This window comes from Gastrolobium bilobum, unplaced genomic scaffold (genome assembly GCF_033153095.1).
Source record: "Gastrolobium bilobum isolate Gb01-03AN ecotype WA unplaced genomic scaffold, APGP_CSIRO_Gbil_v1 utg3414, whole genome shotgun sequence".
NCBI classification, from domain to species: domain Eukaryota; kingdom Viridiplantae; phylum Streptophyta; class Magnoliopsida; order Fabales; family Fabaceae; genus Gastrolobium; species Gastrolobium bilobum.
The window spans coordinates 67,711-139,799 of record NW_026896598.1 but is presented as its reverse complement, the minus strand read 5'-3'; the positions used below and the strand labels follow the sequence as shown (position 1 = coordinate 139,799).

The 72,089-nt window shown below is 36.0% G+C and overlaps 1 protein-coding gene across 1 annotated transcript; it reads right to left on the bottom strand.

The window, feature by feature from the left end:
* Positions 1–20,750: 20,750 nt before the first annotated feature.
* On the bottom strand, positions 20,751–30,818 carry LOC133300815 (uncharacterized protein At2g38710-like). Its single transcript, XM_061500401.1, has 5 exons — positions 30,634–30,818; positions 30,096–30,215; positions 29,832–29,946; positions 23,761–23,854; positions 20,751–21,285 (listed from the first exon to the last, which is right to left on the bottom strand). Exons 1-5 carry the CDS (start codon positions 30,735–30,737, stop codon positions 21,083–21,085), a joined length of 636 nt encoding a protein of 211 aa, XP_061356385.1. The 5' UTR covers positions 30,738–30,818; the 3' UTR covers positions 20,751–21,082.
* Between the last annotated feature and the right edge of the window lie 41,271 nt (positions 30,819–72,089).

Sequence of the window (72,089 nt, the reverse complement as noted above, 5' to 3'; positions counted from 1 at the left end):
AATATTTCTAAATTTGCATATAGAACCTAAAGTTCATGATAATATTTCGTTTGGAATTTTTTGCAATTGATCTTGAAAACCTTGGGATTTTTGGAATTTTCTAACCATATATATGCATATTTTCATTGAATATTAAGAAAATTTTGAATCTGAAATTTATGGTTTAATTACTTGAAAGTTTAAAAAAATTTCTCAAATTTTTTTCAATCGATACATTGAAACCTTAAATTGCTTTGGGGCTTTTGAGAAACAAGCTTTTAGTTATCTATTGACACAAAAATTGTTTGAAATCGTTTCCTATAGTAAAGGAATTTCGTTTATGAATTTATTGTTACGAAATATAGGGTTCATATTATGAAAGTTTCAATCTTTCTTTAAATTGATATTGTTTCATTGATGTAAAACAAAAATAATATGAAAGTTCCCCTGTTATTTTTTCACTGATTATGTTATTTTTAATACAAAAAGCATACTTTTGTGCCAAGAAAAACTGCGACCCATAGCTTGAAAAATTACTTTTTAAACTTCTAAAATTTCTCAAAAATGGCTCAAAAATATGTTATTTTTGAGATAGATTATATTAAAATCTCGTTGGTTTGTTGTTTCTGGGTTATTTTGTGATAAAAATCGCTCAAAAATATGCTCTTTTTTTTAGTTTTGACGAAACTCCCATGACGGAACCCAATTTCGAGCATTCAACCTACCAAAGGAAGAAGAAAACACTGCAATAGAAAAGGCATCTTATTTATATCTTTCACTAAAAAGTCTCGCGAAATTCACACCAATAGAAAATCCATTAAAATCGTCGGATTTTTGAATACCACGAGATTGTGATTCCATTGTTTAAAATCCTGATTGAATACCAACGGATTTGGACGGATTCTAAAATAATCCTTGAAAATCCTAATCGAATACCACGTGACTTTTTTCAATCCATTAAAATCCTAATCGAATACCAACGGATTTTTTTGTCCAAAAACAATCCATTAAAATCCTTTGAAATCTCAATCCAATACACCCCCCTAAGTAAGACTTTCGCTGATGCATTTTTACATATTATATGTATGTCAATTGAACCGGCCCGAGATAAAGGTGTTACACAAGTCAATGGACAAGCTCCTCTTGCCCCTTCAATGTTGGTTCAGTGGAAAGAAAAGAGAAGAGAGAGTGATCGATAGATTGGGAGTGAATAAGATTAGAACGATGGAGGTAACATAGAGAGTATGTTAGAACGATAAGGGTAATTAAAACCAAAGCACGTAACATTATCCCAGTGACAAGAGTAAAAGAAACCGATCAAATTGACAATCCTTACCAAGATGATTATGTTAGGGAGGTTACTGTACACATTGCTGATGATGACATCCATCAGATCCTTGTTAACACTACAGCTGAATTAGAGACAATCCCTGCTTTTCGCATTGATAGTGATGACACGGACATTGAGGAACCACAATTCTTGTCATCATCTGAAGCGGAACATGATGATTACGAAACTGAGGAGAGTGAAGAAGAAGACATAGTTCAAAATGAAGAATCAGAATGAAATGCAAATTATAAACAATCATTACAGAATTGTGTAGGATCATGATAGTTTGTTTGTGGTCATATTTCTTGTAATATGTCAATGTAGTTGTCATTGTTGTAATATTTGATATTACAGATACTTATCTCTGGATGTATTGTTAATTTTGATGACATATTTTGTAACATCGGATGCCATTCAAGTTCATTGATGCAGAATATGTATACATGTTCACGAATGATCAATTGTTATGGAGATTGTAATGGTAAATTGAAATATTAATCAAGTTTGTTTCTTATGCAGATGAAGGCATTTGACCCTACACAAGGTAAATAGTTCCTCTCTACGTACATATGGACGAGGGGCTATTAGAGGTCGAGGGCAGGACCATACGTCATTCTCTTAACGTCTGCAAACAACATCACCAGATGCACAATCACCACCATCGGTAGTCCAAGAGACACTGGATTCGTTTGTACCTTCTACTGAAGAAGCAAATGAGGTTATCTGACTAATTATGCACATATTCCACATTTTTAATTCCAAAAAATTTGTGTTCAAATATGATTATTGTCAAATTTATCTAATTTTTCTCTTGTTTTTGTTAAACAGGATCACGCTCCGTCCCCACCGGCGGCTCCATATTATGGTCCACCTTCGCCTGTCATCCAGGATCTTGTTCCACGGTGGAGGGAGAAAGATCCCGTGGACAATCGTATATGGGTACGACCGACCGTTGATGGCAGTAAGTAAGTACAACAATTGTTAATGGTAGTGTGCTATTTTTTCAATACATTTTCATGTAAGTGTTGATAATAATTTAAATGCATTGGTCAATATAATCACATTACAATGTGGATCAACTTTGAACCATGTGATGTAGTGCGCAAAATGTGGACAATAATCAAGCGCAACTATGACGGTCCATACCCTACATATAGGGCAGTTCAACCAATGTCAAGGAGAACTGGTTCAACACGTTGATGGTAATGTTCCCCTACAAGTCTGACCATATTAATATTTATGTATGATTCAAGGTTTTTCAAGTTAACATTGATATTTTTACTAACTTGTCTTTTTTGTCGTGTTTCATCCTTGTAGGAAAACTATAAATGCTTGCTAGATGACCAATATCTTTTTGATAAAACATACAAGACCAAAGCCACTGACATAATCAAAAATCACTTGAATTTGATAAGAAAAGGAAAGGGCGATACGTCTTGGATAAGACAAAATGTTCTTGCTGGTTTGAAGGTTCCCTGGTCTAATGAAAAATGGAAGAAAATGGTTGAAGCAAATATGAGGAACAAGTCCAAATTTGACGGACCTTCACATTCTGGAGGTTCAGTTCCATTTACTGAACATGCAAGGCGGTTGGTAAGAATACTTATAATTAAATATGCATGTAGATTCATAAAAAGGTAAGCCTTTTTTATACTTAGCGTATTATGTTCCTATTGTTTTATGTTCATATATCACGCAACAGGCAGATGGGGTCACGGATCCGTCTGCGATGGATTGGGCTGTGTTCAAGCATACACACACATCTAAAGATGATCGTGACAATGGTGCAATGACAAGGCAAAGGCATTAGCTATGAGTAATATTTATTTTTACACCAAATGCTTACTTTCGAAAGCTGATTAGTTTAGTGCACCTGACTTTAACACATCAATACTTTCTATGTAAATTTTAGGATGACTTTACGATACTTAGGGAAGAGAGAGAGACAATCAAGTCACTCCAGGAGAGGATGCTAGCAGTGTTGCCTCAGATAATGATTTAATCTTGCAGGCAACCGGCGGGGTTAACCGTAAAGGACGGTATACAATTTAGGTACGATCAGGAGCATATAAAGCAATCTCGACTCTCCAGTAGGCTACCATTTGGAGTGTCACAGCAGGGGCATGACAGGATGCGCACATTGATTATGCAGTTGCAGGGTACAGTTGCACAACAAGAGGAGAAGGCTACACAGCAGCAGAAAAAGGTTGAGCAACAGGATAGTCTCATGGTTATGATGCAGAGGCGAATGGACAAAATGGATAAGCTTTTGCGAAGGCTTCCTGAGGCATGAGGATGACGACGAGACTCAGCCCCCATCTCAGGACCTAGGTGATGACCATGATCATGCAGGTCATCCACCAACATGAATTTTGTATCTTTGTTGGATGTATATGACAGGGACTATTGTACATACACTCTTTTGATTTGTATATGACAATGACTTTTGTATATGTATGTCCTTTTTTATTAGTATATGTCTTGGACATTTATAGATATAGGACTCTTTTGATTAGTATATGATAGGGACTTTTGTATATGTATGTCCCTTTTGATTAGCACATGTCTTGAACATTTATAGATATAAGACTCTTTTGATTAGTATATGACAAGAATTTTTGTTTATGTATGTGTCTTTTTGATGAGCATGTGTCTTGGACATTTATATATATAAGTCTTTTTTGATTTGTATATGACAGAGATTTTTGTATGTGTATGTCTATTTTGATTAGTATATGACAGGGACTTTTGTACACATAATTATATTAAGATCATATAATTGTGATATGTGTTACCTTCATTATATTTGTTTATCAGGTGTGAAACATAAATTGGTATTAATTTTGTGGAGAAAAAAAAAATTCAACGGAAAAGCAATTTCGTCGAAAATTGAAACACAATTTTTTGACGAAATTATATTCATTTTCTGTCGAAAATTTTCGACGAAATTTGTTTTTCGTCGAAAATTATTAAACGATTTTTCGACAGAATTTCATTCATTTTCCGTCAAAACTTTTTGACAAAATTAGTTTTTCGTCGAAAATTATTAGATGATTTTTCAACAGAATTTCATTAATTTTTCGTTGAAAATTTTCGACGAAATTTGTTTTCTGTCGAAAATTATTAAAAGATTTTTCGACGAAATTTCATTCATTTTTCGTTAAAAAATTTCGACAAAATTTGTTTTGCATCGAAAATCATTACAAGATTTTTTGACAGAATTTCATCATTTTTTGTCGAATTTTTTTGACGAAATTTGTTTTTCGTTGTAAATTGAGACAAGATTTTTCGACGAAATTCATTCATTTTCGGTCAAAAAATTATATCCGTCGAAATTTCCCACAAACATTATTTCGTCGAAAAAATTCGACGCAAATAATTTCTGTCAAAAAATTTCGGCGGAATCTCTATTTCCATCGAAAAAATTGTTAGCCACGAAGACATATTTGATGACTTCATTTTCGTCGAAAACATCATTTTCGACAGAATTTTTGCGTCGAAAAAAAAGCATTTTCTAGTAGTAAAGGGGTAATGTGGAATTTTAAGAACTCTAACACTTGAGTTAGTTTCTAAGTGAGATGAAGTTTGCATTAGAAAAATGTGCATATGCGAAGGCAAGAGCCTTGTATTCGTAGGTAGGTTAAAGATACTATTGTGGCATACGTGAGCTTTTACTCTAGCTAGTAAGGTTTGAACCTTTTGAGGTAGGTTAGATAATTTGGTGACATAATTAAGGACGAAAAAAAAATCCGTCATTTTGGTATCTATAATTATCGTTCCACTTTTCATACCCAATGGTACGTACATGGGTTTTATTGTGATTTTCTACTTATTTTGAAACTGAAACTGAATACTTTAACTGAGGAAGCTGGCCTCTAGCACATAGTGCAATTGATGATAATAATTCGATGGCTTTATTCTCACACTTAAAAGAGTGAAATAACGAAAAATAACAAAACAACAAAAATATAGCAACATCCTATCACAACCTAAGATAATATCTATAACAGATTAACAACAATAAATAATTAAATAGCCACCTTGACTAAGTCAATTATACTTTTAACATATTCCCCTCCCTTTAAATTTTACTCTTGTCCTCAAGAGTAATTCCCCTTCCCTTTAAATTTACTCTTGTCCTGGAGAGTAATGTCAGGAAACTGTAGCTTTTAAGTATTCTAAATTCTCCCAAGTAGCCTCTCCTGGAGAAAAGCCTTGCCAATGATCCAGGACTTCCTTTTTTCCTTTCTTTATGTGAGTTTCCAATACTGCTGCAGGTTGAGGCAACAACTATTGATCCTTTTTGCTGACTACTGGTAGTTGGGTTTGGACCTTAACTTCCTTGCCAATGTGCTTTTTTAATATGGACAAATGGAAGACAAAATGTAACCTTGAATCGGGAGGTAGTTGCAGCTTGTATGCCACGAACCCCAATGTCGAGCAAGTGGGAGAGATGACTGGCAATGATGGATCCAGCACCTCTAGCCAATGTCCAATGAGTAAATAGCAAAAAAATGTGTGTATAAATTATGGGAATGGTGAGAGCGCTAAGACTAGAATGAATTGTGGAATGTAATGGATATGAAGTGTATTCCCCTTGGGGATTGTACCTATATTTATACAGGCCTGGGAGCCGAGCAATTATGTGGGAGTCATGGTCTCAGAGCGCTTCACTAGAAGGTGATCATAGTTATCAAAGAATAAAACGGGGGGTGGGGAGATTATGGATGCAAACCCAGGACTCGGGCTGAAGACCTAGGGCCTATGCTGGAGGAGTCTTCCTTAGGCAAAAAGCCTGTATTGGCCCTGAGTCTCTGTAATGGGACCCATGATCATGCCCATAACAGATCTAAAGTTAAGAAATTAATTTGATTTATTCATAAAAATATTATTAAATAATCTCCATAATCATAATATTACCATCGTAAAGCAATCTAAAATTTAAAAAATAAATAAATTTATTTACGTAAATACCATTAATAAATTTAAATAAAACTACCACCACAAAATTAATTAAACCAAAAAATAATTTATGAAAACATCACTAAATTGTTATTCAATTTTAATTTTAAAAATTTGAAAAAAATTATTATTTTGGGAGGTATTTTTACAAAATAAGCCTTGTTGAACAAATTTTTTTTCTTTAAAACTTAAAAACTATTTTTAGAAACTGTCAAATAGAAATCAAACATGCCCCATAGACAATTGTTCAGTATCTTTTATCTTTGCCATCTCTTCCACAGTTTGAACTAGAAATTTAATTCTAAGATCAGAGCATGTTTGAACTAGTTCCCATACCACTGATCTCTAGGTGAAAGTACACAATCATAATTACAATAACTCTGTAAACTATATTTTTGCCAAAGTACACCAGCTCAATTTATAGGATATCAGCAATATGAGTGTATTATTATCAGGAAGGAAACGGTGCAGAGGATCATTTTGTAATGCTGAGTCAACAAGAATATTATACAAGGTGTGATTGAGGGTGTTGTTAGCAACATGGAACAACCCCCCCCCCCTCCCCAGGAAGTGGGAATAAATAGAAAAAGGGGAAAAGGAAAAAGGAGGCAGGAATTGAAATTGGACTTGGGAGATAACGCACCTCTCGAATCTAGTGCACTTGGGCTGTTCATTGTTTTCCTTTTTTTCTTATGCAATTTGTAGATATTTTCATTGTAGTAGTTTTATCTTTTGTATTTCGCTTTCGTCTCATTTCCTTATTGTAATTTGTTTCTTCTTCAATACAAATTAGAAAAATCCAATTTACTGGGCCAAAAGAGTGTTTTGTTCTATTCTGTTAATCCTTACAGTAATTCATTTTTTATCAATTGGTATCAGAGCTATATGATCTGGGTAGTTTTGAACCACACTGATATATTTAAAAAAATGGAAAACAAATTTGTGGGTTTGGAGAAGATGAGAAAAGCGGAGGAGACCCACACAGAGATAATGAGACTCCTTGACGAGATTTTGCAGAACGCTTCTCAACTAAATAGGGAAAGAAGTTTGCAGCGGCATTAAAGAGATTTAAGTTGTAAAAATGATGGAGAATTTTATGGTTCTAAAGTATGTGAGAAGAAATTGGAGTTACCAGTATTTGAAGGAGAAGAAGCCATGAAAGGAAGAGAGGAGATAGAGACCGGGGAAGAGATACATGAGCTGAAGCAGAGAACAGAGGCTGTTATGAAGAAAGATTTAATTGAGGAAGAGTTTGAAACCCAAAAGGAAGGAAGAATCAAGAAAAAATCAAGGTAGCTAATATATAACAGCCACTTAATTTTGGTCTAATGGAGAAAGAAAAAGAAGAGATAGTAAGGAAAGGTCTAAAGGAAGAGACCAAGGTAATTGAGGAAGCCATGGAAGTGAGAGAACTCTTGGTCAATGTGGTATATAAATTGAAGATACCCCAACCTCCGATGGTGGTAGTTGACCCACCGCCACTACCTGACCCGCTAGATTCAGATTGGTGTAGGAATATGTCGTTGCTATTTGCAGTGGCGCCGACAGACAAAAATAATAAAAGGAACAGAGAGAGATTTAGGTTAAGGATGGAGATGCAACAAAATCTAGGCCTAACCCGAGGTAATTTGAAATTTTTGGCCCAATCTTCATCCCAACAACATAGTAATGTCTTTGTGCCCATTATATATAGGAATTGGGTCTATGAATCAATAATATTGTTTGAGTTAAGTGGGCTTCGATATTTAGTGAGCAACCCAATTGAGTCCACTGTAGACCGAACTATCCAGGTATATGGATTAATAAATTAGCCCACTCAATCCAACCCTATCTGTTTACTGGTCAGGGACATATGAAACATCTCACAACCAAGTCTGATAATATTCCCAAGGATCAGAAATCTAAATGGGAAAAAGTTGATGCCCAACTGTTGAGTATCCTTTGGAAATCCATTGATCTGGCAATTATAGATATTTTCATCCCCTTTGAGACCTGCTATGACGTTTGGGAGGAAGCTAAGAACCTCTACACTAATGACATTCAACAACTTTATTCCATTGTTTCACAGATAATGGAATCGCGCAAATTACCAGATGCTCGAATGGAGGCTTATATTGGTAAGATTCATTCTTTGATGCAAGAATTTTTAGCTGTTACCTCATACTACAGAAGCTTCAGAGTACAAAAATCAAGTGGAGCGCTTCTTTATGGTTGTAACCCTTTCCGACCTTCCAGAGGAGTTAGAAAGTGTTCGTGAGAATATTCTAACCAGTGCTAGGACTCCTAACTTGCCAAAACCTTCTAGCGCCTCCTAAATCTCAAGGATAAATCAGCAGCATCCGCACATATGCTAGCCACAGATTCAACTGTGTTCATCTCTCATGCCAATGATTCCAATTAGAACAATGGATGCGATCGCGTACGTGGTCATGGACAGGGTGGCCGCGAACAAAGGCCTCGTTGCAATTATTATCAAAACCTTGGACACTTTGAAGAACGTTGTTGTAGAAAGTACCTTCACTTGAAGCCACCAACTGCCAACTTTTCTCAAACTGATGCTACGCCAATTTCTACTGGATCAGTAACTATTTTGAGTGCATACTATGAGGCTCTTCTTAGAAAGGTTTCTTCCTAGACTTCTGCCCAAGACACTGGTAATCATGTTGCTTGTCTTTCTCAATCCGCTCTTGGACCCTGATAATAGACTCAGGTGCTACCAATCACCTTTGTGATAATAAGGATCTCTTTATTTCACTTACTTATTCTAATAATCTATCTTCTGTTACTTTTGTTGATGGCACTAAGGCCCCTGCTCGTGGAATGGGCAAGCCAACCCAAATCCTTTTTTACTTTGACCGCTGTTTATTATATACCTGGCACTCCCTTCAATTTAATCTTTGTTAGCCAGCTAATTCATTCTCTTTCATGCACTGTTACCTTTTCTAAACAATCTTTCTCTATGTATGATCTGGGTATGGGGAAGATGATTGGAACAGGCAGTGAGTCACAAGGTCTCTATTATTTGACTGCGCCTCTTTCTCCAGTGGCGTGCTCTCTCACGAAGTCTCCTGCACTAATCCACAGTCGTCTGGGTCATCCAAGTCTCTCCAAGCTTCAACATATGGTTCCTTTTTAGTCAAGTCTTCAATCTTTAAATTGTCAGTCTTGTCAGCAAGGAAAACATTCTCTCCTGCTTTGCTAATAGAGTCAATAAAAGAGCTTATGCTCCATTTTCTATTGTTCATTCTGATATTTGGGGTCCAAGTTGAACTATGTTAGTTTTGGATTTTTTGTATTTTGTAACTTTTATTGATGATTTCTCTCGTGTACTTGGGTTTATGTAATGAAAAACTGTTCTGAATTATTTTCAATCTATCAAAAATTTTGTTCTGAGATCAATACTCAATTTGGTGGTTCTATTAGAATTTTGCGCAGTGATAATGCAAAAGAGTATGTGTCTCATGAATTTTCTAATTTTTTGGAGAAACATGGGATGTTACATCGGATCACCTATCCACACACTCCACGACAAAATGGAGGTGTCAAACATAAAAATAGACATATGGTTGAAACTGCACGTACCCATGTCATTCATATGAATATTCCACTCCGATTTTGGGCAGATGCTATTATCACTTCTTGTTTTCTCATCAATCGCATGCCCTTTTCTGTGCTAAATAATGAAATTCCACATAATATTTTATTTTCAGGAGCGCCTTCATATCCTCTATCTCCACATATATTTGAGTCGACTTGCTATGTTCATGATCTCACTCCGGGAAAAGACAAATTAACATTCAAAGCCTTCAAGTGTATTTTCCTTAGTTATACTCATTTTCAAAAGGGGTATCGCCGCTACTCTCCTGACATCAAGCACTATATTGTGTCTACTGATGTCACCTTCATGGATCAGCAACCCTTCTCTAGTTCTCAAACTTCTGTGTCACAACTGGATCATATTCTTCCAATTCCTCTTGTTGATTTGTCTTTACCAGTGGCAGGTGCCAGCCCATACCTTCTTCCTCAATGGTTGTCTATTCCCCTTCGGATCCTCCATTAGAGATTACACCCATTGCCCTTCACAAAGGTATTTGGTCCACTCGAAATCCTCATCCACTTCATGTTTTCTTGAGTTATGACAAACTTTCTTAACAATATTTTACTTTTGTTTCTAGCTAGTCTTTCGTCTATTTCAATTCCTAGAACCACAGGTGAAGCACTATCCCATCTAGGTTGGCGCCAGGCAATGATTGATGAAATGACAACACTTCACTCCAATGGCACATGGAATTTTGTTCATGCTCCTCCCGAGAAGTTAGTTGTCGATTGTAGATGGGTATTCACAGTCAAAGTTAGTCCTGATGGCAATGTTGATCACCTCAAAGCACGCTTAGTGGCCGAGGGATACACTCATATTTTTTATCTTGACTATAGGGATACTTTTTCTCCTGTTGCCAAGATGGCCTCTATTCACCTTTTTCTTGCACTTGCTGACATTCATCAATGGCCCCTTCTTCAGCTTGATATCAAAAATGCCTCCTTACATGGTGACTTGCAAGAGGAAGTATATATGGAGCAACCACCAGGAAAATCTTTATATGGCCTGAAGCAGTCTCCTCGGGCCTGCTTTAATCGCTTTAGTTCCGTTGTTCAATCTTTCGGTTTAACCCGAAGTAAAGCCAATCATTCTGTCTTCTATCGGCATAGCTCTTCTGGCCAATGCATCTATCTACTGGTCTATATTGATAACATCATTATTACTGGCAGCGATCAAGCTAGGATTGATCAGTTAAAGAAGAAATTATTCAATCAAATTCAGATCAAAGATCTTGGCAGACTTCGATATTTCTTAGGAATCGAAATGAGAAAGTTTAGGCAGGGCATTTCCATTTATTAGAGGAAGTATGCATTGGATATCCTAGATGAGACTGATATATTGGGATGTAAATCCACTTATATACCTATGGATCTTAATGTTAAGCTATTACCTGAACAAGGGGAGCCATTGGCAGACGCTAGAAGTTAGCGCCGTCTAGTTGGAAAGTTGAACTATCTTACTGTGACAAAGTCGGACATCTCTTTTGCAGTTAGTGTGGCAAGTCAATTTCTTGACTCTACTATGACTCTCATTAGGATGTAGTTATCAGGATTCTTCGATATATCAAAAGAGCACTAGGAAGAGGTTTATTATACACAAAAAAAGGGAATGCAGAGGTGTTTAGCTATTCAGATGTTGACTGACCAGGTTCTCCTTCAGACAGACGATCTACCTCGGGGTATTGTGTTCTCCTCAGAGGAAATTTGATCTCTTGGAAGTGTGAGAAGCAAATTGTGGTCGCTAGGTCAAGTGCAGAGGCAGAATATTGAGCAATGAAAAATGCAACCTCTGAGCTCATCTGGCTAAAACAATTGCTTAAGGAACTACATCTATGTGAACAACGGCCCATGAAACTCATTTGTGACAATATCCTCTAACCCAGTCTTTCATGAGAGAACCAAACATATAGAAATTATCCGTCACTTTGTTGGAGGGAAGATTCAGTCAGGAGAGATTGAAACAACATTTGTCAATTCTAGTGATCAACTTGCAGATGTTTTCACCAAGGCTCTTAGAGGTCCCCAAATAGATCATATATGTAACAAGCTAGGAACTTATGATATATACGCACCATCTTGAGGTGGAGTGTTAGAAATAGTATTGTATTTTATTATTATCATTTTATTATTCTAGAAGGTTATTTGCTCTTAGCCCATTACGTCATTTAACCTCTTTAAATAAAGAACTCTTGTACATTTTTATACACAGTTGAATACAATACACAATATACAACATTTATATTTTTCCATATTCTTAACTACTTCCATGACAAATGGAGCGTTGTCATCTCCACTCCATAGTGGAGTCAGGTGCTGATTGAGGATATCGTTCAGCCTAGTTGAAAGGGGATATAAGGTGGGACATGTAGAGCCATTGGGAATAACATCTCTTTTGACAAAGTCGGACATCTCTTTTGCAGTTAGCGTGGCAAGCCAATTTCTTGACTCTACTTATGACTCTTATTGGGATGTAGTTATTGTAATAACCCAAAAAATCATGTAATCAAAATTAGTTTAATGAAATGGAATCAAAGAGGGTCCAGCCCATATTCAATGAACGATTAGCTTTGAAAAGCAAAAATTAGTTCTAAGTTTGAACCCACTCTAACTAAGATAAGTAATAACTTAGCTCAATATGGTTTAAAGCCCAAACAATGTCATAGCCCAACCTACTTAAGAATATGAATAAGTCAAGACCAATTAAGAAAGGATTTAAGCTCAAAGCAATGCAAGCCCATTTTAGTAATTGAATAAGACATGGCCCAAATAGTATACACATAAAGACTCAAGCCCACATCACTTATACCAAGCCTTGGCCCAATCACTAATGATCCAAGATCTACTACCTCAATGGGCCGAAAACAACCACCAAGCCCAACCCAATTCAAAGGAACAACCCTAGATGAGGTGTCATCACATGATTGGAGGAATTTGAATGAGCTCCACCTACCCTCAAATATCAAACTCGGCCATGACAAGAAGGAAAAGGGAAAGGAGTTGCTTTCTACACTCCCTAGGCACTACATAAGGAAAGAAAGGATGAAGTAGGAGATTGTGTACAATACACTCCAACCCTAACCAATGCATCTGAATTCCTTTTAACCAAAAGCAACTCTCCTTTCCCATCCTGCATTGGACGACGCAAACAAGAAGGAAGAAGGAGGATTGCTTCTTCCACACTCCAAACCTAACCAATGCATGTGACTTACCTTAACCAAAAGCAACACTATTTTCCCTTAAGCTACCTTGGAGGACGCACACATGACAAGAAAAGGAAGCTTTCTTCTTACACACTCAAGCCATGCATGACACACCACAAGAACCAAGGCTTTCCCTTCTCCCTAAGCACCCTACACGGTCACCAAGAGGATCACATGACCAAAACTCCTTCTCCTCTCAACCTCGGCCAAACCGCCCACAAGGAACCAAGAAACCTTATCACACTCAAACCCTCCTTGAATCAAGCGCCTATGACATGAAAAGAGTTGAATAAAAAATTAAGAAAAGATTTCCCCTTTCCCCCACATGTCACGACCATGCTCACCAAGACAAGAAAGTGTTCTTCTTTCACTCAAACACTCCACACTCAAGCACCATCCTTCCCCAATGCATGTTAGAAACTTCCTTCACACTTCCAAGTAACACTCAAGTACACCTCACCAAAACCCTAAAGCAAATGATGACAAAGCCTAAATAAAGGAAAGGGCAAAAAGCTTTTCCCCCTCCCCCACAAGGCCGTGCAATACCAAGACATAAGGCAAATGACTTCTCTTCTCCTCACACCTTGGCTTCGGCCATCTCTCCCTCCCAACAAGCCAAGCAAGCAAAAACACTTGAACACATCATCTTCCCTTGCTCCTAAGCCTCGGCCATATCAAGTTAAAGGACCTAAGATCACCTCAATACTCTTCTAAGCTCTCCAAACTCCCTTGTCTTCACCCACAGAGGTAAGGTAAAAGGTCTCATCTCATTTCGTTTGGTGTAGACTAAGGATTTCTAAGTTCCCACTCTCCTTGTGTAGAGAAAGTCCAAGAGGTTGTTGGAAGCAACTCTCAATCCTAGAAGACTACTTGAAGATCAAGTGTGAAACATTGGTTAAGAACTCACTATCATCATTAAGGTAAGATCTTATGAGCCCTTCATCTCTTCAAGCTAGTAGAATGAACCCTAACGAATTTACATGACTAGATCTCGGACTAATAAAGCCATGCATGCATCTATCACCCTTGAAATCACCTCCTAAGTATATCATCTCTAAATGGCCGAACCTAAATGGTATGCATGCACCCTCTAAATCTTCACAATATTTACTAAGCAACCTAACCCTAAATGGCCGAATCTATAGGTACCCTACTAGATATTGAATATGTTCTTTAAGGTAACATTAAAAAGTGTTGCAGTAAATGTTTTAAACAACATGTAGGAAAGCATTATTTGAAGAATCACCACCTAAATGGCATTAACCCTAAATGGCCGAACTTGATGAGTATTAAACCCATGAACATGTTATCAAAATTACCCCTAGGTATGCACCCTCTAAATGGCCGAACCCTAATAAGCCTAAAAGGGAAATGTGTGAATGTTTTCTTAGTACCATGATGTATGGCCGAAATGTATGCCATAGAATATGACCTATGCATGAAAACAACTAGTAAAAATTATCTCCTAGGCATTTTCATCCTTAAAGGGCCGAACCTTTGACATGAAGGATATTAAGTTTAGATCTTTTAATTTTAGAACCATGTACTAAGGTTGAATATGTGACTAGGACAAACCAAAGCTTGAAAAGAGATCCAAGATACTAGGACCTTCATTTGGCCGAATCTATCACCTACGGGAAGAATTTACAAAGCGAAAAAGTGTAAGTGATTTACGGTTGTTGTAGTGGTTTCCCTATGGTTGCCACCCCTTTATGTTAAAGTGTGGTCTGACTGCAATTTGTTGTATGATGTTGTACATGATATGTTTGGTTGTTTGGAATAATGTTTTGTTCATGCAAGTTGTAATGTGATGGCCTGTGCACTAATACCACAGAGGCAACCTGACGAGGACCCTGTGTATTCGTCCGTAAGACCATTGAGAGTAATTGCCATGGCAAGATTGGTATGATGAAATGAAAGCATGATTATTTTCCAAACTATGTTTCAAATGTTTTCCATTCTATTATTGTATATGTTATTATATGACAGTTGCAGGAGTAAGCATCATGGTTTGGAGGTTGCTCCAACTGTGAGTCCTTACTGAGACCCCCAATCTCACCCCTCTTTGGGGATCCCCCTTTCAGGTAAAAATGACCAAATGGGTAAGGGAAGGCAAGAGGCTGGTACGTCTTGAAGAGGACGAAAGGTAGCAACTTACGAATAAACTTAATGAACTTTATAAGGAAGGAAAGATTTTGGAAGCCATGTATACCGTATGGTTTGAGTTATTTGGACATTATGACTACACTGAATCCTTGTGGATTGAGGATGCACCTTACTAATGGTGTACTTAATTTATATTTTGGAAGATTGTAATATGTTATTCCTATTATCTTAGACATTTAAACTGCGGATAAGGTGCTTTATTTTGGGATATTTACGCTTGAAATTTATGTTTTATGGACTATGAAGTTAAGTAAGTAAGTAAGTAACGCGAGTTACCATCCGCATAAGATACTTAAGTAACCATCTACTTGGTAGTAGTCGAAACGAAATTTATTCCGCTGTGATTAAGCTCCCGAAGTAACATATAAGTACAAGCAATGTAACACAACGTCTATGAAAGTTAGGGTGTTACAGTTATCAGGATTCTTCGATATATCAAAAAAGCACTAGGAAGAGGTTTATTATACAAATATAAAGGGAATGAAGAGGTGTTTAGCTATTCAGATGCTGACTGGGAAGGTTCTCCTTCAAACTGGGGTATTGTGTTCTCCTCGGAGGAAATTTGATCTCTTGGAAGCGTAAGAAACAAACTGTGATCGCTAGGTCAAGTGCAGAGGCAGCATATTGAGCAATGGAAAATGCAACTTGTGAGCTCATCTGGCTGAAATAATTGCTTAAGGAACTACATCTATGTGAACAACGGCCCATGAAACTCATTCGTGACAATATCCTCTAACCCAGTCTTTCATGAGAGAACCAAACATATAGAAATTGTCCGTCACTTTGTTGGAGGGAAGATTCAGTCAGAAGAGATCGAAACAGCATTTGTCAATTCTAGTGATCAACTTGCAGATGTTTTCACCAAGGCTCTTATAGGTCCCCAAATAGATCATATATGTAACAAGCTGGGAACTTATGATATATACGCATCAGCTTGAGGTGGAGTGTTAGAAATAGTATTGTATTTTATTATTATAATTTTATTATTCTAGAAGGTTATTTGCTCTTAGCTCATTACGTCACTTAACCTCTTTAAATAAAGAACTCTTGTACAGTTTTATACATAGTTGAATAAATTGAATCTGAAATATATTGTATATTCAAGTATGTAAGTATGTACAAGGAGGCTCTCTATTTATAGAGGCTAAAAGACCTAATGGGATGACCTAATGGGCCAAGCCCACAATCTAGACTATTCTAGACTATTCTAATAATAATAAATTAATATTATTTCTAACACTCCCCCTCAAGCTGGTGCGTATATATCAAAAGCTCCCAGCTTGTTACAAATACGATCTATTCGGGGACCTCTAAGAGCTTTAGTGAATACATCCGCAAGTTGATCATTGGAATTGACAAATGCTGTCTCAATCTCCCTTGACTGGATCTTTTCTCTAACAAAATGACAGTCAATTTCTATATGCTTGGTCCTCTCATGAAAGACTGGGTTAGAGGATATATGCAAAGCGGCTTGGTTGTCACAAATGAGCTTCATAGGCCTTTGTTCACAGAGATGGAGTTCCTTCAGCAATTGACTCAGCCAGATGAGCTCACAAGTTGCATTTGCCATTGCCCGATATTCTGCCTCCGCACTGGATCTGGCGACCACAGTTTGCTTCTTACTCTTCCAAGAGATCAAATTTCCTCCGAAGAGAACACAATACCCTGAGGTGGATCGTCTATCTGAAGGAGAACCTGCCCAGTCAGCATCTGAATAACTAGAGATCTCTGAACTCCCTTTATTTGTATATAATAAACCTCTTCCTGGCGCCTTTTTAATATATCGGGGAATTCTAATAACTGCATCCCAATGGGAGTCACAGGGAGAATCAAGAAATTGACTTGCAACACTCACTGCGAAGGAGATATCTGGCCTTGTCACAGTAAGATAATTCAATTTTCCAACTAGTCGGCGGTAGCGACTAGGATCTGGCAGTGGCTCCCCCTGTCCTGGTAATAACTTAACATTGGGATCCATAGGTGTATCAATGGGTTTACAGCCTAACATGCCAGTCTCATCTAGGATATCCAGTGCATACTTCCTCTGACAGATGGAAATGCCCCGCCTAGACTGTGCAACTTCGATCCCCAAGAAATATCGAAGTCTGCCAAGATCTTTGGTCTGAAATTGATTGAATAAATGCTCTTTCAACTGATCAATCCCGGTCTGATCACTGCCTGTAATGATAATGTCATCACTTCCTATAGCAGCGTTCTTCAAAATGCCCAAGATTCTGGCAATAATTGCAACGAGGCCTCTGTCTGCGGCCACGTCTGCGACCGCGTCCACTGTTCCAATTGGAATCACTGGCCCGAGAAAAGAATGGAGATGGGGTAGTACTGGAGATGATGTCAGTCGTGTTTTTGGACGCATTATTTGAGCCCTCCATCACAAAATAAAAGGAGATGACCAGAAAATAGCAAAGAACTACAAGAAAGCAAGAAATCGCGCAAAAACGTTGCACAAAAGTGTCCAAACAGCGGGTTTTTCACTGATATCTTTCAAACGGATGGGACCCACAACTAGCGGAGACCAGATCTGGAAAGAGGGTGAGGAGGCGAGCAAGATGGTGGTGGTCCGGCCTGGAACGGTGGCCGGACGGTGGCTCACGCGCCGGAACAGTGGTTCGGCCGCCGGAGACTTCCACCGGCGCGTGGCGGCGCGTGGATGCTCCGATCAACACGCGGCTTGGACAGACAGGGTCGCCTCCCTGAGCCGCTCCTGATCGCGTGGTGGTTGGTCGGAAAAGTCGCCGAAAAAGCAGTTTGACAGCGGTGAACAGTGGCGGACGGTGGTTTTGTGGCGGTTTCCGGCGATGAACGGAGGCTGACGATCTTTTTCTAGATGATACGAGGTTGAGGACAAGAAACTTGTGACTAAATAAGGGTTAGGTGTGAAAGGATGGTTGCCGGTATGATGCACGGCAGTAAAAAGAAAGGAAAAGATATATATGCGGAAGCAGAGCCCTTAGATCGAGAGCTCTGATACCAAATTGAATCTGAAATATATTGTATATTCAAGTATGTAAGTATGTACAAGGAGGCTCTCTATTTATAGAGGCTAAAAGACCTAATGGGATGACCTAATGGGCCAAGCCCACAATCTAGACTATTCTAGACTATTCTAATAATAATAAATTAATATTATTTCTAACAGAATACAATACACAATATACAACATTTATATTTTTCCATATTCTTAACTACTTCCATGACAAATGGAGCGTTGTCATCTCCACTCCATGACGGAGTGAGGTGCTGATTGATGATATCGTTCAACCTAGTTGAAAGGGGATATAAGGTGGGACATGTAGAGCCATTGGGAATAACATCTCTTTTGACAAAGTCGGACATCTCTTTTGCAGTTAGCGTGGCAAGCCAATTTCTTGACTCTACTTATGACTCTTATTGAGATGTAGTTATCAGGATTCTTCGATATATCAAAAGAGCACTAGGAAGAGGTTTATTATACAAAAATAAAGGGAATGAAGAGGTGTTTAGCTATTCAGATGCTGACTGGGCAGGTTCTCCTTCAGACAGACGATCTACCTTGGGGTATTGTGTTCTCCTCGGAGGAAATTTGATCTCTTGGAAGCGTAAGAAACAAACTGATCGCTAGGTCAAGTGCAGAGGCAGCATATTGAGCAATGGAAAATGCAACTTGTGAGCTCATCTGGCTGAAATAATTGCTTAAGGAACTACATCTCTATGAACAACGGCCCATGAAACTCATTTGTGACAATATCCTCTAACCCAGTCTTTTATGAGACAACCAAACATATAAAAATTAACCATCACTTTGTTAGAGAGAAGATTCAGTCAGAGAGATCGAGACAACATTTGTCAATTCCAATGATCAACTTGCAGATGTTTTCACCAAGGCTCTTAATGGTTCCCAAATAGATCATATATGTAACAAGCTAGGAGCTTATGATATATACACACTAGCTTGAGGGGGAGTGTTAGAAATAGTATTGTATTTTATTATTATTATTTTATTATTCTAGAAGGTTATTTGCACTTAGCCCATTAAGTCATTTAACCTCTTTAAATAGAGAACTCTTATACAGTTTTATACACAGTTGAATACAATACACAATATACAACATTTATATTATTCCATATTCTTAACTACTTCCATGACAAATGAAGCGTTGTCATCTCCACTCCATGGCGGAGTCAGGTGTTGATTGATGATACTGTTCAAAACCTAGTTGAGTGGGGATATAAGATGGGACATGTAGAGCCATTGGAAACATCTGAAGAAGCAAAAGCAAGAGACGCTAACATTGTTGTTATGAGAAGATTAGTTCAGGTACTCACTCCATAAACTACTGTGGAAGGTAATATAGGCCAGGTAATATAGGCCCTGTTGCCATTCATCTTCTCACATTAAAAGAAGGGAACATTGGCTTGGGTAACAGGTCAGCAGTGCATGGATTTTTTATTTATTTATTTTTTGTTGGGCTCATCTTAAGTTTTGGGTTGGTTATATTGAAGATGATGCATCCTATTCTATTTTGGGGGCTTTATTGATGCAAGTGTCATCCAAGGAAATGGTTATAGATCAAAAGGTGTTTGATAAAATGCCTCAAAGCAAGGTGAATGATTGGTTTTCAAGGGTTTTTGATGATGTGGCCGAGCAATGGGGTGGAGTTTATGATTCTTATCTTCCATCCTTACTTGAAGCATATGACAAGGAATTTTGGATGTATGCTGCCACGGGGAAGGGACTGCCATGAACAATGCCATTATTTCTTTGTGTGAATCTTATTCTTGTGTTTTTCTAGTTTCTGTAAGTTACATCATGAATATAGGCATTGAAGATGAGCAATGGGATTCGGGTGAAAGTTATATTGCACTGCACACAAATTAGCTCTTGTAATTCAAGTAATGGGTCCTAGTGGAAGGTTTTTGATAGTTAACCTCCACCTTGAGGACAAGGTAACAGTTTGAGGGAGAAGTATTGATAGGATATTAGCAATATAAGTGGATTATTATCAAGAAGGAAAAGGTGCAGAGAATCATTTTATAATGCTGAGTTAGCAAATTTATTAAAAAGAATATTATACAAGGTGTGATGGAAGGTGTTGTTAGCAACGTGGAACAACAACCCCTGCAGGAAGTGGGAATAAATAGAGAAAGGGGGAAAGAAAAAAGGAGGCTGGAATTGAAATTGGACTTCACAGAGAACGCACATCACGAATGTGCTGTGCACTTCGACTGTTCATTGTTTTCCTTTTTACTTACGCAATTTGTAGATATTTTCATTGTAATAGTTTTATCTTCTCTATTTCGTTTTTGTCTCATTTGCTTATTATAATTTGTTTCTTCTTCAATACAAATCAGAAAAATCTAATTTACTGGGCCAAAAGAATGTTCTGTTCTGTTCTGTTCTGTTCTTCCAAACTATGATTGCTAAGCAACTCAATCTGCTGAGTTGTCACAAAGTTCAAATCTGTCTCCATGGAAAACAAATTGATATATTTATCTACATTGGAGAGAGAGAGAGAGAGAGAGAGAGACAGATTGAGTTTCCAGTTATCAATCAGAGTGACATAAAACTATTGAACAGTGTTGCAGTTTTCATAAATTGCTGAATTGAATGATTTATAGGACACTCAGAGAATCTGAGTTCAATGTTCCTAATTTCTTCAAAATCACATGAATGTGAAGAATATAAAGAGTTGCACCAATCACTTCAGTAGTTCAAGTTGGACAAACAAAATGGTTCCAACCCAAGGCAAATAGGTTGTCTTTTTCATTTTTCTATTTCTTTTGTCAATAGAATTCTTTCTTTTAGCAAATAAACTATAGGTGCAGCTTTAAGAAAAGGTGGCTGCAAAATTCAGTAGTTGTGTGACTTAGCTTCAAGAATAGGAGCTTCACCTCTTGTCTCCTTCACATAGGAAACGTATTCACTATAATGCATGGTAAATAAGGTGCTTTGATATCTGGTTAGCCGTAATTGTTTCCTGAGAGATTCGATTATTGGACCATTGTAGCCTGCTTTACGTATGAGAGAGTCAATAGCCTCTGTTTTAGTCCAACCTGAAACCGAAGTAAATAGAGATATACCATGCATGTTACTTTCCACCCTTTTTCACAATAAAATGAAGCAATTAGTGGGCACCCTAAGAATGAGAAATATGGAAGATCTTGGGTATATTAATCACTCTCCATTAAATCCCAACTTGTGAAAATAGGAATGAAGACAATTCTTGTACGCAGTCTCATAGTTGCATATTTCCAAAGAGGCTGTTCTCGGATTCAAACCTGTGTAACCTTTAAATTATTAAGAAACAATTTTACCACAGCTCTACGCTCATCCTCTTTACAAATTTTAATTAATAAAATTTATAGAAAAAAACTTGTTTAATGAATTCCAGTAGACAACGGTTATAAGACCACCATGCAGTTGTTCAAAATATTAAATACAAGCGCAACTCTAAAAATGGAACATAACCACAAGTTGGGTACTTAGGTTAACTTAAAGTGGTTGTTATGCAGGTTCCTATAAGACTCGTAGTTATTCTGTTATAAAATGTCATTATTAACCAAATTGTCTATAAAACTTGCCTTAGCTTACCTCTCCTCAATATAACAGGAATACACGTGGAAGAAATTTCTTCTTAGAACCCAATACGAATGAACAGAAAACCAGAATGAAGGAAAAGCAGAATTGGAGAAGAAAAGAGAGAGAATCTAAAGAAAGAAATGGGGAGAGAAGAGAAAAACGGGAGAGTAGTGAGACTCTGATAACATTTCCAATTGCAAAATAAAGGCGCCAAACCATGCATGTAGGAATATTAGAGGCCAAACTAAATCATAAAGAACCAAAATAATAATAATAACCAACAACTTGCGGAGGATAAAGTATAGTACATTCCCGACACCTATAAATATAATATATTCACATAATCTTAATATTTCTTTCCCATGTTCCATTTTGCCTATTCCAATTTATATAGCTCCTCGACCAACTAATAACAGAAAATATAGCTTTAAAAAAATATAAACCTGACCTTGCGAGGGTAGAGGTTGCTTTAAAAAATATTAAAAAAAAAGGCTAGCTCAGAGAATAGCATGTATTAAAGGAATCTAGTAGCATTGTTCATAATTACATGTTTTTAAGCATAAGCTATGTGATAATTACATGTGTTAAAAGAATCTAATAGCATTGTTAATAAATAGTCGGGCACTTGTTTCTTACAATGTAAGGTGGCTACTTTCTTATAATTGTTTGGGGTATTTAGTTTGCATTGGGTGTTTTGATGATTGCATATAAAGGCTTAGACAAAAAAAGAAGGCAATATGATAAGAACCTTAGGATGCACCACCCAAAAAGTTAGCTCAAAGGGAAAGCTTTATAAACTCCACATTAGTTGCCTATACAACCAATGTGGGACTCCAAGTCTCATACCTTGCAAATGGATCCTAACATTCCATCACACTCCGCAGCCTCGGCGCTCACGCGGAGTAGCTTTGCGCTAGTCTTTTTACTAGCCCTAGGGGAACACTACAATGTCAATGTCACTTGCTAGATCAAAGGGTGGGATGCACCACTCCAAAAGCTAGCTCAAAGGGTGGGAGTGCCCAAGGCCTTATAAACTCCACATTAATTGCCTATACAACCAATGTGGGACTCCAAGTCCCATACCTTGCAAATGGGTTCTAACAATATTTTTGTGGCAATGTGTGGTTTATAAAGTCCTTTGGCATTTGGTCAGAATGAAATGCTTCAGTATATGATGGTGTTTCTCTGCCTAAAAATTCTTCCATACTCTTGGAAGTAAACCCTAGCCATAAGAAGCATGGCATGTTGCTCAACTTACTATGGTGTAAGAATTGTATCCATGGCCTCTCTTTGGTGGCTACTTTGAGGTAGTTAAAATTTCATATAGAGATTTGGTAGCTTTGCTGTAGTTAATTTATTATTATTATTATTTGGTTCACTGATGTTTTACTTTTTGTTCTGGAGGATATTTTATCTTCCTTATTGAGAACTGTTGAGATATATAGTCCACATTGGTTGTATGTGCAACTAATGTGGAGTTTATAAGGTCTTGGGCACTCCCACCCTTTGAGTTAGCTTTTGGGGTGGTGTATCCCAAGGTTCTTAACATGGTATCAGAGCCTCGCCGCCCCCCCACTTTCTCTTGTGGCGTTTCTTAGCACAAGTAGGCTGAGCTTGTTGCATTGTCCACTCTTCAAGCCCAATGGGCTCTCGTGTGAGGGGGCGTGTTGAGATATATAGTCCCACATTGATTGTATGTGCAACTAATGTGGAGTTTATAAGGTCTTGGGCACTCCCACCCTTTGAGCTAGCTTTTGAGGTGGTGACCTCGAGGTTCTTAACAAGAACTTTCCCTCCTTTCTTTCTGGTGAATTTTCTCACTATTGGAGACGTGAGCAGGAGGGGGAGTGGAATTTATGACAACTTCTAATTGGTGGCATCTCAATCTGGTGGCTCTCATTTCATTTCCCAAAATGTGAAAACAATATTCAATAGGGAGCATAAGTTACCTTCATTAGCAGCCACTTCAGGCAGGTACGTGGCGTTTCTCCTTGTATTAGAGTCAGGATCAGAAAATTCAATAATTATGCCATGCTTTTCTATCTGCAAGAAAGAAACTATCAGAATCTAAACATGCAAAATACCGAATAAACACAAGAGTGTCCTAGAATTAGTATTATATTTCACTTAACATTTTATACTATCTCGCAAATTAATATTATCTGTACTTGAAAGATTAAACATCAACAACTAAAAATATCAACCCACGTAGTCAACTGATTTAGATGCACACTAAGTTACATTCACTCAACAGTATATATCACAACCAGTAATAACTCGGCCAACAAATAAACTGCAATCTGAGTATTAACAGAATTATAAAGCACAGCGTTTCTTCTTCAAGAATAAAATTGAAAATATCTAGACCAGGTCAGTTCAAAATGTGTTTCTATCACACAGAATTCCGGGGATTTTAAATCCTAACCAGATACTTCAACTGCAGTTCGTGGCCTATGTGGTGCATATACACATGCTACATCATTCGATTGACATGTCATTTATAGTGTACCATATAAGAGATGTCAATAGATCTAAACATCACATCGTACTCATACTTTTACCCCTAGAAAAATGAGCTCAAAATATTAGCGTATTACTCAAATGCACAACTACTTATCCAGCTTGAGTTCTATGCATAAAAGCAAGTGCTTTATAATCCCAAATTACTTCCCTAATTTATAACCAAAATACCAAATATTTATTTTACTAGAATTTCTCATTCATTTTCATTGTTCTTTAATCTCCATGAATAATTGCAGTAGTGGAACTCAATTGTAAGGTTATTACAGCCAGTTTCAGTCTCTCTGACAGGGCTCCTTAAACTGTATGATTAAGATAGTCAACTAAATTGTGCGCCATTCCTTTCTCTTTATTGTAAAAATGTAGGAACCCATGTTATTATGCATAAAACAAGATATACTTCCACGCTAACATTACAGATAAAGTAATATAACCTACAAGCTATACACATGCTACATCATTCTTTTCTAGTAACATTACTAGAAAAGAAGATTTGTATATTATTGAATTGTATAATATTTGTACAAGAGTTCTCTATTTAAAGAAACTAAAAAACCTAATGGGCTAAGCCCAAATACACTTATAGAGTGTTCTAACTATTACAAAATAACAATAAAATAATTCTATTATTTACAATACTCCCCCTCAAGCTGAGAAATGGATATTTATCATTCCTAGCTTGGTAATAAGTTTTTGAAATCTATCATTAGGATGACCCTTTGTTAAGACATCAGCCAATTGACGACCAGAAGGAATATATAGAGTAGTGATCAGTCCACTATCTAATTTCTCTTTAATGAAGCAGCGATCAATCTCAATATGTTTGGTTTGATTGTGTTGAACTGGATTGTGGGCTATACAAATAGTTGACTTGTTATCACAAAGTAACTTCATAGATCCTTCATATCTCACCTTGAGATCATCTATAATGATTTTCAGCCATAATAACTCACAGATACCTTGAACCATAGCTCGAAATTATGCTTCTGCACTTGATCTAGCAACCACATTTTGCTTTTTACTTCTCCATGTTGTAAGATTTCCACAGAGAAACATACAATAGCCCGAAGTAGACCGTCGGTCAGTCACGGATCCAGCATAATCGGCGTCTGAATAAACTCCTAAGGATAAGTTTCCTCCTCTCTGGAACAATAATCCTCTACCTGGTGTGCCTTTCAGATATTGGAGAATCCTGTTCAACACTAACTACATAAGCTAGATCAGGTCTAGTATGAGCTAGATATATCAATCTGCCCATTATTCGTTGATATTGTCCTTTGTCAATTGGAACGCTCTCATTTTCACTTCCTAGTCTGTGATTCTACTCAATCGGAGTACTGGAAGGTTTACACCCAAGTTTTTCTGCTTCTTTAAGGAAGTCAAGAACATACTTCCTTTGACAAATAAATATCCCTTGCTTTGAATGAACAACTTCTATCCCAAGAAAATATCTCAGTTTTCCAAGATCTTTAACTTTAAATTCAGCAGTCAGTCTTTTTTCAGAGCACATTTCTCACCTATATCATCCCCTGTTATAATAATGTCATCAACATAAACTAGAAGGATAGTGATCTTACCTTCCTGAGAATGTTTAAAGAAAAGTATATGATCCCCTTGGCTTTGCTTGTCTCCCAATGAAAGCATGACTTTGGTAAATCTTCTAAACCAAGCACGCGGGGATTGCTTCAAGCCATACAACGCCTTCTTTAACCTGCAAACTTTATTATCTCCATTTGTAGAGTTAAATCCTGGAGGAATCTCCATGTCAACCTCCTCTTCTAATTCACCATTGAGGAAGGCATTTTTCACATCAAATTGATTCAAATCCCAACTAAAATGAGCAGCGAGGGACAATAAAACTCTTACAATGTTCATTTTGGCCACTGGAGCAAATGTTTCTTCGTAATCAATGCCATAGGTCTGTGTGTATCCCTTGGCTACCAATCGAGCTTTATATCTCTCAAAAGTCCCATCAGAATTATACTTCGGACTATACACCCATATGCACCCTACTGTCCTTTTTCCATTTGGCCTGCCAACAACTTCCCATGTATTATACTTCTCCAATGCATTCATCTCCTCATGCATGGCTTGAACCCAATTATCATCCTTTAATGCTTCATGTACTGATTTCGGGATTGAAATGAAGTCAAGTGCTATAATAAAACTTCTATGCTGCATAGAAAGATTCTTAGATGAGACAAAATGAGAAATAGGGTGTTGGGTACAAGACCTTTTCCCTTTTCTTACAACAATGGGTAAGTTATCAGAATTAATATCAGGCTCAAGAATAAAAGTAGTGTGTTCAGTAATTAACAGCGGTTCAGGCAGTTGCAGTTGCTGGTGGGACAGTATGGGTTGTTTCTTCCTTTAGTACAATAGTACGGGTGTCCCAGCTTTGCTTACTTTCTGTCTATCAATAGGAGGCATGTCACATGAGGAATCAGATGAATTTTCAACCTCAGCAATTAAGTTTTCCTTCTCATTGTCATGTAATGTAACTATTAGAGTAGAAGATGTAGGTAACAGAAAGGGAGACTCAGACTCGAAGAAAATGGATGAAGCTTTTACACTATTCTCCCCCTGAAGCTGAGGGTGTAGAAAGTAAGACTCAGATTCATGGAAGCTAACATCCATAGAGAAAAAGAATTTACGACTTGGAGGGTGGTAACATTTGTATCTTTTCTTGTTGGGAGCATAACCAAGGAAGATACACTTAAGGGCTCTAGGCTCTAATGTACTCCAATGTTGTTTATGGATATGAACGAAGGCAATACATCCAAAGATACGAGACTAGAGACTTTGCATAATTGGAACAGAAGGAAAAAAAGAGGTCATGAGATCAACAGGACTTACATGGCCAAGGACTCTGGAAGGCAGGCGGTTGATCAAATAGGCTGCAGTTAATAAGGCTTCTCCCTAGTAAGAGTTAGGTACAGATGTCTGAAACAATAATGCTCTGGTAACTTCAAGCAAATGTCGATTTTTTCTTTCAACAACCCCATTCTGTTGAGGGGTATCCCCACATGTGAGCTCATGTATCATACCCTTATCTGAAACGAATTGTGACAAACGCTGGTTGACGTACCATTGTCAGATCTTAATCGCTTAATACTTTTACCGAACTGTGTCTCGATCATTTAATAAAATCGAATAAACACTTCTGGTACTTCTGACTTGTCTTTCATCAAGAATATCCATGTCACCCGAGTGCAATCATCAATAAAAGAAACAAACCACCTAGCACCTGAAATATTATGTACTTTAAAAGGGCCCCAAACATCTGAATGGATAAGAGTAAAAGGCTCAATGCTCTTTGTTGAACTTGAAGGAAAGGGCATACTGTGGTGTTTCGCAAGCTCACAAACATCACAATAGAAGGAGTCAATTGCCTGATCCTTAAACAAAGAAGGAAACATTGACTTCAATAAGCCAAATGACGGGTGCCCCAAGCGTTTGTGATGAAGCCAAATCTGTGAGAATGAAATAGACGGGTGATGACTCATCAATAATTGATTTCTGGTATCCCTTGTAACATGCTCTGGAATGAAATAGTACAACCCACCCTGCTCCTTAGCAACTCCAACCGTCCTCCCCGTGGAGATATCCTGAATAACACAATGGGTAGGAAAAAAGGAGACAGCCCAATTCATGTCAGTTGTAAGCTTATAAGAGGAGATAATATTGGTAGAGAGCTAAGGAACATAAAGAACATTCTTTAAAAATAAGGTGGGTCGAATTTGAATATTACCAGAATCCAAACTTATTTGTGTGATCCATCAGCTACAGCTATAGTACGGATACCACTAGTAGGGTGATATGAAAGAAAAGAATCAACTAGACATGTTATATGATCAGTTGCACCAGAATCCATAATCCATGAAATTTTGAAATCAGTGCAAGATGTAAGAAGAGATGTAGGGTGTGTGATCTTACCAAACATAGTCGATCAGAAAAATAAAATATTTTTCTTTTTTTTTCGATGAACAGGACCCGGTGAACAGTGTCGCGCGAACAGTACTCGGTGAACAGTGCGCAATGAGCAGTGTCACGTGAACAGTACATTTTTTTTTCTTGAGTTGTTCTAGTCATCTGATGAAAAAGAAACCTCCGTAGAATGATAGATCTGAGAAAACAGAGTGAAACAGGGGTCCTCACGGTCCAAAAGGTCTCCGAAATTTTTTTCCGGCTACGGCTTTGTGGCGGCGAGAGGCAAAAGGGTTTGGGTTTTAGAGGCAGTGATTTGCGGAAGCAGAGCCCTCAGAATCGAGAACTCTGATACCAACTAGAAAAGAAGATTTGTATATTATTGAATTGTATAATATCTGAACAAGAGTTCTCTATTTAAAGAGACTAAAAAACCTAATGGGCTAAGCCATAGCAAAAATCTAAGGCCTTAAACTGATATAAGATTTGCTTCATTTGGAGGTCTATAGCTCCAGAAATCAAAATTATAATATGGTGGACAGAATTTTGATAACTTTTGTATAAACTTAGTTCAACAACTTTGTACGAATTTTGCAACAATCATAGGATTCAATATTTAGTTAAAAAAGCGAGGGCAGCCTGACCAGCAAATAATAACACAAAAACTCTAAACCCTTCTTTCCAAATTTTATATACAACCAGATTCATAATCCTAACAAACAATTCTTAGACACAAAAATATTAGAAATTGAATACATACTAACTAACAGTAATATAAAATCCACCAATACAGGGTAAAAAAACCCACAATAAAATTACCTTTGAAAATAAAAGATCACCAAAAATCATATTTAAAAGGAAGCCATAGCAAAACTACTGAAACCAAGATGCTTCTCCTTATCCAGTTTCTGAATGGCTCATTCATCCCAAAATAGGCCCAGAAAGATGTTTGTCAACATTAGTAATCTCATATGACTGATCTGAAATACCCTAATTATAGTTTTACAGTCTACTTGCAATTATTAATCAGCATTAGACAGCAGAGCTGATAAGCTTTTTTATCATAAGGCATCATTTTCATCTGCACTGCCATGAATAGTTTCTTTGTCATGCCAGGAGTTAGCATACATTGTAAACTTAAAGCTATAAATGAATCACTTGATAAGTTAGTTCAAGCGGTTAAACTGCTGACATGTAATTTATAATTAAAAACAAGAGAATAATGAAAGCAACTCATTAGATTTAACAGATCACCGGAACTATTTGAAGTTTGTGTTGAAGTAATCCTTTTCAAACATAGTATAATAGACTATATCTTATCTATATAAAGCATTTCAAATAAGAACTACCACCAAATCCAAAACCATGTAACTTTTCGTAAAGCATTTTTTTCGTTCAATTTTAAAAGGGCATGCCAACACTGCACTCTTTCTTCCACCCTCTAGAACAGTAAAAGATGTAAATGAAGATAATTAACTCCATACCAAAATGCAACAACAGTTTAAGTAACATGTCTACAGTAACGTTCTGCTGGCAATATCCCAGAAACTTAAACAAGCAAATCAGAACATACCTCCCAATCAAGGTAATGGTTAGCAGTTTCATAATCAGTAAGAATAGATACTGTACACTCCAAAAAAGGAAGCTCGTTAGCCTGTATGGGCGGAAATCTTCGGTCCCTGAGAGCACTGCAAGGTATTGCAAGCACAAAACATGGACAAGTAAGACATAAACTGATTTAATAAAAGTGTTAGGATCAGAAAAGTTAGTTCAATTAAATGCAAGCAAGTGAAATTTAAATTGATAAAACAAAAGATGCCCTATAACATCAACAAACCTTGTCAGTGCATAATCTCTGAAACCATTGATCAAGCAGCGTGCTTCTAGAGTTCCAATACAGCCCCGAAGGCGAGGCTCCCCGCCATTTATCACTTTCTTCCATGTAACAAACAATGGACTGAAACAAAGCATAGTAGCTTAAACATGGATATCATATAACAGTGCTCAAGTATAGATTATGACTTCATCGAAGGGACAAAACTTGTCTTTCTTAAAACTAAATAGACAAAGATTTCTTTCTCCACTTCAAATTCCCATATTCATACTAGCAAATAAATGAAAAATAATCATCCTCTCCAAATTCCCATTGCATGATCACTTATTTGTGCAATACATGCATGAATCCAAATTGATGCATAAAAAAGAAAAATTGAGGAACTTTCACCAAGATCACAAAAATTAAACATTGACCCATCTCATTAAAAACAGTTATCAACCCGTGAATTCTTCGCAATTATAGAAACAAGCATATATTATATTATTAAGATTTTTTTATTAAAAAAAAAAGAGCCTAGAGAGAGAGAGAGAGAGATTACTGTTGACCCTGATCAAAGGCGGCAGGAGGAGCTTCCTCACTGTTGTAGTGAGCGACAAGGGTATCGAAGCAGAACACAACCATCTCTTTGTTCGCCGACACCATTTTCGTTTATTTCTCTCGTTTTTTCTTTTCTCTTCCTTCTTTCTCTTCTTTCTTCTCGTCCTTTACGTAATTAATTGAAATCAGAATAGGTGTTCTTTGGGATTTTCCTCAAAAACTATTCAGATGATATGTCAGATAAGTTTTTTCTCTGGTACATTTTTTTGATAATTTTGCCATTTTTTATTTTTGTTTTTTCAAGTGACGAAACTCGTAAGTTTTTATTTATGATCTGAGATAATTTATATCTTTTACCATAAAATTAATAAAAATTTTAAAAATAACAATACGGGAGGGAATTCTTGTTTTTCTCTATGGCTTCTTAGCAAGCAACATGCAATTTCAAGAAATTAAGCTGAATTCAGTTTTTAAAAATAGTTTTTTAATTTAAAAATATATTTGATAACGTCTATTTTGTAAAAATAATTCTAAGAATTATAATTATTTTTTAGTTTTTAAAATCAAATTTAAAGAATGAGAAAAAATCTGAGTGTAAAGCTGTTATTTTTAATTTCTTTTCTTCTTATAAATATAAGTTCAATTAAATATAATTTTATAAGAACTCTTATCATAAAAAAGTTTGTTTTCTAATAATGAAGAAAAAAAAACTAAAACTAAAAGCTCACAAGACAAAAAATTAAAATATATGTCAATTTTTTGGAATTTTCGTTAAAATTTTCAATTATACTCTTATTTTAATTTTTTTTATAAATTTTATTATTTATCTAATAAAAATTTATTCCATCTCACTCCTTTCAAAACATTGAGAATAATTTTATACAATTATCAAATAACTTTTAGCTTACAAAATTGTCAAAATGGGCTTTAAAAATAGGTCACCCCACAGCTATTTGTACCCCATTACTCCCGCAAATAAATTTGAGAGCCACAAAAAACATATGCCTTACATGAAGAAATAGAAACAATTTAAAAAGAAAAAAATTATAGGACTTCCACACGAGTAGCATGTGGGATGTGACAAAGCCTTAGGCTTTGTTTGGGAGTTTGGAGGAGAAGGGAAGGAGGGAGATCCAAGGGGGAGGGAGAAGAAGAAAGGGGAGGAAATTGGAGGGTATCCCCTTCTCTTATTTGGGAGTCAAAAAAAAGGAATGAGAGGATATGGAGGGTCAATGAGATACTTTTACCATTTTACCCTTTTTAAGAATTAATAAAATTATTATACTTTACAAATTAAATTAAATTAAATTTAAAATTTCTAAAAAAAATTATTTATCTACTTTTCACAACAGCAAAAAAGATTATATTTTCGATGAAATTTCTACGTTGCAAACGATGAATCGTCGGAATACTTTTCGTCGAAAAGCGACGGAATTTTTCAACCGATGAAATTTTTTACAAAAATAATCAAAAGTTTTGATGAAAATGATTTCCTCCATCAGATGTTTTAAACGAAAAAAGAATTCTTTCAAACATTTTGACGGAAAGTATTCCGTTCAAAATTTCGATAGAAATGTGTTCTGATGAAAATTTTGACAGAAATTGTTTTGTTAGAAATTTTGAGAGAAATGTTTCATTCAAACTTTCGACGATATTTAGATTTTGTAAAGAATTTTGACTAAATATTTTTTCCGTCAAAATTTTTTTTCAAAATATTTTCCGTCAAAAACTTTTACGGAAATATTTTCTGTCGAAATTTTTTGACAGAAATGCGTTTCGTTGAAAATTTTGATGGAAATATTTTTTATCAAAAAACTTGACGGAAATATTTTTCGTCGAAAATTTTCGATGGAAATGTATTTCGTTAAAAAATTTGACAGAAATTTTTTTTGCCAAAAAGTTTAACAATAATATTTTCGTCGAAAACTTTCAGTGAAATTTAAATTCTGTTAAGAATTTTTTCGTCAACAATTTTCGATAGAAATGTGTTTTGTTAAAAATTTTGATGGAAATATTTTTCGTCAAAAATTTCGATGAATATATTTTTTTTTTTGAAATATTTTGGCAAAATTTAGATTGCGTAAAGAATTTTAACAAAAAAAAAATTTCGTCAAATTTTTTTACAGAAATAACTTTTGTCACAATTTTTTATGGAAATATTTTTCGCAAAATTTCGATGGAAATATTTTCCGTAAAAAATTTTGACGTAATTGTTTTACGTCGAAACTTTTCGATGAAAATGTGTTTCATCAAAAGTTTGGACGAAAATTATTTCGTTAAAAGTTTCGACGGAATTTAGATTCTATCAATAATTTTGACTGAATTTTTTTTTTTCCGTACAAAATTTATGTTAGAGATTGTGGCAAAATCTGGTTCCGTCTCTAATTTTGTCTTTAGTTTTGATGGAAATTTTTTGACGTATATGATTTTCATCAAAAATTTCATCACTATTTTTTGTGAAATATTTTTCGTCAATAAATTTTGTCGGTATTTGAGACTTTTCTAATAATATCGCATTTAAAAATGATTCACAATTATGTAATTTTAACATTTTAATGCTAAGGGTAGAAAAGTAATTTTTAATATTTTTCCCCTCAAACCCTCCAAATTGGGGGAACTTTAATTTTAAGAAGAAGGAAGGTTTTGGAGGGTTTAGTAAAAATCTCCAAACTCTTCCCCTCCTTTTTTTAAACTCACAAACAAGGGAAGGGCTTTCTAAAACCCTCCCTTCCCTTTCCTTCCCCTCCTAAAACCAACTCCCAAACAAAGCCTTAGAGTTCTTCGCAATTTATTATGTATATTGAGCCAAAAAAGCAAAAAGCTTCAGAAAGAGACATCAATGCAACCAATGATAAGAGGAATGACACTATTAGCAGAAAATAACAAACCATCTATGTCCTCCATCTATAAACAGAACCATTTCCTCCTTAAAAACTATATGAAGAATAACAAAAGCAATCTATATATTAAAAGGGAATGTCATTCTTTGGCAAGTTTGTTAGACGCGTCGCTCTCTTTTTCAATTTCAAGTTTGTGTTCATACTAGAAACCATTTAAAATCTTTCCTCCTTTAGTAAATTTGCACAATTCGAAATTTAAACTTTATTAGGTGGGAAACCCACCAATTTTTTAAAATTTGAGTTTTAAACTTGATATAGGTGGGAAATTTTGAATTTTAAACTTGACACAGGTAGGAAAATAGTTCAACATTTTTCGTGACAGACAGCTATATTAATATCTTACTACTTTTTTAAAATTCGAATTTTAAACTTGATATAGGTGGGAAAATACTTCAACTTTTTTTGATGGCAGACAGCTGTATTAATATGCCACTACTTTTTGCATAGATAATTGTTAGCCCAATTAATGTTGTATTAATATGCCACTACTTTTTGCATAGATAATTGTTAGCCCAATTAATGCTGCATAAAAAAAACAGACAAGCAATAAAAAATTTATTTTGTAAAAAAACAAAATTATTTCGTGTATAAATAGAATATGTGGTGTTGGGTCTTTTCATTTAGTAATCAGCTTTTGTGCACATATTTTTCTCTTCTCTATCTGTTTATCTTCTTCATCTTCTCAAGTTGTTCTTCTATTATATGAACATGTAATATTTTTCCTTCTTTTTTTTGTAGGTCGATTGTAGAGCAAAGTCGATGAGACGATTTTGAATTCTAACTTTGTACAGGGAAGAGGCTACCCAGATATTCCTACTATAAGGTGTGAAAAATCATTTTTATGTGCATAAATAGGATGTGTTACTGCATATTTTACATTCATAATCAGATTATGTGCATATATTTCTTCTATTTCTATCTGTTTATCTTCTTCATCTTCTCAAGTCGTTCTTCTGCAAAATATTACTCATTGTTTGTGCGTTTAAAGTTTTCTACTACTCCGTTAATGTTTTCTCTTTATCTACGTTAATTACATTTATTTTACCTACTTCTTCTATAGAGACAACGTTGTTTGTTGATCTTTCATGTTCATTGTTATGTACTTTATTGGGTGAATTGTTTATATTATTTCTATATTCTATATTATTAATGTAATATACTGACACGAACAATTTTTTTTTATGCTGAAGTTGGAGACACCTTGCTGGACAAAGGAAATCTGTAACTGATGAAGATGTTCTGTTGTGAAAAGTCCTTAGAAGAAATAAGCATACGAGGTGTTGAAATCAAAGTTGTGCAAATCTTATTTTTCGGTGTTGTTCAACTATTTTTTGGTGGAGCTATTTGCTTAGAAATTTAACTTGGTTAATTGTTTATCCCTGTTTTGCATGTATCTATATTGGTGTTTGTATTTTGGTTTAGTTGTAACCAATTTTTTTTTTATATTAAAATGTCAAGTATATATTCCCTTTCTTTGGAATTCATGCATGTTTCATTTAGACACTTTTTTTTGTTGATGCTAATATCTGGGGGATAAAAATGTTATATACTTTGCGAAGGAAAAATAGTTCAAATTGAAAACCATGAACTTTGAGCTTTTCTTCATGTATCATAAAGCAAATTATATCATATGATTGTCAAAGCTTCAACTTAAAGAATGATATAGTATGCCTTTGAACAAAGTTATGCTCATTAGAATTTTATGGGATAAGAAGTCTAAATCTTCTAATCCTTTTGAGCTTTGTTAACCAACGCTTGTTTTTCTATATGTAATGTAGAAAACCATAAAACATGCGTCATTCACCTAGTACCATACTATTTTTTGAAAAAATAAAATAAAATTTAAGCTGAAAGTATATTAGCAGACTTGATATCAAGTTAGAATACCAAGTTTTAATAATAATTTGAATTATTTAATTTAGCTTTTTTTAATTAGTAATAGAAGTTTTTTTTCTTTCAAAAACATTTTGTTTGCTAAAAATAAAAAAATAGTGTATTATAAAATAGGTATTAACCATGACCGTGTTTCTCATAAATTTGGTACAAAACACACTCAATTTGGAGTCCTATAACTTCAGTTATGAATTTTACAAAATAGAGGACAAATTTGTCTCTATTAGGGTTTATCATTTTTCTAATCAAGTCAATCATGTTCCATTAACTTCAACACTTTAATCTTTATTCTAATCACCTTTAAACCACTTTAAATCCCACATTTCATTTAGGACTTTTATCAAATATATGGTGTGTCTCACTTGACCTTACTTGGCCGATTTGAACATTAGATGGTGTAAAGGTTCCTATCTCATTTTTCTTGTTATTTCTTACATAACTCTACTTAGACTTCAATCAACATTAAATTCAACCCAAACACATCATACACACCGGCCATGAACAACCCCTATTATGGAGAAAATACTAATTTAAAACAAGAAAACTAGCCATCAAAATTAATAAATCTCATCACTAATGAGTTTTTAATACTCCAAAGGTGATTTCCCAAACTTCATCCACTCCAAGCTTCACTTTTATTCACATGAACAGTACCAATGAAGCACCTTTAATAGAGTATAACTCACAAAATAAAGCTTTACAAGATGAAAGGATTTAAAGGTTTTGATCACAAGATCAAGAACTACAACTTTTGTGAAGAAATCTTGACCTAAAATTGCCTAAAACCTAATTAACCAACCTTGTCTTTTCTTTCATGTGTTCGCTGCACATGGAGAATAGAAGGAAAGAAAGAATGAGTGTTGGATACATAATATGAGGCTACCGACTTAGATGCGAACTTAATGACCAAGCTTTTTAACTACTAAGTCTTTTGGCTTGTTGTTACAACCTAGGGTTGTAGAGAAAGGAACAGAGGAAGCTTTGAGAAGAAAAGAAGAAAATATCATTTTTATTTCATCAAATGATTCATTACATCTCAGTTTTGTATATTCATACAGGTAATTTCTTACATCAGTGAATACCCTTCTAACTAACTAACCCTCTAACACGTTCCAAAGGGTTAACCGCTTCAATTGCCACGTTGCATCTTCAAGTGTAGTCAAGTGCCCAAGCTGGGTGCCCCACGTAAGCGGTTGGATGTCTTACGTGTTGTATCATTTCCCTCCCCAACGACAGAGACCTTGTCCTCAAGGGCTATATGAGGATATGTTCTTCTCAATTCACTTTTAAACTCCCATGTAGCATCCTCAGAGAAAGCTTGTGAGCATTGAATCAAAAACTGACGTTGATTCTTGTGTTTGCCTTGCTCTAATTTGCTGTCAAGTACAGCTATCGGTTGTTGTACAGGGAAATTATCTATGGATTCCAAAGGCAAGGAAAAAGTAGAAGCTGATGGATCACCATGAAATTTCTTCAGTACCGAAATATGGAATACAGGATGAATACGAGAACCATCTGGAAGTTGAACTTTGTATGCTACAGGTCCCACAGTGCCTGTGATTGGAAATGGCCCAAAGAAACGTTTGGCCAGTTTGTGGTTGGAACGTTTGGCCACTGAAATTTGGCGGTAAGGCTGCAGCTTGACAAGCACATAATCCCCTACATTGAAAGAATGATCCTGGCGGTGGCTATCTGCAAGATCTTTCATTCGGTTTTGAGCCCGTAACAAATTCTACTTGAGACGAAGCAGCAAGGTGGAACGATCAGCAAGGATGGTGTACACAGCCTCTAGCTTCAATAAGCCACGCGGGTAGTGAGGAATGGACGGTGGAAGTCGACCATATAGTTCCTGGAATGGAGACATGCCAATTGATGAATGGACTGCGGAATTATAATGAAATTCAGCCCATGGAAGAAGAGAAGACCACAAAGTGTGTTGCTCAGAACAATAAGCGTGAAGGTAGTGCTCCAAATAGCGATTTGTAACTTCCGTTTGGCCATCCGATTGTGGATGGTAAGCTGTACTCATGTGCAGCTTCGTGCCACTGAATCGAAAAAGACTATGCCCAAATTGACTCAGAAAAATGCTATCACAGTCAGAAACCAAGGACCTGGGAAAATCGTGTGATTTGACTATGATCTCAATGAATAACTGAGCAACCATAGCTGCTGTGAAAGCTGAAGGCAAAGCACCAAAGTGTGCATACTTTGTTAGCCTATCATCCACAACTAAAATTGTAGAAAATTTCTTGGAGAGTGGCAGGCCTGTGATGAAGTCAAGGGTTAAGTCATCAAATGCAGCCTCAGAATAGGCAACGGTTGCAGGAGTCCAGCAGGTGGAGATGTAGTTGTTTTTACTGATTGACATACAGCACACTGTTGAACAAAGTGCTTTTACATCCAATCTGATTCGAGGCCAGTAAAACGACGCTGAGAGACGCAAGAACGTGCGCAAGGAGCCAGCATGACCTCCCACTAGAGAAGAATGAGCCTCTTCCATTAAAGTATGCTTTAAAGATGAAGACGAACTTAAAAAATATCTCTGTTTATGAAAGAGAATGCCATCCTTCTGAAATGGCACCATCCAACAATGTACCATTACCCAATTTCGCATGTAGTGCTAACAATTCATCTGTTGTCTCATTTTCCTTGTGTAAGAACCCGCAACGTTAAATAAGGAAATTAATTGAATAATTATGTTAAATTAGGAAATAATTTCATAATTGACCCTAATAATTATTAAGAGGCTTTAATAATTATAGTAAGTGATTAAGAATGCTGAAAGTCGCTTTTCGGAAGAAAAGTGCAGATATCGGTTCCGCTAGTCGGTATAAATGCGTACCGAAAAAGTATCCCAAAAAATATTAATAAGTGCATGATAATTCCTAGAATAATATATTTGACTTGTAAAATGAGTTTCAAGTTAAAATAATGAGAACTGGTGCCAGAAACTGATACTGGCTATGAAAAGCGTGTACCGGAAAGGTGCTCCGAAAAATATAAGAAAAATATGATAATTCTTGTAAAATTGAGTAGGTTAAGATTATAAAGTTTGAGATTAAAATGCTAAGCGTAGCTAATTATGATAATATTGTGTGTTTAAGTTGTAAACCGCTATAAATACTCCTATTTTGCACAAAACCCTAGGAAGACCAGATTTCCTACGTGACCCTTCTTGGTGGCTGAGTGCTTGGCACTGTTCCATTGTCTCCTTCCCTTGCCTTCACCATTTCTTCATGGAAAACCATCTTTTCTCTTGGTTTTGCCTTGTAAACACCTTGTGGTTGTGTTGGATTGAGTGAGAAGCTTGTGTTTCTGAGTTGGTGTGTTGTCTTGGAATGCCTTTGGTGCTGACTTTAGAGAGCTGTTGTGTTGGAGCCATTGTCATGGCATTGTGAGGTCCAAGGAGTGACCTTTGGGTGCAAGAACCAAACTTTGTTGGTCCATTTTCGTACTCCTTCTTGGTCTGAGTTTGAGGGGCTGTTGGTGAGCTCCAAGAGTCTTCCATTCTGAGTTTGAAGCTTTGGGATATGTTGTACCACCTTTGTTCTTGAGTTTTTATGCTTAAAGGAGATGTCTTGGTATGTTTAATGAGTTAAGCATGTAACCAACAGTTGTATGGACCTTAATGTACCTAAAAACGCATGATTTAACGTGTTTAAGTGTTAAAAATGGAACCTTGGAAGGATATCTTCGCGAAATGCAGAAACTGCATTCTGTCGCGAAATATTCGGATATCTGATCATGAAATATCCGGATATTGGATATCCAGATATGGGGATCTGGATATCCGGATATTGATATCCGGATATGGGGATCTGGATATCCGGATATTGATATCCGGATATGGGGATCTGGATATCTGGATATTGATATCCGGATATTGCCAGAGAGATATCCGCATATTGGATATCCGGATATGCCCCCGAGGAATATCCGGATATTCTGGGATTTCGAAGAACAGTAGCTGCACTGTTCATACAGTAGGTTATTGGGGGTTTGTGGACCCTAGAGTGATGAAGTTGAACTTATGTTTTAATTGAACTAAGTCAGAATCAAATGATTAAGGGCTTATGGCTTTGTGTGAAGCCTTAAGACGTAAATCGTAAAAGGAAAACGTAGTCTTTATGTTTATGCTTATGAGCTATGAATGTTGATATGCTTGCTGGTCCTAAATCAGATTGTGATCTGCTGTGTGTTGGACTTGAGCTGTGTGGACTCTTGGCTTGGATTGTTAGCTTGCAAGGTAAGCTTTCGTGTCCTCGGTTTAGCCATGTTGTGGTTCCACCATGTCCCATGGGGGTATGGTTATATGCATGCTGTGTTACATGCTTTTGATGTTTTGGAAATGCTGTTAAGCTGTTATATGCTAGTGCCTTTATGATATGCATGTGGTGTTCCACCTATACGGTAAGCCTGAGTATGTGGTACATACAAGATGGTGAGGCTGTGGGTGAGGTGAAAGCGGTGTTCCTTGTACTACGTGTGGGTAATAGACGTATTCCTACATTTCTCTGGCCAGTAGAATAGTGATAAACACACATGGCATGAATATCTGTTGCACTGCATAGTTTTGGAACTGATATTGATATTACTGCTTTTATAACTTATATTGCACATGTAAGTGAGCTTGGGGTGGAAGATCCTTGAGGACCCCTTGTCTTACTGAGATTTCTAGTTTAGAGATCTCACCCCACGTTTGGGGAATGCTTATTTCAGGTTCAGGTAATGCGGGGGTGGAGACCTCTAGTGGCAGGAGGCCAGAGCTTAGCTGATAGATGTTGCATGTTTATGCATGTTTGATGCTAGATCCTGTTTACTGTCTTATGCTTTTAGCTGCAGTTTATGGATTATTATGTTGAGACTGGGTTGATTATGTCGTTGATTTGGTGAGCATGGGGATTGTCCATGCCACTTAGACTGGGTTGTCTTGTTTTATTTAGAGTTGTATTAATGTATCAGGATATTGTCCGGATTACGTGATGTAATGTCGTGACTTAGATACTCACTTTATATTTTATATTTAGGTGTTTCAGTTAGTTGTCTTGCAATTTACATACAGGCATTGTTTTTATGAAATTGATTAAGTAATCAACTTGGCTAAGTATAATGACGTCATAATTGGAAAAAAAAATATTCCGCAATTTTTAATTAAGCGCAGCTTAATACGATGTGATGTTAACAAACCGGGTATACACGGGGTGTTACACCTTGCGTATCAAATCAATCAGATTACAAGAAACTTCGGATAATCCCACATTACAAACTGCCTCACCATCATGCTGTCTAGATAACCCATCAGCCACCGAATTTAAATTTCCAGGCTTATACTCAATGGAGAATGAGTATCCCATCAATTTGGAAACAAACTTTTGTTGCTCTGGAGTGTTGATAACTTGGGACAAAATTTCCTTGATACTCTTATGATCCGTGCGCAAAACAAAATGAGACCCCAAGAGGTATAGTCTCCACTTCTTAATTGCTTCAATGATGGCTGTGAACTCTTTAAAATAAGTGGATGTAGCTGCCAACCGAGGGCCAAGTTTCTTGCTGAAAAACGAAATTGGCTTGCCTCTTTGAGTTAAGACAGCCCCAATCCCTGAATTGGAAGCATCAGTTTCCACACAAAATGGCAAGGAGAAATCAGGGAGAGCTAGCACTGGTGTGGAAGTCATGGCATGCTTGAGAGTGTCAAATGCAGCCTGTGCTTCGGTTGACCATTGCCATGCATCTTGTGACAGCAGATTAGTGAGAGGAGTAACAATAGAGGCATACCCTTTGACAAAATGCCTATAGTAGCCTGTGAGGCCAAGGAATGCACGAAGTTGCTTCACTGTTTGAGGTTGTGGCCATTGAACCATTGCAGCCACTTTAGCAGGATCAGCTTGCATTCCCACACCCGACACCAAGTGACCCAAGTAATCAATTTCAACAACAGCAAAAGAGCATTTGCTTAGTTTGACAAAAAATTCATGAGTATGTAAACAATTCAAAGCAACATCTAAATGTTGTACATGGTCTTGCAAAGAATTACTGTAAATGAGGATATCATCAAAAAACACAATAATGAATTTGCGTAAAAATGGTCTAAAGATGTTATTCATGGTTGATTGGAAGGTAGAGGGGGCATTTGTGAGACCGAATGGCATTACAATGTATTCATAATGACCATCACGTGTTCTAAATGCTGTCTTTGGGATGTCATCTGTATTTAGTCGAATTTGGTGATAGCCAGCACACAATTCCAACTTAGAAAAAACATAAGCATGACAAAGTTCATCTAAGAGTTCATCAATAGTAGGGATAGGAAAACAATCTCGTACCGTGATTGCATTTAAAGCCTTGTAGTTGATGCACATTTGCCATGTATTGTCATGTTTCTTCACTAACAGGACAGGGGAAGAATAAGGGCTTTTACTCTCTTGAATGAACCCGGTTGATATCAACTCCTGCACTTGCTTCTCTATTTCTGCCTTCTGGAAATGTGGGTAGCGGTAAGGCTTCACATTGACTGGTTTGGAACCTTCAATCAGATGAATGGAGTGATCAATATCCCTTGAAGGTGGTAGACTTCATGGAACATCAAATACTTTCTGATGTCTCAACAAGACTTCCCACAATTCTTTAGGAACCTTGTCTACCAATGTGCCCAATTCAGCATTGACCGATTGATGAGGAATGGCATCAGGCTGAAGTAAGAAACAAGAAGTGTGTTGTGCTGCTATTGTATTGCAGCTATGCAACAGGGCACGTTCCTTATTGAAATTAAACTCCATAGATAGATTTTTATAGTCATGTGTAACCCTTCCCAGTGATGCTAACCATGGCATGCCCAAAATGACTTGGAGATTTTTAAGGTCCAATGTCCAGAGCTCAACCACAAATTTTTTTCCTTGAATGACAAAGGATACATCACAGCACTTTGTATTACACAATAAAAATTGACCATTACCTAACACCACCTTCATACATTTTGTTTGCACCAAAGGAATGCCAAGCTCTAAAGCCAATTCCTTCTGTATGAAGTTGTGTGAACTTCCAGAATCGACAAGAACTCCTACCATTCTGTTTCTGATCATTGCTTCCAGCTGCATGATCTGATTATTACTAGGCATGGATAAGGAATTCAAAAGGCCCTCATGTGGAAAAGAATTTTGTGCTTCAGGACACCAAACTATTTGTTCTTCACCTTCCACACCATCATCATCAGGTTCAGCAATTAAAAGCAACATCCTAAACTTGCATCTATGGCCCATAGTCCATTTCTCGTCACATGTATAGCACACACCTAGCTCACGTTTCTTTTTCATTTCCTCTTGAGAGAGCTTCTTAATTGGTAAAGAATGAGGAGCTGGTAACAAAGGTACATTTGGAGTGGTAGTGTTCTGTAACATGGATGAGGCTGTTGAAGTCGATTGTGCATTATTCTTCCATGCTTGTTTCTTGGATTGGGCAGAAAAAGAGGAACGAAGCTCTTGATGATGAGCATCATAAGCAAATGCCAATTGCATTGCTTGTTGAAGATTGGATGGCCAATGGACTTGTATCACACTACGAAGGTCTATGTTCAAGCCATATACAAAAAACTCAAAAGCATGCTATCATCTAACCCAGGAACCTGATTCATGAGTGCCTCAAACTCTTTCACATAATCTAGAAGGGAGCCAGATTGTGAGAGCTTAGAAAGGACACCGCAAAGATCTCTGTAGGCAGTGCCTCTAAATCGCTGGCGAACCGCATGGGCAAATTCATCCTAAGATCTCATCGTTCCACTTGCATGCACCCACTGAAACCAAGATGCTGCAGCACCCTCCATTTTTAATCCGGCCAAACGAATCTTGAATTCCTCAGGAATGAGTTGCATGTTGAAGAAGAGCTCAGATTTAAACAGCCAAACATGAGGATTTTGGCCATCAAACGGTGGAATTTCCATCTTGATAAACTTCAACGCAGTGCGTTGATCAAGCATGGCATTACCCCCAATTTGTGAATCAGAACGTGGCTGGCTGTGAGAACTTGTTGGAGGAACCTGGTGTGCTCCTTGATGCGCAAACTCCCGCAATGTGAGTTCCAAGGTATTGAATCGAGCTTCGAAGAAATCTGTCAAACGAATCTCCAAGGAGTCAGAGAGTTGATCGATTCTCTGGTTCAGTTCCATATTGCGTTGGGTCCACTCTGCACGCGCAGAAGCCAATTCATCAACGACCTCTTGTACCCGCATTGTGAAGGCTCAAGAACAACGATGAAAGCACCAATGTTACAACCTAGGGTTGTAGAGAAAGAAATAGAGGAAGCTTTGAGAAGCTTTAAGAAGAAAAGAAGAAAGTATCGTTTTTATTTCATCAAATGATTAATTACATCTCAATTTTGTATATTTATACAGGTAATTTCTTACATCAGTGAATACCCTTCTAACTAACTAACCCTCTGACATGTTCCAAAGGGTTAACCGCTTCAATTGCCACGTTGCATCTTCAAGTGTAGTCACGTGCCCAAGCTGGTGCCCCACGTAAGCAGTTGGATGTCTTACGTGTTGTATCATTTGTCTTTGTTTTTAACCATTTCCTATTGGCTACTTAATTGACCATTTAACATAGAGAATTGAAGAAGGAAACGTGGGAAATGGGCTCACTTCCTCAACCGACCTTGGATGCAAAAAAATCTAGCCAAGTAGCTTAATTTCAAAGTTTCCAAAGCTTTGACTTGTCAAGCTTCTACTTAATTCTTATTGGCTTATTCATCTTTAGACTTTTCAACTATGATTTTTATTGGTTAGATATATATTCATCTAAGACCAAGTGTTCGAATAACTTTAGACTTGTCAACCTATATTCTCGTTGGTTCATATTTTTAAAAACTTTTCAAACATTAATCTAATTAGTCCTTTCAATCAGACTCTGACTTGTACAATTTCTTTTGGCTGATTATTTAATTAGACTTTGACTCAATTATAATAATTAATCTAGACATCATTTGATCAAAATAAGATCACTTCAAACCTATGAAATTTTTTGGGTTGCAAAAGCTGTTGGGTAAAAATATAGTATGACGAAAACGTTCCTCAATTTACTAAGAAAGAACACAAGTGTTTTCTTAGTTCAACCCAAGTGCGCAAGTGCATGCATCAAGTAATAAATGGGAGTATTATGCCCAGATTATCGTTCCCACGAGGATAGAACTCTAATTAATGTCTTATACTATTTATAAAAAATGAGAATGAAAAGAAAAGTTAGTAATTGACCTGTTTGGTCAAACGTTCCCTACTGTCTTGACAACGTTCCTCAAGGACAGTAGGTTCAATCAGACAACAAACAGTTCATCGCTTCGTTATGTATGTCAACCTTCTTGTTTAGGGAAGGAGCAGCAATATTCATGAGAGTTTATAGATACAAGATTAAACAAAGAAGAAAAAGAACAAAAAGTAATAACAATAATCAAGAGACAAAAGGGTGGATGGTTTTAAAAATAATAATAACAGAAGGAACAGATCTACTGCTCCATTCATAAATAATTATTTTCTCTACTCAGGACCCAACACTTAAGTATTTGTTCCATTTTCCATTCTACCAAGTCTGATTCCTCAGCTTATGGACTAGATGGCTCACAAGTTTCCATATTCCTATGGCTCCCTTGACTCCAACAGGTACTTAGTGCAGAATCTTAAAATGAACGAGGTGGTCCCTTATTCCAAAGGCAACCAGCACTACTGTTTCCATAGTACTGCCTTCCCCCTCTGGTTAAGCTGACTGAAATCCATTCCTTATGGAAGATCCTTTCTCAGTATGTGTTCGATTTCCAAAGATACACAATGAGGATAGCACACTTAACCAGAGAAACGCAAAAGCTGTAATACAAGAGTTTCGAAAATAACCTTTTAAGAACTTTGCAGTTTTTCCATTCCACGGATAATTTAGCCAATGGCTACTACTTTAAACATAATTATTCCAAACTGAAGTCCCATAAACCCGAGATTCAGTTCAGACATAACGAGTGGAAAGGAGAAAAATAACACTTGTATATAAATGAAAACAAATTGATCACAACAAAATGAAAAGTGGAGAAAATGGTTCTTGCTCGTGAGGAGTCTCAAGTGGGTGATATAGAAAGAAGAAGAAGTGTTGTCACTTATCTAAAGTTAAAACTGTACAACTAAAAACTACGAAAATAAACTAAGTGATCTCTTCTTAAGGAATTCAATCCCTTAGGAATTCGATGGATGTCTTCGTGCTGGAACGTCCTATTTATAGGTAGAAGAGTGAATGGAAAACTTGTAAATCCCTTGGAGTCGGTTTCTCGACTGCATGAAAGGGGCGGTGTGAACAGTGCTTTGTGGGGGGCGCGTGGCTGGATGGGACAGTTTTTGCTGAGATTTGTCTTTCCTTCTGAACCTCTCATGCCTTGCTTTCCTTTTCGGCCAATAGGAACCGTTTATTCCCTATTGTGCACCTTTCTCCTTGGTTGAGTGTTGTCCACTTGTGCTTAATTGAAAACTTCTTTTCATCGTTTCCTGAAAAGTGGTCAGAAAGATTGAGTGAGTGAAGCAGGTGTATTTAATGCCCCAAATCTGTTCCCCTTTTTATATATTTTCCAAAGATTACATCACCTTCTGTTCCCCACTGTGTTTTTGTGATAAAGATATAAAACATGTGTTTTTAGTGCTAAAGTTGCTCATCAGGTGAGGGAACAAATGGTGTTTTGCCATCAAAATGGGCTTAGATGGGCACGGATTTCCGTCCCATCAAACACCCCAAAACTAAACTGTTGGTTATCCTTAAACAACTCAGAAATAGTGGCTTAGGCTGCTCAATTGCAAAGAATAGCTCAACTTCATAAACTTGAGCCAGCAAGTAATCATAAACTTTTTCAAAGATTGAACTACTTTTCACAGGTAATGAGTAGAAAGAATTTGTTCCCAGGTAAGTGATGATTGCTGATCTTCTGTCTCACTATCACTCAGGGTTGGTGTTTCTCTGTCCATTCCTGGATGTGATTCTTCAAACTTGTTTATCTGCTGCTTTCCTAAGAAGTGCAGGTGTCTTCTATGTCAAGGATCTTTGTGAAAGGGATTGATGGAAGAGTTTTAAAAGTGGACTGGTCACAAGTTTTGAGTCAAGGAACGTGCTTTAATTTTTCTGTTTCAGAGCTGAACTTTTCTGTTTGAGGGAAAATCTTGTCTTTTATACCTTCTTTCCTCCTTTTGGAGGAAGCTTTCTGGTATTTTTTTCTGAATTCTTTTGAATGGCTGTTCCCATTTTTCTTTGTTTTCTTTCTTTCTGTCCTTTGAGCTCATTTCGAATTTGTTCCTTGCTCCTTTTTGTTGACCTGTGCATGAGTGTGAGTGTGTGGGGTAAAGCTATGGTGTGACGGGAACATAAGTGTTTGGATGTTTGTGAGGGGGTTAGTGTTTGGTGATTGATCCTTGTTGGTGAAATTCACCTGTTCTTCAGCAGTACTTACAGCATCAAGGCAAGTTTAGAAGTTTCATTGTGGTGACACCTCAGGAATGCTCTCATGAGTAAGTGTTTGGCATTTTTCGTTTCTCACCAGTTTTAGTTCACACAGATCAGCCTTCTTCAAAAATCTGAAGATTGAATTCATTTCACCTTTCCTATGTCAAGCATTCAGAGTAAGAACAAGAATGATTACTTAGTGACTTTGTGTTACATGTCATTAGTTATTCAAAGTTTCACAGCCACAGTACTATAAATGAGATGCATGCTCCAAACAGTTTGATCAAAAAAGATTTTTCTATTTCAAAAAGAAAGGCATTAAAATTACACTAGGGAACGGAAAGGGAAATAAAAGGAAATAACATAAAGCAATAAAAGGAAAATACAAATAAAAAAATAGAGGGTCTTTCTCCTTTTCACTGGGGCCTTCTCTTGCTCAACTCAGAATTCTTCTCAGCATCCAACTCCTCCTATGTGGGTGGTCTCCTGCTGAGCTGTTCTCTTAATCTTCTTACTTCAGCTGCAGGGAGCCACTTCTCAGTATCCTTCAGTAGATCGCTGATCACAGCAGTGAGGTGCACAATGGTGGATCTCATCATTATCCTACCATTATGGATGTGCACCAGCTGCCCTTCCACATCCAGCACTCTGTGCTCCAACTGAGTGATTTTCCCCTCTAAATATGTACCAAAAGCTTTGAGAGCTTCTTTGGTTTCTGTTCGTTCTTGTGTGTTCTTAAGGAGGAGTTTCTTCAACTGTAGTTCAGCTCTAGTATTGTGCAGGGGGTAAGCAAGTTGCAGGGATTCAGATGCTTTCTTGATTTCGTCCCTAACAGCTTGCAAGGTTGGTGCAGATGGTGCAATTCTGATGCTGCTGATGCTGTCTCTAATGGTGTTCAGAAGCTGCTCTCTTTCTGTTATCTACTGTTCCTGGAACTTGTTGACTGCAGAAGAGAGTTGATCCATCCCGTTCCTAAGAGCCTTCAACTCTTCAGTGGTATCAGTCATGTTGATCTGAGGAACGGAAGGAGTCTTAGGAAGCAACTTCTCCATCTTATTCCCCAACATTTCAAATAGTTCAGCAATCCTTATCTGGGATTTTCTCCTTGAGCCAATGGGGATTGCTGAAATGGGGGAAGATGGCTTCTTTTTCTTCTGGTTGATGTTGCCAGAAGCTGGAGGTCCTTCAGGTGCTTGCCTGACAGCAACCTCATGTATTTTTGAGGAAGAGGGGGCAGTTGTTGTTTGTTCCTCCATCAGTAGAGGGACTTCCAAGCCCTATTCTTCTTCTAGAGCCCTAGCAATAGCTTCGTCCCCAGAAGTATCTGGATGGATGATAAGACAAGAGAGGGGACCTCCCAGGCTGAGTTTCCTGGGAACAGTTGGCTTTTTTTCTAGGGGTTCAACCAGAATCCCCTTCCCTTTATCAAGGTTCTTTTGTGGCTGAGCCTCTTGCTCAGCCACCTGTTCTTCTGCAGCAGGTGCTGCATCTGTTTCTTTCATTCCCTCTCCTTCTTGTTGTATAGGAGAGGGTTGATGTATCACTGATGGTGGTGAAGAATGAGCAGGTGATGGTGGGGGGGACGAAACGTCAGAAGATGAGGTAGTAGAGCTACTTGGGGGCGTTTTCCTAGCAGCAGGTTTGGACATTCCTTTAGTCTTCAGCCTTTTTGAGATAGGCTCATAGTCTTCATTGTCCCCCTCCTTGTCAGAGAGGGTGATAGGTTTCTCAGAGGATGCTCCCTCTGGTCTTTTTTTGCTGCTGAAGGTTCTCTTCAGCCTCTGACTGGAGTGTTCCCCCTTTCTTGGGGGAGCTTTGGTAGGGGACTTCTATTTGCCCTGCTTGCTCTCAGTAGCAGCATGAGCTTCTTTCTTCACCTTGGTGGGAGGTAGAACGGTTCTTCTTGCCTGAGTGTAGGAAGAAGTGGATGATTTTGAAGGGGTGGCCTTCGTGGTTGTCTTTTCTGGGGCCTCAAGACCCTCTTCTTTATCAAAATCATCAGTATCAGTACGCCTAAATGCCTCAGGGACTGGTTCGCTGGTCTCAATGTAGGTGCTCCTCAGGTTATTCCAGGTCTTTGAATCGATGACAGACGCTACCACCAACTCGTCGTCATCGTCAGTCTTTACTCCAGCTTTTAATTAGAGCTTTGTAATCCGAAAGGGAAGACAGACAATAGTCTTCCTTATCTCTTTCTTCAGACTGCCGTAGATAAGGGGTACTGCATCAAAAGGAATATTCCTCATAATGCAGTAGATTTGCACCTGGAGTGCCCACTTGACAGTGGCATCGTGGGTGGAGGGAGTGAGGTTAGAGTTGGCAAACAAAGCCCAGAACCTGGCTTCGTCTCTCATGCTTCCCTTGCAGAGGGATCCTTTGGAGTAGACAGGATTTTGGATGGCTATCAGGTTCTTCACGTCTGCAGTGAACTTTGATACATCCTTGCTATCGATGTATTCCTGATACGGGCATTTGGAAATGGTGGGAAGGTGGAGTACTTCCTTGATGGCAGAGGAGGAGAATGAAACTTTCTTCCCCCTGACGGTTACCTCATCCTGGTTGTTATCCTTAGGAAGCCTCTTGGCATGGTACAAGAACTCTCCTACCCATGAGATATTGACTTCTCGTTCGTCAGTGGCGAATAAAGTCCACGTCAGGCTGGTCAAGGCTTTCTTCACAAAGGAAGGAAGAGCAGCCTTGTCTTTCATGGAGATGTTCCTCTCTGGGTAGAGATGAACAACCTCTTCAGTGATTTCGGGCTCCTGGTCACGGCTGGCCACAGGAGTAACTGTTACTGAGAGTTTAGTCATGGTTATGGAAGAAAGATGGGTTTAGGGAAAAATGTAGACGGAAGTGAGAATAAGAATGAAAGTTTTTAGTAAAGAATGGTAAAGATTGAAGAAGAAAGAAGATGAGTTTAAATAAGCATGCAGAGGATGGAAAATGAGGAGTTTTTCAAGACGTAGAGGTTAAAGACAGGGAGTTGAGGAGGTGGTGGAATAGGAACGTTACAGAACGAAGGGTCAGGGTGAGTGGTATTCAACTGCTACTGATGGTGGTAAGGAGGTGGAACAGTTTTAGGTTAGAAACGTGGGAGAGAGGGAAATAGGGTAGGAGCAGTTGTATTAATGGCTGAGGAGACAGTTGCTTTTTCAGGGCACGTTTTCAAAATTTGCAATGAGTGCAGATTTGATAATGGCTGCGTATACGTAAGTGACTTAGCATGGACAGGTGTCCTTGTCACTCTTATCTCCTAAGCCAGGGAACGTTCCCTTTGTCTTTTACCTACACTATAACAATAATAGACTAATTCCTAATAAATAAAATGCAAGCCTACTTAATAAAATAATTCAAAACATAAATTGCATGGAAAAGAAATACTAATTATGTAAAAATTGCAAATGAAGGTGTGTGCAATTAAAATTAAATATAAATAACCTCAATTTTTTTTAGAGAAATAAATATGGGAATGTGTGGTTATTGAACCACCCCAAAACTACGTTCCTGGAACATAACGTATTTTATTTGGATTTGGAGTTGAACATCAGACGTTCCCTCTATTTTGGGAGCTGTGTGGTTAAGGTTAACCAGCCTAAAACTTTGCTCTTTGTTAGAGGGCAAAGGCATCCACTGGGTTGCCTCCCAGTCAGCGCTTAGTTTAATGTCTTTACCTAGACATGTTACTAACCTTTCAGGTTTCTGGGGAGGTTGTTGAGGGAACTTCAGTATCCCCTGGTAAATGTCCTGGTGTCCTGGTGTTAAGGCTAGTAGCTATCTGTCCCAGGTGGGACTCAATGTTTCTGACCACAGCATCGTTCCTGGTAACATATTCTTTGACATAACTTTCCAGGGTGTTGATGCGTATGTCATCTCTTTGGGATGGAGCATAATTAGTTCTTCTCTGTGGTTCATATGCTCCGTTCCCACTGCTTCTGCCTTTGGTTCAAGGGTGGTCTCCATTGTGGATTATGGTTCTGATCCTTCACTATGGTTCCTCCAGGATTTTGATTGTTGTTGCTTCCTGCAGCCTGGTTGTCTCTGGCCTGGGTGAAGTTTCTATTCCCGAAATTTTCTGCATAACACACTAAGGGAGTAGATGGACAGTCTGTTGAATCATAAAGGTCACCACAGGCTGAGCATGGTTCACTCTCAGTTGCTGTGAGTTGTAAGACTTCTATCCTTGGTTGTTCTTGATCAGCTTTCAGATTCTTCACCTCATTCATGAGGGTGGCCAGTTGGGATTCCATGGCAGTTTGTTTGTCTAATTCTAGCATTCCTGGCTTCCTTACTGGGCTCATTCGTTCCAGAGGCCATTAGAGACATCTTTCTGCAGTGCCTTCAATGATTTCGTACCTGGATTCAAGGGTACCTGTAAAAAAATATCCTCCTGCAGCAAAGTCTAAATGTGATTGAGAAGTATGATCAATGCCTTTATAGAAAGACTGTAAAACTTCCCAACTCTCCACCCCATGGTTTGGACATTTTCTGATGACGTCCTTGTATCTCTCCCAAGCCTCATAAAGATTTTCTCCATGAAACATTCTAAAGTTAGAGAGTTCTGCCATAACATCAGCTTGTCGAGACATAGGGAGAAACCTTTCTATGAACTTGTTAGAAAGTTCCTCCCAAGAGTGGATGGATCCAGGGGTGAGAGTTTTCATCCATGTTTTTGCTTTTGAGCCTAGGGAGTGAGGAAACAACCTCATTCTCATACTTTCCTCTGTCACACCCTGAGTTTTGAAGTTATCACAAATGTCTTGAAAGTTTGTGAGGTGTGTGTAAGGATCTTCTGCAGGGAGTCCGTGAAAGACTCCAGCTTCCCTGATCATGTAGAACATGATGGGTTTTAATTCAAAATTGGGGGCTACAGGAGGGAGGATTACTCCCCTTTCTGGTCTGTTTCTGAAAGGAGCAGCCAAAATTCTAAAATTCTGTTCATGAGGGATTTCATCATTGTTATTGTTATGATCAGCCGTGTTTTCAAAAGTATTCTCCCCAGAATATTCGATTCAGGAGGGACATTCTCATCAGGGTCAAAGAAGAACTCAGGTATCTCAGTGGAGTGGGGAGAATCTGTTTCAGACTCTTCACTCATAAACCATAAAACAGATAGTATGACTCAGCAGAATATGTGACAAGAATAATGATAAAAATCAAATATACAGAGTATGTATGTACTTAAAACCATAATATGGACAAAATTTAGTGTATCTATCCCCGGTAACTGTGCCAAAAACTTGTTGGGTTTCAAAAGCTGTTGGGTGAAAAGTGTATTATGGTGAAAACATTCATTAGTTCACTAAGAAAGAACACGATTGTTCTCTTAGATCAACCCAAGTGCGCAAGTGCACGCATCAAGTAATAAATGGGAGTATTATGCCCAGATTATCATTCCCACGAGGATAGAACTCTAATTAGTGTCTTATATTGTTTTATAAAGAATGAAAATGAAAAGAAAAGTTAGTAATTGACCTGTTTGGTCAAACGTTCCCTACTCTCTTGACAACGTTCCTCAAGGACAGTAGGTTCAATCAGACAGCAAACAGTTCATCACTTCGTTATGTATGCTATCCTTCTTGTTTAGGGAAGGATCAGCAATATTCATGAGAGTTTTATGGATACAAGATTAAATAAAGAAGAAAAATACAAAAAGTAATAACAATAACCAAGAGACAACATGGTGGATGCCGAAGGTTTAAAAACAATAATAACAGAAGGAACGGGTATGCTGCTCCATTCATAAATAATTATTTTCTCTACTCAAGACTCAATACTTTTGTATTTGTTCCAGTCTCTTTTCCGCCAACGTCTGATTCCTCAGCTTATGGACTAGATGGCTCACAAGTTTCCATATTCCTATGGCTCCCTTGACTCTAATAGGTACTTAGTGCAGAACCTTGAAATGAATGAAGTGGTCCCTTATTCCTAAGGCAACCAGCAATACTGTTTCCACAGTACTGCCTTCCCCCTCTGGTTAAGCTGTCTGAAATCCCTTCTTTATAGAAGATCCCTTCTCAGTATGTGTTGGGTTTCCAAAGATACACAATGAATATAGCACATTTAACCAGAGAAACACAAAAGCTGTAATACAAGAGTTTCAAAAATAACTTTTTAAGAACTTTGCAGTTTTTCCATTCCACAGATAGTTTAGCCCATGGCTACTAGTTTAAACATAATTATTCCAAACTGAAGTCCCATAGACCCGAGATTCAGTTCAGAGATAACGAGTAGAAAGGAGAGAAATAACACTTGTATTTAAATGAAAACAAATTGATTACAATAAAATGAAAAGTGGAGAAGATGGTTGTTGCTCGTGAAGAGTCTCAAGTGGGTGATACAGAAAGAAGAAGAAGTGTTGTCACTTAACTAAAGTTAAAAATATACAAATAGAAACTACAAAAATAAACTAAGTGATCTCTTCTTAAGGAATTCAATCCCTTAGGAATTCGATGGATGACTTCGTGCTGGAACGTCCTATTTATAAGTAGAAGAGCGAATGGCAAGCTTGTAAATTCTTTGGAGTCAGTTTCTTGACTGCATGAAAGGGGTGGTGTGAATAGTGCTTTGAGGGGCGCACGTGGCTGGATGGGACAGTTTTTGTTGAGATTTGTCTTTCCTTCTGACTTCCTCCATGCCTTGCTTTCCTTTTCGGCCAATAGGAACTGTTTATTCCCTGCTGTGCACCTTTCTCCTTGGTTGAGTGTTGCCCACTTGTGCTTAATTGGAAACTTCTTTTCAACATTTTCTGAAAAGTGGTCTGAAAGATTGAGTGAGTGTAGCAGGTGTAATTAATGTTCCAAATCCGTTCCCCTTTTTATATATTTTCCAAAGATTACGTCACCTTTCGTTCCCCACTGTGTTTTTGTGATAAAGATATAAAACATGTGCTTTTAGTGCTAAAGTTGCTCATCAGGTGAGGGAATGGATGGTATTTTGCCATCAAAATAGGCTTAGATGAGCACGAATTTCTGTCCCATCAGTGCTCTTGGAGCTTTCAAGTCAACTCCATGGTGCTAACAACAAGGGTGCACGAGAATGTGTAACAAGGTTGGCCCTTTCTTCACAAAGGTCACCTCTTGAAGCTCCCACAACTAAGGGAATGGCTCCTACACCTCCAACAAGGAAGTCAACACCCTAAACTCAGAAACACAGCCCACTCACCCCCTCAAGACCTCATTTTCTTCCCTCACAATGCTTGATCACACTAAGCTATAGAGTTTTGGTGAAGGAAATGTGAAGAAATGCTACTTGGAAGGTCAAGAAATGGTGGAGAAGGAAGGGCAGCAACACACACACTCAGAACCCACATAGAGAGGCTGATTATGGCCTAGGGTTATGTGCAAAATGAGTATATATAATGGTTTAAGTCTTAAACACACAGTATTAGAACAAATAGCTACGCTTAGTATTTTAATCCCAAACTTAGGATTCTGAACCTACTCATTTTTCTAAGATTTGTCATATTTTTATTTTATTTTTCGCAGCACCTTTCTGGTACGCGCTTTTACATAGCCAGTATCAGTTCTGGCACCAGTTCTCATTATTTTGACCTGAAACTTGTTATGCCAGACTTATATATTTTTCTAGTGACATATACATACTTTTCTTAATTTTCTGGGATACTTCATCGGTACGCATTTATACCGTGGAGCAGAACCGATATATGCGTTTTTCGTTAGAAAAGTGACTTTCAACATTATTAATCACTTACCATATTTATTTAAGTTTTCTCATAATTATTAGGGCCAATTATGGAATTATTTCCTAATTTCTCATAATCAATTAATTAACTTCCCAATTTAACGGTGCGAGTTCTTACACTCATCAAAAAGTTCGTCTATAGTTGGTATTGGAAACCGATCCTTGATGGTGATGGCATTAAGTGCCCTGTAGTCAATGCACATACGCCATGTGTTGTCATGCTTCTTCACCAAAAGAACAGGAGAGGAGTAGGGGTTGTGACTCGGTTGAATAAAGCCATGAGCAAGAAGATCATGAACCTGTTTCTCTATTTCCTCCTTCTGATGGTATGGATATCTGTAAGGTCGTACATTCACAGGTTTGGAGCTTTGCTCTAAATAGATAGAATGATCATGACCACGAAAAGGTGGCAAGGTGTGAGGAACTGTGAATACAGTTTGAAATTGGAGAAGAAGTTCCCATATTTCTGGTGTCACTTTGTGCTGCAAAGCTACCAATTCTGTGGATACAGCATCAGGTTCACATAATTCCAAACTGGCACGATGAAGTGCAAATGATGAGTGGTCTTGCTTAGACATGTTTCCCCGCAGAACCACCCTCTTACTGTTGTGCATAAACTCCATAGATATAGCTTGGTAATCGTGTGTGACTCTGCCAAGTTGGCTTAGCCACTCGATGCCAAGTATCACCTCTAAGTTAGGTGTATCTAATAACCATAAATCCACCTGGAAAGAATGGCCCTGCAATTCTAATGTTAGACAGTTGCACTTCTTATCACAAACAAGGAAATCTCCATTGCCCAGAAAAACTGTCATTTTTTTCGTTTTAATAAAATGCAGTCCCAAAGCAGAGACAATATCCTGGTGTACGAAATTGTGAGTACTGCCAGAATCCACCAACACATGAACCTTTTGGCCAGCTAATGAGGCAACAAAAGAGATTGAGCGAGGATTGGTATCACCTGATAAGGAATGCAATGCTGCATCTGTGAGTTGTGGGTTGGTGACCTCAGGTTGCCCCAAAATCTCTTCATACTCATCTTTTGACTGGTCTGGAGGATCTCCAATCATCAAAAGTACCTGAGCTTTACATCTATGGCGCGAGGACTACTTATCATCACAATTGTATCAGAGATTGAGGTCACGGCGACGCTGAAGCTCCTCCAGTGGTAGCCTCTTAATGGGTAGTGAAGTGTTTGTAGTAAAGGTTTTGGGTGCTGTAACTGGGTTATAAGATCCAGTGGTTGAAGTGGTGGTTGTAATAGGGTTCCTGGTCATGTTGGAGTGTTGTACAGAGGAAGATGGAAAGGTTTTCTTGGTTGTGGTAGTTGGGTTAACCGATAAGGAAGAGCATAGTTGTTCATGATGGGCATCGTATGCAAATGCAAGTTGCATTGCATTATGTAACGATGTTGGCCAATGGAGTTGGATTACCCCCCATAATTCTGGATGAAGTCCTGATATGAAAAAACTCATGAGAACATCATCAAAGAAATTAGGAACCTGGTTGATTAGGCTCTCAAATTCCTTCACGTAATCCGCTATGTTCCAATTTGAGAAAGCTTAGAAATTTCTCCTTTAAGATCTAGAAATGCAGAAGCACCATATCTTTGACATATTGCACGTACTAGATTTTCCCATGTGTGAATCGTACTTATGTTGTACAACCATTGAAACCAGGGTGCTGCTGGACCATCCATCTTCAACCCCGCGAGTTGGACTTTGAGATGAGGAGGGATGTTCTGTAGATGAAAATACAGTTCTGTTTTAAAGATCCAGCTATGTGGGTCAACACCATGGAAGGAAGGTATAGGGATGTGCATGGGTCGACCCAAACCTGATTTTATAAAAAACTGAACTAAACCACTTTAAACCAGTTCGGTTCTTTGAACCGAACTTTTTTTTTTTAATTTAACTGGTTCGGTTTGGATTAAAACTGGTTCGAAACTGGTTCGACCCGAACCGATTATAAACTGGTTTCAAACCAGTTATGAACTAGAACCATTTTCGAACCGCTTTCGAAATGGTTTTAAGGGAATTTTTTTTTGTTTTCGAACCGAGTCATTGGCTATGGCAATGAGGGGCTTGAAGAGATACTATTCTTCAAAATAGTAGTTATAAGTCCATTCGTCTCTTCCATTTCTATTATTATTTTCACCAGAAGAAACTAACAACTTCCATAACCGAGTTTATTTCTTATGTCCTTTGCAACCTTTTGCTGATTTTCACTGGGACCAGATTTATGAAGACCAAAAAGAACCATTTTTTGGAGAGGACTTAAGCATCTGTGAGTCAGTTTTTCGTTATTAATTTTCCTAACTAATCCGGTAATTGAAAAAAGGAAGGAAGAAGAAATTTTCACGGGTGAACAGTTGGTACGCCGGCGAAGACCACACCGCATCCACCGAGATCAGTGACCTGTAGGGTCTGTAAGGAACAAGTTTTGAAGGACAGAGATGAATAGCATAACAGATTCAATAAAAAAAGATGATTAAATAAAAATAATAAAATATAAGAACATTTTATCGTATTTAGTTAGATTTGGAAATTTTTATTGATAAACATATTTTGCAAAGTTAACTTATTTAAAATAATAATATTTTAATCCAAACTAATTTTGAAAACGTATCAGTGTTTCAGGATGAGAGAATATTTAGAAGTGAAGAGTGGTTTTTTGGTCTTTGAATTAATCAAAGAGGATGCTATCTCCAGACCCCAATCAACACAATCAACTTTGAACGGAAAATGGGTCGGTTTTTAATACGGTTCAGGTTCTTGAACTGGATTTTAAAATTGGTTCGGTTCATGAACCAGTTCTTTAAAAATCGGTTCGGTTCATGAACTGATTTTTAAAAATTGGTTATTTTAGATGTGGTTCAGTTCGGTTCACGATTCGGTTCAATTTTTTTGGTTATTTTGCACATCCCTAGGAAGGTATCTCCATTCTCACCGTCTTCAAGTTTCGTTGATCCATTGAATCAACGTTCCCGTGATGATTGTTTGCTGGGATGTGTGATTGATTACCTGGAGATGAATTGGATGTGGGTTGATTCTAAGGTAGGTTTTGGGTCTGAGCCATGAACTCCCGAAGACGAGAATCCAATTGTAGAACCGATTCGGTGAGTCGATCCAACTTTTGATTCAAGTCTGAACGTGTTGATTGCACTTGTTGCTGGAATTTCGAGCGCAACTCCTCTGCAACTTCTTCAATGCGCATGGTGAGGTTCAGCTCGAGATGGAAGCACCAGATGTTGGGTGATATGTGTCTAAGAAAGAGGAAACGAAAAGAAGAACCACTTTATTATCAATATCAATGTTTTTTGCAAAAAGAGAAGAGGTTTTTATACTGTCCTCCCAATTACATCAGTCCACGTCAGGTTCCCCCCACTAACAACTCTAACTGACTAACTAACTACCCTAATGAGCTCATGGTACACTACTACACATAATCCCGTAATCATGAAGGGATTCTCTTCTGCCTTTGTGGTCTATTGTAACATCCCCGTCTCGAGCCGGTTCAATTAACATACATATGATAAAACAGAAAACAGCGGAAGACTTAACTTATGAAAATACGAGCTAACTTATTTCTTTTTCTTTTTAAATTCTCTTTCGTCGTAAACGAAAATCGGGTAGAGTTTCCTCTATAAATCGGACAACTAGGGATTTTCCAATCCCACTCAGATGCATTTCCTGATAAGCAGTTTATACAAATATAATCAAATGCCCATCCATGGGCGCATGCATGACTTGGCTCAGTGCCACTATATCTAACAGCATGCAACCCAACACGTAATCATAAACTGAATAATACATCATCATATAACGTGCCTGAATATCCAAATGTACATGCCTCCAAGTGACAGACATGTACAAAACATATACAGGCCATATACAAAATAAAGGATCAATATCGTGATCCATCAAATGCGGAAATACTAAAAGACATCAAACACTCCAAAAGGTAGTAGCCTACAGCCACTCAAAATCCGATCTGTCAACTGCCTCAGCCACGTGTCGTGTCCCGGCCTAGTGAGGACTCACTGGGAATCTGGGCACCTGAAAATATGTCCCCAAAGAGGGGTGAGATTACAAATCTCAGTAAGCTCCAGGATTATAGAGAATTCTCCATACCCCTGGCTCACTCCTGCGTGAAAGTCAGATACAGAGTATACAAATACAACATATAACAGATATCATAACAGAACAGAGCATATATCCATATCATATCAGAGATGTGCGCTGTCATTCCCAAGGGAGGACCCCAAGCGGAAATCAACGCACGTGTTCCCGAGGGAGGACCCCAAAGCGGAACCAGACATATCAGAGGCGTACACCATCAGTCCCGAGGGAGGACCCCAAAGCGGACATCCGGGTACTATACAATCAATGGCCAGAGATTGTTACAGAAATCATATTACAGAAGTCATATCAGAGCAAAACATATCATGTTATCAAATAACTCTATATGAATGCATCTATACAAAGCATCTAAATCACAGTCATACAGTCCAACCATAGTTCACTAACCATGGTGGAGCACTCAAGCAGGAAAAGACTCCTTAAACATAGAGCTTACCTCTTGAAGCTTTACCAATACCCTTATTTGTTGCACAAGTTACTTATATATCTTCAAGAGATTCTGATTCCTTTTTAGTCCCTAGGTACACCTAGAGCAAGAATCCACAAATACCAATTAATAAAATGCCATCATGCCTAGCTTTCACATAAGGCACACATTTTATCGCTTCTTTTCATTTCTTTGCATTTTTGCCAATCCTATGCCAATACACAAGTCTAGACCTCTTTATAACCGTTGGTGTTCTTTAATTTAATCATCCATTTCCTTACGAATTTCCAACATAAATCATAGCATTTTACTTTAAAGGACCGTGGGCCTAAAATTAGGAAATCAATATATTTTTCCATGATTTCTTTTCAAACCATTTCATTTCATGACTTATCATTTTCATACTTTGAAACACACATATTTTATTAAAATAAAATATGACAACATCTTTCCCTAAACACCCTATATGTCGAATCCTTTAAGGGGATTTCCAAGGATCCTTCTCTTTTACAATACATTTTCCTCACTTAATTTAACAACTACACGTACATAAATATATAATATATACCAAGTTCCTATTTAATTTTTGGGAATCTCAAGCTCTTTAAATCCTTCAAGGCCGAAACATCAAGGGTATGTTTCAAAGGATTTTTTTTTCAAATTTAACATTCTTACTAACTCATCAAATTTCCTCTTATTCAAGCACATTAAATCTTCTCAATACATACAATAAATCTTTGTGCGTCACCCCTAATTACCCTATCAAGGCCGAAATCTAGGGTATGTCACCATGGGATTTTTTTTTTCCAATTTTTATACATGTTCATATGCTTATTCCACATTCCTATATCCAACACATCATCAATCCATCATCAATTCAAATTTTAAACTAATTTATTTCACACCAACACATGCTCACAATTTCTATGACACAAACCATCAAAATAACATCATGGAAACAAAGGTTTCTTACCACTAATCAACTTCCCAAAGCCTAGAAAGCAACCTCCAAGCCAAGCTCCATCAAAAACTCACTTTTTCCACCTTGGATGAATAGTGCACGAAAATGGGGTGATGAATATCTCCCTCCACAAACGAAATCAGCTCAAATGGAGGGGTGGAATGGCTTCCTTAGGTGATTTCCTATGGAATTGGTATAATGGGTCAATGATTTAGTGTAGGATTTATGGAGAAATCAAGAAATGAAACAAAGCAAACCCTATCCCTTCCCATGGCTGATCCTCGGGTAGAAGAGAGAGAAGAGAGCAGTTTTTTTAAATGTGAATAGTGATTTTTGTAAGCCACTTATGTTTTATAAATACTTGTGGCTTTATCGGATGTTTTTCTATCGCGTATTTTTACTTGAATTGACCCGGAACGAACTTAAAGCTACTGACATATTTTTATTTTTCTAAAATCATTTACATTACTTTTTAATTCTTACAAAACAATATTCATAATTCACAGTATGATTTTTGCACCATTTTTGACGAAATGCACTGTGAATCACTAATTGTACTTCATTTACTTATAAAACTTAAAACTTATAAACTTATCATTTTCTTGGGCCTATATTGACTTGCTTGGCATATATTGGACTTTCTTATTCTTATTTCATCAATTATTTATTTCTGGACTCTACCGGTTGCTTAAACAGCAGTACAAAATACCCGGTAGAAACACTATTCACGAGATTTTCACGGAAAGTGCCAGACTATACAATTTTTCGTTCTGAACTCATATTTGTCGTCAGAATTATCAAATTATGTCTCTAAAAATATTTTGCTCTTTTAAGCTCTACCGGTTAATTCACATAACTGTAAATTCTCCGGTAGAACGCACTGTTCATACCATAGTCATGATTACAGTCAAAATACTCGGAATCATTCACTGAATCTAATTATGGCATTTAAATCCTTAAATTAAATCTCTAATTAAGATTTACCATTTAGGTTCATTATATCTATTATCTGCTACAGCCATTGCTTCCTGTGTCCTTGTAGTTACCGCATCAACCTACTAGACAGGTTTTGAATTGGCTTAATAAAATCCTGCACATTATGTAACTCTGCATTAATCTTGACTCGGTTCGTATTTTGTTGAGTTTTTGTATCCCAATGAGCTATGAGTTAACAAGTTTTCCTTTTTTTAAAAAATATATATATAAAATAAAAATGGAGGACTGATTATTTGATCAAACCCACTTGCCTAATGTTGTTAAGATCACGTGTAAAATCGTAGGATTGATCGATCCAACATTTTTTTCTATGTTCTGCGATTCAAATCGTTTGTATAGTATCACTCTATTCTTTACTTTTGAGAGATCGCCATTTAAGCACGTGGAATTTATAGGATCGTAAATCCCACTGTGTTTGCGATTGAACTCAAATGCCAAATGGCCCAAACCCATCTAACTTTCATACCATTCGTTTCAAAAGAAAAAAAGACAAAACCCACAACTAAAAACACCCAAAGTTCTGTCTCTAATTCTCTCTCAATTCGAAAACAGTATGTTATTGCTTCAACTACTGTGTACATGGGGGGCCGGAAAATTTATTTTATATTCCCCTAGTACTGAAAATTCAGGACATCTTTTATTAAATTTAGAAAAAAATAATATAAATGACTTTTTCCATTTTATCCTTCTTTTTATGATTATTTTCATTTAAATCCCAATTTTTTCTATTTTTAGTATAGGAGTAGATATTCATATTCCCATAATATCAAATATATGTTCGTGGCGTTGATTGCCCCTTGTGCTACGCTGCTAGCCATTTGCCTTCTGCCCATCTTCTTATCCTTGCAAAACCCACACCTGCTTGTGCGACTTGGCTTGTACGACTCTAAGCTTGGCTTGTGTCTTTGTTTTCTACAAAATCAGTCTTCTTTGGCTTGCATTTTGCTTTCTAAAGGTTGGTTCCATAACTTTTGCTTCATTTCTGCTTCTTTCCTTGTGTTTTGCTTCTGGCTTTGTGTTATTTTTTTGGAAGCTTTTTTTATTAATTGCCCAGCTTCTTCGCGTTCCTTGCCTTTTTTGGAAGCTTTTTCCTTCAGTTTCACTGTTAACAACCCGCACATGCTGGAAAAAAAATAAAAATATTATTATTTTAATAAATAATTACGAATATATAGCTGTTTCGAAATTATTTACAGATTTATTACACTCATTCACACCTAAATTAGATGTGACCATTCACGTGACTTCCAAGGCATTCACGCTATTGAGATATATAGTCTCACATTGGTTGTATGTGCAACTAATGGGAGTTTATAAGGCTTTGGGCACTCCCACCCTTTGAGCTAGCTTTTGGGTGGTGTATCCCAAGGTTCTTTACATGGTATCAGAGCAGTTTCTTCAAGGATATCCAGAGCATATTTTCTCTGAGATATCACAACACCAGTTTTAGATTGGGCCACCTCGATTCCCAAGAAGTATCGAAGTTTACCAAGATCCTTAGTCTGAAAATGATAACATAAATGTTGTTTCAATCGAGCATGCCGATCATTGCCTGTGATGACAATATCATCCACATATACCACCAGATAAATAGATCCAGAAACAAAATGACGATAAAAGAGAGAATGATCAGCTGTACTCCGAGTCATGCCAAAAAGTTGAACAACACTGCTAAATTTACCAAACCAAGCTCGTGGAGATTGTTTGAGGCCATAGAGAGACTTACGGAGACGACAAACAAGACCTGACTCCCCCTGAGCAACAAATCCAGGAGGTTGCTCCATATAAATGTCTTCCTCAAGATCACCATGAAGAAAAGCATTCTTGATATCCAGTTAGTAGAGAGGCCAATGGCGAATAGCAGTCATGGCAATAAAAAGGCGAACAGTAGACATTTTCACCACAGGAGAAAAAGTATCAATAAAATCCAAGCCAAAGACTTGAGTGAAACCCTTCGCCACCAAGCGAGCTTTAAGACGATCCACTTGACCATCAGGTCCAACCTTAACAGCATAAATCCATCTGCAACCAACCACAGATTTTCCAGAAGGAAGAGGCACCAGATCCCACGTGCCATTATGATGAAGAGCACTCATTTCATCAATCATAGCTTGTCTCCATCTCGAATGTGAAAGTGCATTACCTGTAGTCTTAGGAACAGATACAGAGGACAAAGATGAAAGGCAAGCAAAGTATAATGGAGAAAGACGATGGTAACTAATATTGACTGTATACCTGGCCGGAGGGCGAGTATCACGAGTACCTTTACGAAGAGCAATGGGAAGGTCACTATCCGAAGGAGGGACCGAAGCCGTGGGAGGAGATGCAGTTGAATGTGAGTCCACAGAGACATCTGACGAACTATGCTCGATCTCATCTGCAGAAGAGGTGATAGAAGGAGAGTCAGAAACATGGACAGGTAAAGACGGAAGGTAAAGAAGGTCACCTGGGAGGGATGACTGTACATAATCAATATCCGCAGGAGTAGTAGAGGATCCAGAAAAGGGAACTGATTCAAAAAAGGAGACATCCGCCGAGATAAAGTATCGACGTAAAGTGGGACAGTAGCAACGGTAACCCTTCTGAGACCGAGGATAACCCAGAAAAACACATTTATGAGACTTGGGAGCTAATTTATCCAAACCTGGACCAAGATGATGAATAAAACATGTAGAACCAAACACATGTGGAGTTAAAGGATATAAAGCTTGATGGGGAAATAAAATAGAGTGAGGTACCTTATGATTGAGAACAGATGATGGCATGCGATTAATGAGATAGCATGCAGTAAGTATAGCATGAAGATGGTTCCTCATTTATCGTCTATCAACTAGTTCCCTCTTCTTCAGCCAGCTCCACTGTGGATTCTCCTCTTACTATCCATGCTCGTCTGGGCCATCCTAGTCTTGCAAAGCTTCAGAAGATGGTTCCTCATTTATCGTCTCTTTCTACTTTAAATTGTGAGTCTTGTCAGTTTGGGAAACATACTCGTAGTACGTTTTCGAGTCGTCTTAGTCGTCAAGCTGTTTCTCCTTTTTCTGTGGTTCACTCTGATGTTTGGGGACCAAGTCTTCATTCTTCTACTTTGGGTTTTAAGTACTTTGTTACTTTTATTGATGATTATTCCAGATGCACTTGGTTATTTTTAATGAAAAATCATTCTGAGTTGTTTTCTATTTTTCAGTTATTTTATATTGAAATAAAAACTCAATTTGTGCATTGTCCACTCTTCAAGCCCAGTGGGCTCTCGTGTGAGGGGGCGTGTTGAGATATATAGTCCCACATTGGTTGTATGTGCAACTAATGTGGAGTTTATAAGGCTTTGGGCACTCCCACCCTTTGAGCTAGCTTTTGGGGTGGTGTATCCCAAGGTTCTTTACACACGCCTAATTTTAGGCGTGACTCATCTGGTGTTGACACGTGATACAAAAAAGTCAACTTATGAATCGTAAAATTCTGGAAAGCCATAACTTTTGACTCAGGTATCCAAATCAGGTAATTTTTTTTTGATTTCACGAAACTTTTCGAGATCTACGCAATGACACTTCATTTTACATATTTTATCTCTCACAAACACAATTCAAAATTACAATAATGATATTATAAGTGCGTCTAAACCCAGAAGACTCCGAGTTATCAGTTTGTGATTTAATATAAAAAAAATAAATAAAGATTTGATTTAAGATTTGAATTAAAAAAATCAATTTTTTTTAATTTTTAATATAAAAAATAAATAAAGATTTAGTTTGTGATTTAAATTAAAAAAATTATTATTAATAAGAAAAAAATTAAAGATTTGATTTGTTATTTAAACTCAAAAATCAATTTAAAAAATATGTACTAATAAAGGAAATAATTAAATAAATATTCTAAATCTCTAAGGAAGAAGGATTTTATTTTTGAAAACTATTCATAAGCTATAAGCTTCCAACGAATCCAGCCATAAAGACTCAACCATTGTTTTGTATCAGATACGTTTTCAAACTTTAGAGTTCATGATTTGATTTCAGGTTTAGTTTTCTTTTCTTATACCAATTAGTCCTTTTTTTATTTTTCTTTTAAATGTATTTATTTTTTCTTTCTCTTAGGCATACATAATTTAAATGGCTTTAAAGAAAAAAGTCATAAAACAGAAGGATGTAATTTACGATACGGTTCAATAAAGTCATAAAAAGTTATATATTTTTAAATTATTTTTATTATATTTTTGTATGTTACGATTTGACATGATTCACAATATGAAAAATCGGCCAAACGATACACGATACGTATTGCGATTCAATAACCTTGTATATTTTTTTTCAAACACTCGGTAGAAGTATATATTTTAACTAGTGAATTACCCGTGCAATGCCCGGGGGAAAAAGAACAAAATATTTGTCGTCCGTCGAGGTTGGTATCTTGTTCTATATTTCAGGTGGAAAAAGCTACAGCATTGACACAAAACTTTGCAAATGTCATCCATAAACAAAAATCTGCAATCCAGAGTGACCAATATTATGCAAATCAAATATAGTTATCTACTCGATGAGTTATGTAAAAAATAAATACGTCATAATAGACTATGTTAAAATGAGGATGGCTAAAAAAAAGAAAAATGCATACAACTTATTGCTAACTATAACAGCCACTAATAAAATCAAGGTAACAAACAGACCAAGAAAATATGGAATTAAAAGATTAGCTTGTACCTATAATAAGAAAACGCTATTAATTCAGTGCCATTCTGTAGCAATCATTGGAGGGATGAGTTCAACACATACCAAACATGTGATTTCCTATGTTTATGCATTACCAGAGATATCCTCTTCTACCATCATATTTATGCCTACGATACAAAATGCAAATGCTCATTAAATAAATTACGCTAATATGTTAACACCCAGAAGTAATAATCTCAGCAAAAAAAAATGGGTTATATGTTTTTAGAACCCAAAAAACGTTGTCTGAAAGGGATTTGAAAGCAAATTAACCAAATGGTCATGTATAAGTCATATTTTTTGCTTACATTGGAACAAATGTGTCTAAATAGCATCAAATCAATACACATGCTAAAAACTTGTAACAATATAAAGAACCCACAATGATAAATTTTTTAAAAATAACAACAAACATTTGGGTCCACCAAAGACATAAAGAATGAGGTGACAATAGCTTCGCTGCTTCAAACACTTGAAACTTGATATCTTGGCTCATTATATGACTCCAAATTATTTTTTTTACGTTGACCTTAAATAAGATGGATTTTTCATTAAGAACGTTAAGTTTTCTTGGATAATGTTCCAAATCAGCACCCTATATAAAAAACTCCTTCAAAATTAAGTATAACTCGTGCGATGCACGAGAAAAAAAGAAATTTGTTTGTCTGTCTTGTAAAAGTTAATGCAAATCATAAAAATATATCTCTGCATTTTATTTAAATCAATATAGTTAGCTACCTAATTCCAACTTTTTGTACATATAGAGTTGGAATTTTTTTGAGTTATTATGTTTAATATAAAAGAAGAAGAGCAAAATTTTAATTTAATTACAAAAAAATATAGGCAGGCCAGTCCTCCGGACCGACTCCACTTTGCAACCTCTAATTGTCAGCATTATATACCAACATGTAATAGATTTTTATATTTATCCACACGAAAAAGTTCTTATATTTGCATCTAAGTTTTTATATTTTATCTCAGAGATGAACTTACGTTTATTACAATCAGATTTAAAAAATAATAATAAATAATTATTTTTTGCAAGGATTTGCATCGTTTGTATTTGAAATTTTACAAATTTATATTTACAAAAATTAAAATCAGATTTAGAAATTTAATTATAAAAGAAGAAGGATGAAATTTTAATTTAATTATAAAAATATTTGGAAGGCCGGCCCTCCGGGCCGAGCCCAGTTTGCCACCTATAACTATTAGCATGTAATAGATTTTTATATTTATTCACACAAAAAAATCTCTTATAATTGCGTCTAGGATTTTATATTTTATCTCAGAGATGAACTTTCATTTATTACAATTAGATTTACAAAATAATAATAAATAATTATTTTTTTGCAAGGATTTGTGTAGTTAGTATTTCGAATTTTATAAATTTGTATTTACAAAAATTGAAATCTGAATTAGGAATTTAATTATAAAGGAAGAATAGTGGAATTTTAATTTAATTATTAAAACGTGTTGGCAGGCGGGGCGTGCAGGCCCTCTGGGCCAAGCCCAATTTGCAACCTTTAACTATCACCGTTTTATGTAAATATTTATTTTTTGTAAGGATTTGTGTCATTAGTATTTTGAATTTTACAAATTTTTATTTATAAAAATTAAAATCAGATTCAGGAATTTAATTATAAAAGAAGAAGGATAAAGCTTTAATTTAATTATAAATATGTGTTGGTGGGATGGCCCTTCGGGTCGAGCCCAGTTTGTCACTTCTAACTATCAGGATGTAATAGATTTTTATATTTATCCACAAAAAAAGTTCTTATCGCCACTTTTAGGTTTTTATATTTTATCTCAGAGATGGACTTTCATTTATTATAATCAGATTTAAAAAATAATAATAAATAATTATTTTTTGCAGGGATTTGTGTCGTTTGTATTTGAAATTTTACAAATTTATATTTAAAAAAATCAAAATCAGATTTAGCAATTTTATTATAAAAGAATAAGGATGAAATTTTAATTTAATTATAAAAATGTGTTGGTGGGTCGGGCCTTCGGGCCGAGCCCAGTTTGCCACCTCTAACTATTAGCATGTAATAGGTTTTTATATTTATCCCCAAAAAAAGTCTTTTATAGTTGCGTCTAAATTTTTATATTTTATCTCATAGATGAACTTTTATTTATTAGAATTAGATTTACAAAATAATAATAAATAATTATTTTTTTGCAAGGATTTGTGTCGTTATTATTTGGAATTTTATAAATTTGTATTTACAAAAATTGAAATCTGAATTAGGAATATAATTATAAAAAAAGAACAATGGAATTTTAATTAATTATAAAAACGTGTTAGAGGGCGGGGCAGGCGGGCCCTCTAGGCCAAACCCAGTTTGCAACCTTTAACTATCAGCATCCTTATATTTTTTGTTTAATCTATAATTTTATATTAAAATTAAAATTTCTTATATATATATATATATAAATCTTTTTCCCATTACAGAAACATTAAATGCTGAACTATTTTTTCACTTATCAAGTTCAAAATTCAAATTTAAAAAATTTGAATTTTAAATATTAAATAATTTTCCACCCAATAAACATAATAATTAATATTAAATAATTTTCCACCCAATAAACATAATAATTAAGATTATTAATAGGTTTTATAATTTTTCATACAGAAAGTAGTGGAAAACATGCATAGAAGGATGTGCACATTGTCCAAGTAGTTTTCTTTCTTATTAAATTAAAACTCGTATTGTTATATTGATTAATTTATTTATTTTTTACAGAATGATAAATGACATTTTTTATTTTTTGTTTAAATTCTTTTATTTTTATTGTGCATATTTTTTTATACTTGTAAAACAAATATAATGAACAAATATGAGTTGATACAAAAATTATTATACTAAATCGAATGTTTGGTGAATTGAATTGAATTGCATTTAATCTAATCGAATATTTTTGTATTAATTAGACATATTTTTGAAAATTTTAATTTTTTTCTCTTTTAATTTATAATTATTATATTTTTTAATATTGGTTATACATATATATTTAAAACGTATATGTGAAAAAAATACTTGTGTGGAAATGTTTTCCTCTTTTTGTATTAATTTTTAAAGTTAAAATTTTAATTTATTTTATTTATAAATATGTCATTTCTAATTTTATCATTTAAATTTCAAATTTAAATTATTTTTTTATCAAATTTAAATTATTTTTTTTATAAATTTTAAATAACTTTTTGTTTAATCTATAATTTAACATATTAAATTTAATTTTATTATAGATTTTTTTTTTCACTACAGAAACATGAATGCGGAATTCTTTTTTCACCTATCAAGTTCAAAATTCAAACTTAAAAAGTTTGAATTTTGAAATATTAAATATTTTTCCACCCTATAGACATAGTAACAAATATTATTAATAGATTTAACAATTTTCCATACTAAAGTATGTGTATTTGTGACATATATATATATATTAGACGAAGAGTTGACAAATATTCGAGTTATTACGTTTAATATTCTAATAAACACTTAGCCACACAAAGATGAGTTTGTCAGACAGTAAATATCAGAAGAAAGAAAATATGTTGGCGAGGGGATGGGTCGAGACCAATTTGTCATCTCTAACTGTCAATATTTTATATAAGCATATAATAGATTTTTATATTTAAAAATACCAAAAAATATTTCTAAAGTGATTGCATATAAGTTAATAGTTATAATGATAAAGACTATTATAACCATGAAATAAATTAAAATTACAAAAATAACTTAATTCCCGTCCCAAAATGACGTCATTTTGGGCTTAATGCAAATAAGTTATATGCAGTAGTTGTAGAAAAAAAGAACCATTAAAAATAATAAGTTATACCTGATTTATATTTTAAAGTCCCATATAATTTAAAATAATTAAATATAATTATAAGCGTTATTTTACTTTAGTTTTAAGTATATATATTCAATTCTTTGGTTATACTTATTTATATTTTTTATATTTTTTAAATTGATTATTCATATATATTTAAAACATTTATGTTAAATATATTTTATAAAATACTTGTACGGAAAAATGATCTCTTCTTGTATTATTTTTTAAATTAAAAATTTATTTTATTTTCTTTTAAAGTATAAATATGTCATTTCTTATTTTTTACATTTAAATTAATTTTTATCAACTATACATTTTTTTTTATAATTTTAAATATTTTTTTGTTTAATCTATAATTTTATATTAATTTACATTTTTTATATATATCTTTTTTCGCACCATTGAAACATTAAATGTTGAACCATTTTTCCAGCCTTAAAGTTCAAAATTCAAAATTCAAATTTGAAAAGTTTAAATATTAAATACTTAATAGCAAATATCTTTTTACGATGCATGAGTTAGATGGTCACTGCTTACTGAATGTCTTTCTTTTTACGTCGGCATGGTTTGTTAGACAATAAATATAAGAAAAAAGTGTTGCTAGGAGGAGTGGGCGGGCCCTACGAGCCTAGCCCATTTTGCTATCTCTATCTGTCAACATGTAATATGTTTTTATATTTATCAACAAAAAATGTTCATATAGTTGCATCTATATTTTTATCTATCTATGTTTTTTATAGTTGTCTCTAAATCGACTTCTAAAGTGTGTGCATTTGTGGCATATATAAATTAGATGAATGGTTGACAAATATTTGAGTTATTATGTTTAATATTCTAATAAACACTTAGCCACACAAAGACGGGTTTGTTAGACAGTAAATATGAGAAGAAGAAATATAGGTTAGCGGACAGGATGGATCGAGACCAATTTACCATATCTAACTATCAATATTTTACATCAGCATATGATAAGTTTTTATATTTAAAATTACACAAACATATTTCTACAGTGATTGCAGATAGGTTATCTGCATTCACTCCCAAAATGACATCATTCTCGGTTGAAAGATTAAAAAACTATAATAATAAAGACTATTATAACTCTGAAATAAATTAAAATTATAAAAATACTTTAATTCCTGTCCCAAAATGACGTCGTTTTGGGTTTAATGCAAATAAGTTATCTGCAGTTGTTGCAGAAAAAAGAACCCCTTAAAAATAATAAGTTATGCCTGATTTATATTTTAAAGTCACATATAATTTAAAATAATTGAATTTAATTATAAGTTTAATTTCACTTTAGTTTTAAGTATATATATTCAATTCTATAGTTATATTTATTTATAATTTTTATATTATTTTAACTTGGTTATTCATATGTATTTAAAACTTTTATATTAAATATATTTTTAAAAAAATACTTGTACGAAAAAATGTTCTCTTTTTGTATTACTTTTTTAAATTAAAATTTTAATTTATTTTCTTTTAAAGTATAAATATGTCATTTATTATTTTTTTTGCATTTAAATTGTTTTTTATCAACTGTACATATATTTTTATAATTTTAAATATTTATTTGATTAATCTATAATTTTATATTAATTTACATTTTTTATATATATTTTTTTTTCTACCGATGAAACATTAAATGCTGAACTATTTTTCGAGTCTTAAAGTTTCAAAATTCAAATTTGAAAATTTTAAATACTTAATAGCAAATATCTTTTTACCATGCATAAGTTAGTTTGTTACTGGCACTGCTCACTGAATGGTCATTCTTTTTTTTAATGATTAAATTTATAATTTATTTTCTATAGAACGATAGATATCATTTTTATTATCTAAGTTTAAAATTTAAAATTTAAAATTTAAATTCTTTTGTATTAAGGATACATATTTTTTGAAAAATTAATTATTTTTATCTTTTCTATAATTTTTATTTTTGTATATTGATTATACATATAAGTTCAAAACGTTTATTTTTGTATATTAATTACCAAATGAAAAGACCCAGTAATACATATGTTATTTATACACAAAATAATTTCGTCTTTTAATAATTAAGCCCAATAGTGAGATATTAGTAGGGTTAACAATTATCTATGCAGAAAGTAATGGGATATTAATGATGACCTCTTTTTCCACCTTTAAGTTTAAATTTTGAATTTGAATACTTTTCCACCTACCAATGCAAAAAGTAATGAGATATTAATACTTTTCCACTACCTATGCAGAAAGTAGTTGATCATTAATACATGTGTCTTCCACTATATATTTTGAACTATTCTTCCCACCCACCCATTTGAAATTTCAAATTTAAAAATTTCCAAAAGAAGTAATATTTCAAATTTTTCCACGTATGAACACAAACCTAAGAATGAAGGAGAGAGTGACACGTCATCAAAGTTGTCAAAGTTTGGATGAAGATTTTATATATTATTGCATTC

Coding starts and splice junctions, on each gene's coding strand:
- LOC133300815 (XM_061500401.1), bottom strand. CDS start 30,737: ATGGTGTCGGCGAACAAAGAGATGGTTGTGTTCTGCTTCGATACCCTT. Junction 23,855..29,831: donor ACCATTACCTTGATTGGGAG/GTATGTTCTGAT, acceptor TCTTTCTTGCAG/ATAGAAAAGCATGGCATAAT. Junction 21,286..23,760: donor TGAAGTGGCTGCTAATGAAG/GTAACTTATGCT, acceptor CTTCGGTTTCAG/GTTGGACTAAAACAGAGGCT.